The 72,089-nt window shown below is 39.5% G+C and overlaps 3 protein-coding genes across 4 annotated transcripts; 1 reads left to right on the top strand and 2 right to left on the bottom strand.

The window, feature by feature from the left end:
* The first annotated feature begins 2,535 nt into the window (after window positions 1-2,535).
* Window positions 2,536-19,942, top strand: psmd12 (proteasome 26S subunit, non-ATPase 12). The gene is made up of 11 exons (XM_052141537.1): window positions 2,536-2,744; window positions 4,151-4,210; window positions 4,305-4,433; window positions 7,246-7,353; window positions 7,481-7,585; window positions 7,698-7,847; window positions 7,938-8,072; window positions 9,080-9,192; window positions 18,692-18,866; window positions 19,028-19,105; window positions 19,321-19,942. The coding sequence occupies exons 1-11, from the start codon at window positions 2,637-2,639 to the stop codon at window positions 19,528-19,530; spliced, it is 1,371 nt and encodes a 456-aa protein (XP_051997497.1). The 5' UTR covers window positions 2,536-2,636; the 3' UTR covers window positions 19,531-19,942.
* Window positions 9,623-10,969, bottom strand: LOC127654388 (E3 SUMO-protein ligase ZBED1-like). Its single transcript, XM_052141538.1, has 2 exons — window positions 10,459-10,969; window positions 9,623-10,250 (listed from the first exon to the last, which is right to left on the bottom strand). Exons 1-2 carry the CDS (start codon window positions 10,921-10,923, stop codon window positions 9,834-9,836), a joined length of 882 nt encoding a protein of 293 aa, XP_051997498.1. The 5' UTR covers window positions 10,924-10,969; the 3' UTR covers window positions 9,623-9,833.
* A 6,518-nt stretch (window positions 19,943-26,460) lies between the features above and the next one.
* On the bottom strand, window positions 26,461-60,619 carry micall1a (MICAL-like 1a). 2 transcript variants are annotated; one of them, XM_052140955.1, is made up of 16 exons: window positions 60,100-60,619; window positions 51,115-51,163; window positions 48,211-48,352; window positions 45,923-46,020; window positions 45,490-45,614; window positions 44,763-45,289; window positions 44,588-44,651; window positions 44,064-44,464; window positions 43,486-43,841; window positions 42,400-42,534; window positions 39,862-39,988; window positions 34,332-34,422; window positions 31,009-31,082; window positions 30,778-30,892; window positions 27,888-27,934; window positions 26,461-27,799 (listed from the first exon to the last, which is right to left on the bottom strand). In XM_052140955.1, the coding sequence occupies exons 1-16, from the start codon at window positions 60,240-60,242 to the stop codon at window positions 27,678-27,680; spliced, it is 2,616 nt and encodes an 871-aa protein (XP_051996915.1). In that variant the 5' UTR covers window positions 60,243-60,619; the 3' UTR covers window positions 26,461-27,677. The 2 variants fall into 2 exon arrangements, with proteins under 2 accessions (XP_051996915.1, XP_051996916.1); XM_052140956.1 differs by having other exon boundaries at window positions 43,486-43,799.
* Between the last annotated feature and the right edge of the window lie 11,470 nt (window positions 60,620-72,089).

The following is a 72,089-nucleotide window of genomic DNA, read 5'->3' as shown; positions in this document are numbered from 1 at the left end:
AATGTATTAAGTTCGTCCGGGAGAGATGCAGTCTTTATTCCGTTTGTAGTCTGTGATGGTATTAATTCCCTGCCACATGCTTCTAGAGTCAGTGGTGTTGAACTGACCTTCAAGTTTGTGCCTGTACTGGCGTTTGGCTTCACTGATGGTGTTACGGAGGGCATAACTGGCTTGTTTACGCTCCTCCGTGTTAGAAGAATTAAAAGCGAAGGACCACGCATTGAGTGCCGCACGAACCTCGCCGTTAACCCATGGTTTCTGGTTGGGGTATATCCGTATTGTTTTGGTCGGAACAACATCCTCTACGCACTTCCTGATGAAACACGTTACGCTGTCAGCGTAAACCTCGATGTCGTCATCAGAGGCGGACCGGAACATCTCCCAGTCCGCGTGATCAAAACAGTCTTGTAGCGCAGAGTCTGATTGGTCCGACCAGCACTGGATCGTTCTGAGGGTGGGTGCTTCCCGTTTCAGCTTCTGCTTGTAAGCGGGCAAAAGCAGAACGGAAGAGTGGTCCGATTTGCCAAATCGGGGGCGGGGGAGGGATTTGTAGCCATCCCGGAAAGGAGAGTAACAATGATCTAAAACCCGGTCCCCTCATGTGTTGAACTTTATGTGTTGGTGGTATTTTGGAGCGATTGTTTTGAAGTTGGCTTTGTTAAAGTCCCCGGTAACAATGAACGCAGCCTCAGGGTGCGCAGTTTCCTGCTCACTTATACTCCCATACAGTTCCCTGAGTGCCCGGTCTGTGTCGGCTTGTGGGGGGGGATGTACACAGGAGTGATGATGACCGCTGTGAATTCCCTCGGCAGCCAGAATGGTCGACACAGAAGCATGAGATATTCCAGGTCAGGAGAGCAGAAAGACTTGATGAAATGTACGTTCCTCTGATCACACCATGATTTGTTGGTCATAAAACATACACCTCCACCTCTGCTTTTACCAGAGAGGTCTTTCGCTCTGTCCGCTCGGTGCACGGAAAAGCCCGTGATTTAGATGGCCGAGTCTGGAATCTCCGCAGCCAGCCAGGTTTCTGTAAGGCAGATAACACAGCAATCTCTCGTCTCTCGTTGGAAAGAGATCCGCGCTCTCAGCTCGCAGAGCTTGTTGTCCAGAGACTGAACATTTGCCAGTAGTATACTGGGTAGCGGGGGTCGATTTGCACGACGTCTTACTCTGATGAGAACGCCGGCTCATTTTCCTCTTTTCCTTCTGCGTTTCCGGGGCCGGGCAGCCCAGACAAAAGCGTTTGGCTGTCGTAAACAATAAGGCAGACAACATCCAAGACAAAAAAAACAAAGAACTGTAAACAAAACAAACAATAAACCGCAGTGTTGTAACGGAGCTCGCAACGCAGCAGCCATACTCGGCGCCATCTTGAGTCCAAACACCTTCCCCCTCGCTGCGCCTCACCTGCAAACACTGCCCGTTGCTTCCCCCGTCTCATTTGCCATCATCATTGACCTCTTATGCAGACTTCTCTTGGCTGGGAGTTACCGTCTGATGGACCTAGTCTACGTTCCCTGAGGCCGTTACTATCTGTGGACCTCGTCCTGTCCGGCTCGTGCTTGTCAATTTCCCAATAAACTGTGGTGTACCCTGCAATTGAGTCCTCTTCTTTCTGAACCTTGACAGACCTATGCAAATTTTGAATTAGGAGAACGCCTACACTACCACGTCACATTTTTACACTGTACTGAAACCCCTGGAAATAAGTGACTGCCGTGTATAATCACGACCCGGGCCCGCCCTTCGCCCTGCCGCAAACATGTTTCTCCTTTCACCTGCTTTTCATGCATTTGTTAGTCATGGTTTGAAGATTGTAAACAGTTTATTAAACACTTTTGAGTACATTTGGTCCTGTTCAGCAGATGTTATTGCTAATATAGATAAAAAACACTTGTACGATGATGCTATTTAGTCGTGTTTTCCTCACAGAAAAAAGTCTCAGCTTACCATTTTTGTTAATAACAGTTGCAACTTGCACACTTACATGTGCATTGAAAATTGCCAGCTGATAAAACCTGTGCTCCAGGGACCATATTCATATAACATCTAAGGCTAAAGCTCTTAACTGGCTGAGCTAGATGGTGTGATAAACACTAAACAGTAGAAAATCAGTCCGGGCTCCCCAGCTGTAAATGTGATTGGCTGTTAAAGTCTTGTGTTGCTTATAATAAATTGACATGTTGATAACACATAAGCAGTCTTTCAGAATGCTCTCAATGACATGTAGATGGATACTGTATGCATTAGTGAGTGTGGTGGTGGTGCTTTTGGGGTGTCCCTCTGGGACTGGTGAATATGAGGCTGGGAGGTAAAAATCACTGTATACTCACAACAAAAAACTAGACTACAGCACTAACTAAACCACTGGGTTTAGGGTTAGGGCGTAGGGCTGGCGTGTTGCGTGAGTTTATGGTTAGGGTGTACGTTAATGTGTAGAGCTGGTATGTGGCGGGAGACTGGGGCAGTGCTGGAGCCGCTCGGTAGGGGGCAATAATCCTCCAATAAACATGAAGCACCATATAACCCGCGTGAAGAAGAGCTAAAAGACAGCGAGCTAAAAGACAGCGAGCTGTTCGAAGTCTAGTTAAAAAATTTTCTATAAACGCACCCGTTTATAAGCAGTAATAATGTCCGAAGACAGAGCTGAGCGGTCAGATGGACGGATAGTGAAAATGGAGGTCGACTACAGTGCCACTGTAGATCAGCGTCTGCCTGAATGTGAGAAAATGGCCAGAGTAAGTGTGAATGAGCAGCTGAGTCATGCTATGTGCTAAAGCTAACCCTCATCTAATCAGATAATCATGAAATTGTTTGATTTAATTTTACTACAGATTAAAAATGTGTATGCGTTAAAAGAAACAATCGTTTGCCAATGTAGAGTTCCACAGATGGGCGTTATTTTGGACACAATGCTGTTAAATTCGAGTACCGTGTGTGTGCTTTTACACCAGCACAGTTTCTGAAGATCAAGTTATTAAATGTTTATCATGAGTGAACTATTGTTAAGCGTTACAAACGGGATCGTCGTGAAATCGTATTGACATGATGCTGGTGTAATAAATTGCGGTCTTATTTGATGTAGTGTTATTTAGAAGATGAGCCTTTACGGTATTTTGCACAAAAGACTGATCACTGGTATTAGCTCGATCACAATTAATATAGCTTAATAATTGAAAACACTCCTTTATTTAAAAAGGTTAATATTGGTGTAAATAAGTAACAAATGTAATCTAAATGTAGCTGTCAAGTGTCCCTCCTAAACATTTATTTTTATATTAGTGCTAGTAATAAAATAGAGAACAGATTTAACATAGCTTTTTAGGAAAAGCAATTAATCATTTAAAAAAGTGATATAAACATTAAAAAAGTAATTAAATTAAAAATAATAATAAACTTAAATGTACTGTGTGATTGTTCGATATACATGAATAAAGATTGAATACAGTCCGAGTTTGACTGAAAAGCAGACCTGTTATTGGCATTTATTGGGCTTAAAGCTTCTGAAGTTATCCACCCAATGATATTGAGTCCTTTTCTCTTTTTCTTGTCATTATTGTTGTTTGAGAAACAAAAACCACGAGAAACAAGCACTCTATAGAGAGTACACACACACTGTACACATGGGAGCTTTTAAAAAGCTTCCGGCTGTAGACAAACCACGTGTGGGTACAGAACTGAGTCAGTACTTTTACTGCCGACTATTAAAATTTTGAGCTGAGCACCCCTAGCATGTCCTGGCAGCACCCAGTTTGGGAACCACTGGCATACATCTCCAGCTCTCTTAAATAATTTAAGAATGGAGATTAAATCTTCTAAACCTTTATGAATCACATTGGAATAACAGCAAAATTATGTCTGTCATATAATTTTTACACACTTAAAAATAAAATTCTACTCTTAATTGGCTGTATCTCATACGGCCCAATGACATGTTGTTGATTTTTTTTTTTCCCCAGCCTGAAATAATGTCTTTATATAATTAATGTTATATAGTGTGTATATATAATAAACTTAGGAATTTGAACTTGACTGTTTCATTATTTCTTATTCTAGATAAATAGTGTTCCTGTTAACTGTACTATTATCTGAGCTTTAACAAAAGTTTTGTGATGGAAATTGATGGTCTGTTTCTCTTTTCCAGGAGGGCAGACTTCAGGAGGCCATTGAGAGTCTGCTGTCACTAGAGAAGCAAACAAGAACCGTTAGTGTCTCACTATACTTGTGTGTATGGTGTTTTGACATTTTCCGTCTTAAAATGCTCTAATTCCTGTATTTGTGTTGTCACTTTTGTCCAGGCTTCAGATATGGTGTCCACCTCCAGGATCTTGGTGGCTATAGTTCAGATGTGCTATGAAGCCAAAGACTGGGATGCCTTGAATGAAAACATCATGCTGCTGTCTAAGAGAAGGAGCCAGTTGAAGCAGGTAGGAATACTGTAATGGATCAGGGTGCCACAGCCACCTGTTCCAGCCTGACATTAGAAACACATCTACACTAACATCAGACAGTGGTGCTTTCAGGATTTTGTTTAATGTAGTGGCCAGAGGTGAGCAGCAAAAACCTTAGTGGTGTATATGTACACAGCATAATCAGTACTCCCTAGATCTGCACGATTAATCATTAAAAGGTTGCGATCTCAATTCAGACACCCATGCGATCTTAATGACAACGATTCAGCTATGTACCGTGTTTTTGGCCTTGTTTTAAACGGGAGAATTTTCTTTAAGTAATCGTGTGTAACAGTTTCTCATATTCTGTTTATGTTTCATGAAAGAAATGTGACGTGTAAGCCACGTCTTTCTAAAACATCTGTAACTCTGCTGTCCTCAAATAAACAGATTTTAGTCTGTGAGTAAAACAATATACCTGTTGTATTCTATTCATTCATTAACATTAGCGACTGTGGATATCTGATATAACCCTCTTCACAATGAATTAATAATCCGGTTCTCAGATGAGTGTGATGAATTTAGTGGGCATGTGAGAAGTTGCATTTGTTAGATGATATGATGGACAAAATATTAAACTGGTTGCATGAAGTACTTTGTAAAGGTAAAACGTAATTATAAAACAGTCATGGCATTTGAAATACTCTTGAATTAGTCTGTTTATTTACAGTGTTTCGGGTCCAATAGAGTTTTTAACTGCCCCATCTTTTATAATGCTCATTCAATAACCGTTCCTTTGCAAAGATTGAACCATGTATTTACTGAGTCATTAGCAATCCATGCTGATCTGAGCCGAAAACATATAATCTATGCTGAAATGGGCCAATGTTTGTTTGTTGTTTAGGCCTTGGTGATGCCACTCGCATCAGGCAACAGTTAAAGCCGTCTTTTCACTGCATCCGACTAGTGTTAATTTCATTACTGAAAACTATGACGAAAAATGTTCAAAATATTATAGTCTTTTTTTTTTTTTTTCGGAATTACAATCCAAATATCCTGTTCATTGGATGACATGAGCAGCAGTTTCCGGTGCTGCATGTCAGGATGATATGTAATGACATATAAGATGACAGCAAGCACAGTGAGGAGTACCTCTCAAATAGTTCACAGAAAACTAAAGTTCGTTAAATAATGTCAGGAACTGTTTGGACTTGGGAGAAAGAGACGATGATATGAAGGCTAACCACATAGAAATTTAGGTCGGTTAACGTCTTGGTGGTAATGTTAGTTTTGTTTTGTTATATTAAGACAACTATATTAGACAACGTAATAAGCTATATTAAGACAAGGGGGTGGCGTTACATTATGTAGGCTGTGTTTTATAGCTGAACTCATTAAGCTAATAGGCTAGCAAATTGTTGTGAAAGAGCTGAAAATGAGTGGCAAAGGTAATGTAAGATTGAGTAAATACTAATGACTTGTGTATTCGGCATGGTGACAATGCTGTGTTTATTTGTCCTTCACATTACCATCAAAATGAATTTTTATGTTATAAAAACTAATTGCCTACAAAAACATACCTCAAAAAGGTGTCTGCAGTAATATGCCTGCATATTATGCCTGTCACAGTACTTTGTGAGTATAATACCACCTAGTTTTGAGTGTGTAGAATTGACTTTTTCTGGATACTCAGGGTTTGTGTTAAGTTAAAATCTTAGCAATGATTTACACAGGTGAAACATCAAGAAATCCAAGTATCGCACTGTGTAAATGTGACAAATAAGAGAAGATTAAAATCCCCAGACTATTAGTCAACTAAAACTTGTCTAAAATAAACAGGATAAGCTTGAATAAATATGATAAAAACTAACGAGGACATTTGACAGGACTAAGACTAAATACAAAAATTGCAAACAAAATTAATACTACAAATGACAGCTGATAGGCTGGAAGTGATTAATTTCCAATGGAGAGTTGCACGGGGTTCCAACTATCTCCCGATGTGACCTGTTCGGTTGTGTTGCGTTTCAACTCGTGTGACTAGATAGTATGCGACTGCCCGACCGGATATGATGTATTCATTCCAAACCATTAGTGTAAAGTGATAAATATCAATTTTGACCTAAACTTTATTCTAAATGACTGCTACTTCTGTATTTTGGACAAATATGAATGTAGAAGTCAGAAATGAATGTTTACATTGCAAATATATCACAAAACAAATTTCTTGCGTGATTAAATGTGTCATTAAGTTCTGCACACGCTAACCCTACATATCTAAGATCACATCTGTGAATTATTGCTTTCAATTTGCTGAATTATTGTTGGTGTTGCAGTTAATTATCATAACACTAAAAACAATATTAATAATAAATACCAAGTAAATATTAATCATGAACGTTATTCAATTTATTCATCTGATCAACAAAAACAGTATGTCATTCTGAGGTTAACTTTTGGTAGCTTCTCCCTTAAGGAATCAAATCAATTTCGATCATACCGACGGTTCATCACGACTCTCACTAGGGAGAGAAATATGAAAGTTGCATGTGAGTGTCGGAGACCGTGAAAAGGAGAAAAGAAGGGTTTGAATAGAAGGACAGGAACAATAATAAACCAGGACAGCAATTGTGATGTAACTGTAGGACAACACAATGGGCTGAAAATGTTGTAAAATATACAACTTCAACATCAGATGTAAATGTTTGTATTATAGATGGTTTACTGAGCGATGCAATGGAAGAGGTAAAAACTGCTGATCTCACGTATGTGTATCCTAATCGGCACAAGATGCTCTCTTATTGGTTTCCTTAGTAAGAGGTGAAAATATCTTGATTTCCCTGTACAGGCAGTTGCAAAGATGGTGCAGGAATGTTACACATATGTGGATGCTCTGAGTGACCTGTCAGTCAAACTCCAACTCATTGACACGCTACGCACCGTCACAGCTGGAAAGGTCACTTCTGTTTATAACTTCATCTTTTTACCCAATCTATTTTTATGAGCTCACTACTCTGATTATGATCTCATGCTTGGATTTGTAGTTGTAATCAAATTCATAGTGCTTATGACTGTTGTTGTAGATATATGTGGAGATTGAGCGTGCCAGGCTGACTAAAACACTGGCCCAAATCAATGAAAAGAATGGGGATGTGAAAGAGGCTGCATCCATTCTGCAGGAACTTCAGGTGAGTCTGTGCTCTGCCTTCTCATACATTTAATCTTTACTTTCTTTTGGTGGGCTCTTCAAGCTTTGGGTGCACAGAGTTGAGCGACATGATCTGCTCTCTCTCCCTGCAGGTGGAGACGTATGGCTCAATGGAGAAGAAGGAGAAGGTGGAGTTCATTCTGGAGCAGATGAGGCTGTGCATTGCTGTGAAGGACTACATCCGCACACAGATCATCAGCAAAAAGATTAACACCAAGTTCTTCCAGGAGGAGGGCGCTGAGGTCTTTTTTTCCTCTTGATTCATTCTCAATTCATTATCTTGTGGGGTGGTCTTTAATTTTTTACACTTTGTTTATTTTTTTTATGTCTAGGAGTTAAAATTGAAATATTACAACCTGATGATTCAAGTTGACCAGCATGAGGGCTCTTACCTGTCCATATGCAAACATTACCGGGCCATTTATGACACTCCATGTATCCTAGAGGACAGCGCTAAATGGCAGCAGGTACCTCATCCTGTCAATATTCAAATTTGTGGCCGCTCCGTTTTAACCTTGACCTCAGTGGAACAAAGGCTGTGTTTACACTGTCACAAAAAAATCAGATTTTTATACTCTCATCTGACACAGATCGGATATCATTGCACATGTGTAAAAAGAATAAACCACACGAGTTTGGATTTTTCCACATCCGATCTGAGCTACTTTCAAATGTGGTTTTAAATCAATAACATATTGGATATCTGGACATCTGAGCTACATCTAATCGCATATATCTGATTCCACATGGCTTTTCTTAATGCCATGTCCTTATGAAGCAGACGTGCCTGTAAGTACTCACGCCTAAACAAGAGAAGATTTGAATTTTTGTGCAAGTTTTGTACCCACTCCCTGTCATCAAACGTGTGGACTTTGTCCCATCACTCCTGACTTCTAGCCCTATTTGTGCAGGATTAGTTGTATAAGGGCCTGTTGAGTAATGTAATAATTACCAGAGCTCTGTAATTTTAATCCCAATGTCAGTCATTTTTCCTGACCTTTTTCCGGACTCACTTATGGACTGCGCGTTCCTGTGCCGGTAAAAAAAATTACAGCGTGATTTACCTACTTCTCATCTGACCGATGTTGAAATCGTTAAAGCCATGATTATCATGGCAGCAGTTAAGAGTCACTTTTGCCTTTTTTGCCTAATTAATTGCAATCGTGTGCAATTTTGCCGACTTTTGAAAATATTAAATGGCACAAGGCCATTCAAAACCCGAGGGTGAACTGTGGCGCTCATAAGTGAAAGTGATCAGTAATGCAATACTTCGAGTTTGGGTGGGTGATTAATGTAAAGTGATACGAGTATTGTTTTCAGCGAATGTAAACAGGCTGGACGTATACGGTCAAAAGATTGAATCTTTGCATTAAGCTTTGCAGTGTAAACGTAGCCAAAGAAACTTGGCCTTCAATTGCCATGTAGGGCCATTAAAACTGAAATTCTCTCTTTAATGTTCTGATGTTTCTTTCAGGCTCTAAAGAGTGTTGTACTCTATGTGATTTTGGCTCCTCATGACAATGAACAGTCTGATCTAGTTCATCGAATCAGTGCTGACAAGAAACTGGAGGAAATACCTAAATACAGGTAAATAGTTAAGTCATTGTTATTTGTATAGCGCCTTTCACAACACACATCGTTTCAAAGCAGCTTTACAGAAGATCAGCATTAACAGACGATAAAACTGTAATGTCTATTACGCAGGGCTGTAACGATACACCAAACCCACGATTCGGTTCGTATCACGATTTTTGACCCACGATACGATACAAACCTCGATATGGGATGGTGGGGCGGCGGAGGGGTGGGGACAAAACAGTTCAAAAGATATTTTGAGGAAAAATATATATTTTTATTAAATAACATTTGAAAAACCTGTATAAACTGAACACCAAATAACAATATTAACTATGCATATAATTATTAACAATATACCTAAGTAAAATAAATTATATAGCCAAAGCTATAACACTTCTGTTTTCTTTGTAACAAAATACTGTTGAAAAACAAACAGAACTAAAGTCCATAGAGGAGATGATTCAAGCATGTTGAAAAGTCTTCTTCAATCAGTCTTACATTTACAAAGAAAATTAAATGGTTTCTGTTTTTTCACACTGAGGTAACTGAGGCTTACTGTCTGTGCTGTAAACCACAAATCAAGTAAGTAAACATTAAACAAATAAACAACTTCTTTCTCTTAAGAAAACCAAACTCGTTGTGGATTTGATTTAAGGGAGTTGAAAATTCTTCTTCAGAAACACCATCATGTCCACATTGTCTGGTGAGAGGCTTGCTCTCTGTGCTGTGACAATGTCCCCTGCAGTGGAAAACACTCTCTCACTGGGGACAGATGTGGCTGGGATTCCAAGGTACATTTTAGCGAACTTGGCTAAATGGGGGAACTGGTTCTGGTTGTCCTTCCACCACATAAGTGGATTTGACTCCAATGAGATGCTCTGCACTGCTCTGTAATGCTGCACCTCCTCATCCACCACTGCAGACAAAGGCTTGGATGATGACGATGCCTGTTCCATTGGAAAGAAGTCTCCAAACAGTTCAGCCATCATTGGTGCTCTTTTGGCTGGAGGAGGACAGTTACTGCAGCTTGAGGCTGTCTCTGATTGCTCTTCCGTTGAAGTCTGGGCCTAACAGACAAAATCCATTACACAATTGCAACATAATGTTAGATACAGTGGAGGATATGAAATCCAGGACAATTACATGAATAAAGTTAGTTTAATAAAGTTAAGTATTTTTTATCTGACTATATTTAAATACTGACTTTAATTAAATAGGCCTAACTGATTTACACAGCACTTTATTTAATATATTAATATTTAAACAATCAAATACCTGAACAGTCTGTGAACAATCTTCCAGAATTCTCTCAGTCAGACTCTTGAAGATTGTGTTATGGGTGGTCTCATCAAGGAAAGGTAGAGATTTGAAACGGGGGTCAAGTACAGTGCTCATATGATGAAACTGAATTAGTGCCCTATCCGAATCAGGGTATCTGTCCTCAAAGTCATGTGCAATAGCAGCTTTGATGTCTTTCACTACTGTTGAGTCAGAGACACTGTGCTTCATGGAGGCCAGGATTCTGTGTTTCAATGGCACGATCATTGAAATAGTTGGCATCTGCTCAGTGCTCATGAGGGTAGTCACAGTTTTCAAAGGTTTAAGAACCTGCACCACGTCCTCAGCTAGTTTCACATCATCATCAGACAGAGTGACGATGTCTTTAATGTTCTTCTTGACACTCTTGTCTGTTAATGTAGAGAAAACTGCAGCCTGCTGCTCAAGGTAGCGTTCGAGCATGTCGTGGCTTGAGTTCCACCTAGTAGCCACATCCTGGACCAGCTTGTGTAAGGGCAGCTGTAGCATCACCTGTTTCTCCTTCAACACAGCTGCAGCTGTTGTGCTGCGGTGGAAAAACGTGACCACTTTCCTCACTCTGCCGAGGAGTCGGGACAAGTGTGGAACGCCCATCCCTCTCTGCGCAGCCAGATTAACAGTGTGAGCAAAGCATCGTATATGCGGTGAAAATCCGGCCGCTTCGACAGCATTGGCAATATTTCTGGCGTTGTCTGTTGTCACGGGAACAGGGACGTTTGTTCTGCTGATTTTCCAATCTATCACAGCCTCTAAGTATTTCCGATAAATGGTCGCTTGTATGGCTCTCATACACAGCGTGTGTTTGGAGGACGGGGTTTGCTATTTGCCAGTCGGCCGTAATATAGTGTGCGGTTATGGTCATATAGCTGTCTGTGGCACGGGACGTCCATCCATCGGTGGTGATTGCGATGGATTCAGCAGTACTCAACCCTTCCTCCACCTTAGCCTTTGTTTTCTCCAGAAGTTTTGGTAGCACATTTTGAGAGAAATGCGCCCGGCTTGGTAATGCATAACGGGGCTCGAGCACACTAAGTAAATACTTGAATCCCTCGTTTTCAACTACCGAAAAGGGCGCATATCCAGTGACATCAAAATTCCAATTGCATCAGTAATTTTTTGTGCTCGATCTGAATTGGCTGGAAACTTTTCTTGGAATAAACTAGGCAGTGTAGGCTGCTGCTGTTGGGTTGTTTTCTGTGGACGAGCTAAACTGATGTCGGGATGGTGCCTTAAGATATGCATCTGCATGTTGGTTGTGTTGCCGGCCGGTTGGGGAAGCTTCTTGAAACACTTACGGCAAATTGTGTGGGTCTTGTCGACAACACGATTGCCATCCTTGTTCTCCACCGGGTAGCCGAAGTGTTGCCATACTGCTGACTTAAAAGTATTAGGAGGGTCCGCGATGTCTGGGTTTGTTGCCATGTTTCCTCACGTTCTTCAACTAGCTCACGTGACGCGTCACATGAAAAAGGTTAAGGTAGCACATGCAATTGGAGGACGCTTACAGATAAAATTAAATTTATTAAATTTATAAATTTTTAATTTATCCTCAACTAGTTTTGTGGTGTAGGTCTACGTATTTTATAATGTTAACTTCAAATAATACTAATAGTAATTTAAAGATGTGGTAGCATTGGATCTGGACAGGAAGGATAAATCTGGGAGTTGGAAGGGGTGTGTCGATCGCGATTCTGCCTTCTCACATTGCGATACAGGATCGTGGACCTGCGTATCGCGATTTCGATTTCATATTGCATATCGTTACAGCCTTACTAATTAGGGTTGGGCGATGTCCCCTAAATTGGCAGTTGACGATGGTAACAGTAAAACATCGCGATGGACGATGATATCGTCGGTGGGGCGGGGGTTGGGGGATTATATAATTTCATATAATTTTCAAAAATTATATGAAAAATTATAATTTCGTTATTTTACTAACCCAACTAATGACTCGTCTGCGCTTTATCAGTAGGTTGCACGACAGGTGAAGCATTTTTTTTTTTTTTAGCTTTCACTTAAGAAGAGTTGTGCACTTTTTATTTTAATATCTCTCTTTACATAAATACTATTTTCCACTTAAAAACTATAATTTCGTTATTTTACTCACTGATGAGCAAAAGGTCGAGGCAGAAATGACCATGTACCTGCAGGAAATGGCCATTGATGGGGAAGAGGACCCGCTGACTTGGTGGAAAACGAACGACAAAATGTTTCCGTTCATGGCAAGATTAGCACGGAAATATCTGTGCATATGTGCTACCAGTACTCCATCAGAGCGGGTCTTCAGCACAGCGGGTAGTGTAGTTACTCCAATCCGCAGCTTATTAAAACCAGATAAAGTGAATATGTTGGTATTTCTGGCCAGAAACATCGAAATTTAAACATGGTCTATGGTGAAAGATATTAGACTTCTTTACGCATGTTTCGGCATCCGTTGCGGAGCTATTCGATTTTGCATATTATTTTTTAAACGTTCATTTGTGTAGTTCATATGACCACTTTACAATATTTCAATATTTACAATATAAATTACAACATAATTTATTTTGTAGCCTGTGCTGAAGTTAATTGTGCTGCTAATTATAAGTGAAATTTTAATGCCGAGTTTCGGTCTGAGTGATGTTAATAAATGTGTGTTATTCATATTCACCTTGTTTCTTTCATTTGATTTGACATTATGGATTTATGGCCAAGGAAATTTTTCTTTAAAAGTATTAACCAGACAAAAGTGATTTGAGGTTCGCTGGTCTGGGTTTATCTTAAACTGCCGCTTCAGTGTATACAAGAGCTATGTGACAATGAGCAAGATTTTCTGAGACGCTACAACTACTAATAATTAATTAATAAAGGCTATTTTCTTGTAGCCTACAACATAAAATATCTTAATCTAAATGTACAGTGTAAGACATGTAAAAAAAAGACAAGAAGCTAACAATGTCAAGATCAATATTTGTGTAGCCTGCCTGACACAGTATTTTCACAGACTAACACGTCACGTCTCTGGCATATACTACAGTATTTAAAATAGCATATATGCATTAGTTATATTCTCAATTTAATTTACAGAGAAATCCCTGCAAAGTTTTTAGGTTAACTACAGAAGAGACTAGGATTAGTGAGTCACACTAGCAAGACTCGCAAAAGGGGGCGTGGCATCACGATGGTGGCTCTACATCGTGATGTTGGTCAGCCATCACTATGGACGATGATATCGTCCATCGGCACAACCCTAATGTCTATAATGTCTACGAATCATCATTGTGTAATTAGATAAAATATGATTGTGAATTGTGTTTTAAAAATAAGCAATTAAATTGTAACAGTTTTACAGTTACATTTGTCCTATTAGCGTTCTGCACATGCAATATTTAATCTTGTCACTAGGGGCGCTCTAGCCAGTGTGATTCCTGATAGCATAAAAAGGATAGAAGTAGTATGAGGGAGGAAGGATGTGTTAACCACATGGAGAAGCTTTCTCACCAATGCTGTCTAGTGTTTTTTTCCCTGATTTGAGGAACCTGAGGTTCCTAAGCTCAAATGTAAGTACTCTTGTTAGTACTTTGTTTGTATGTGTGATGTTAGGTAATGTTTATGTAGATGAGATGTAAATGTGTTAATGGTGGCACTAAGTTTATTTGTTTGTTTGATGCAGAGGGTTCAACGTGCAGTCATGAGGAGGCAGCTCAATTATAGCCAGGTCCTTGACCAAAATGGGATTAATTGTCTTTGATTTGCCAACAACACTTTTGTTATCTATTGTGCGTTCCACCAGCTACAGTTTGTTCACATTACCAACAGCCACTTGGAGGCTCGGATTCAGGCGGATGTGGCCTCATCCATATTGCACTTAAGTACTGTTTCACCTTGCTCCTATTACTCTTAAGACTGAGCTCTTGGTAGCCAAAGACTCTACTATGAAAGTCTGAACTATTTTGATGTTTGCCTTGCAACTGGATGCCTATGTACTTTGTATGTTTACTGTCTGTATGGTGATTTGTGGTGTAATACACATGGCTCATTGAAACCCGAAAGTCTCTGGTCCCTTAATTCATTATGTAGCATCCAAAAGCGTTTTAAAAGCAGGTGTTACAAAATAATAATTATATTAATAACCCCAGTGAGCAAGCTGTAGGCGACTGTGGCGAGGAACACAAAACTCCATAAGATGTAGATTAATGGAGAAAAATAACCTTGTGAGAAACCAGACTTACTGTGGGGGCCAGTTCCCCTCAGGCTAACATCATGAATATAATGTAAATATTAATTGTGTATAGTTAAAATCATGCTTTAAAATTATTTAAGTGTTAAGGGTCAGTGTTTAAACAAAGATTGTGTATGAACTGTAAGATTAATGTCTTTTGAAGTTCATCCTGTATTAACTGCAGAAGTTCACATTGATGCAATTGTACTTGTTAATTGTCTGTTGGAGCTTTTGTTGGCAATTAATTGATAGTCGATGTCTTCCATTATAAGAGTGTAGTTCATCATTAGACCGAGGTGATGCAGGCAGAGATCAGTGAGGAGCATCACAGTTCAACCGGCAGGTCATTTCGGTGAGGTTCGGTGGGATTTCCAAAGGACAGATTGGTATCAAATATAACACCTAAGTTCTTCGCTGTTGAAGATGATGTAACAGTACATCCATCCAGAGTCGAATTATATTTTAGCGGCTTATTTTTTTTTAATTTTTCTTTTGGAGTTTTTGGTCCAATAATTAGAACCTCTGTTTTGTCAGAATTGAGTAGAAGGAAATTTCTGGCCATCCAATCTTTTATTTAATTGATACACTCTGCTAATTTTGAGAATTGTGAAATCTCATCAGGTTTTGAAGAAATATAAAGTTGTGTATCGTCAGCATAGCAGTGGAAACTTATTCCACGATTCCTGATAATATCTCCCAGGGGAAGCATATACATGGAGAAAAGCAGAGGCCCTAAAACTGATCCCTGTGGCACTCCATATTTTACTTTTGTTTGGTTTGACAATTCCTCATTTACATAGACAAAGTGGTAGCGGTCTGATAAATATGACCTAAACCATGCTAATGCCACTCCACAAATTCCAACATAATTCTCCAGCCTATTCAAGAGAATGTCGTGATCTATCGTGTCGAATGCAGCACTAAGATCTAAAAGCACTAGAAGAGAAATGCAGCCGTGATCAGATGATAAGAGTCATGTGTAACTCTGATAAGTGCAGTCTCTGTACTGTGATGAGGCCTAAATCCTGACTGAAATTCTTCATATATACTATTTATCTATAGAAATGAACATATTTGGGAGGATACTACCTTTTCTAGTATTTTTGACATAAACGGGAGATTTGAAATCGGTCTATAATTAGGATCAAGCTGTGGCATCTTAAGCTGTTTGATAACCATTTTAAAGGTGGGGTATGTGATTTGCAAAACGGCCGGCAGATTTTGAAAATACACAACTCATAAGGTCCTACCTTCTCTCCTCCAACGCTGGCCCTGACTCCACCCATTCGAAAAACATGGACGCGCAATCATGCACGAGCGAAAACTCAGATGCAAATTGTTGACACAGCAGGAGGAGGGGGTCGCATACCACTCTTGAAAGGTGTAGAGCTGATTTTCTCATAACTGTAAAAAAAAAAAAAGAACATAGCCAGCCCTGGCATCTGTACAGCGGTCTTCTATTCAAAACAGGATTCATAGAAATGTGGAACAACCCCACTAGCACTATAAAAGCTCTATTCTCCATACATAAATACAATCGCTCACATCAGCTTCCTCCCCAAACAGGTTGTTTAGCTAGCTAGTTCATCATATGGCTGGGCTATAACGTTAGAACAGCTACAATTCTCATGCGCATATCGTCAGTAAAGACAGTTCCCTGATTAAATACTACTAGTTAATCGGCTTCTCACCTGTCAAGCAGAAAAAATGCCACAGCCGCATCTGTGGGTAGTCCTTCCTGGTCCTTCAGTTGCCGCCAACGTTTAAAAGCATCGCCTAGAATGACCCTTGTTTTTGACCTTTCTCTTTCGGCCGTTTTGTTCGCAATTGCTCTCTCGAAAATAGATTTTCTTTTCTGTGATGGTGTCTTGTCTGCCATTCTACAAACGGAAGCAACTACACCTTCTCCTTCTCTCTCTCTCTGTACCGGGGCGACTTGCACTTCCTGTTACTGGGTCACGAGCTTTGAGTATGCGCACAAACGGGACACGCGCGCCAGGGTGGTGGGGGGAGGGGGGCATGGTACGACTGTTTGATTGACACATTTTCTGTCCAATGATTCTAGATCAGTGGTTCTTAACCTTTTTTTGAACAAACGCCCCCCTGACCTCTTCATGATCCTCTTAATGCCCCCCAAAAAACAAAAAAAAACAAAAACACTTCAGAAATACTATTACAGCCAAACAATTGCAACACTGAAGCCTGAGTTTTTGGTAAAAAAAAAAAAAAAACTGAAACAGAAGTTTCTTATTGTATTTAAACTACATGTAAAAGCCTCAAGTTGAGTAATATTGTGTTTGGAAAAAAATGCAAAAACACATGGATTGTTTGAAAAGTATTGCAAATGTATTTAGAAATTCAAACAAATTCAGGCTCACACAAATTTTTTTAAGATTAACCAATCACGTGAACAATAACGTAACTAACCTAAATGGCCAATGAAAAAGCAGCGGTCGTTCGCGCACTCAATTAGGCAATATATACTAGGCTTCAAATTTGAATAGCCTACAAACGGTAATTTCTACCACTCAGACAGCTGCGGCATTTGTTTTTAGGCGTTGCTATGGAGATCATTTGCCGGTAACTAGCCGAGTGGGTTATTAGCAACATTTAAATATGAATTCATAAATTTGCACAGACATAATTTTATTTTACATTCAAATGAACATTGTATGTGTTGTCAGAGGCTTAAACGTTGTGATGAATAACAGTTGAGTAACGTAGGGTGACCACCTGGCTATTGCTCTGTTGCAGGTCAGCAGACCTGATTTTGCGGGACACGAGGGAGAGAACTTAAGTTACTATTAATATACTAGGTGAATAACTGCAAAAGACATCTAATATAAAATCAATATTTATATTATTATGACTTTATTATTCCCATCGGCCAATTACACATTGCAGAGTAGAGATGCGCGGATCAGCTCTAACATCACCCGAATCAGCTGTTAAAAACAAACTCACCATCACCAATGATTTTCTCCGATTAGATATCCGCACCCGATCATCACATTACAATTAAAATTCTCAGGGCCAGATGTACTAACGCTTTTGCGCCCACTTCAGGCGTATTTGTTTCGCAAAGTGCGCATAAAACCATGGCGAGGTATGTACGAACGGGACACACCGAGATGAAAGCGCAGATTGCCTGTCGCAATTGAAAATGGCAAAATGCGCTTTTCGTGTCATGCATATGCATTCATGGGGAAAGTGGGAGTGTCACATAAATAGATGGGAGGGGAAGCGTAAACTGCGCCTAATTATGCGCCTAATTATGTATTCTGCGTTATGTACAGAAAAAAACGATGAAAGCGCGCCTCTATTTTGCGCTGAAAATTCTCCGCCTCTTAAAAGCATGTGTAACTTAGGAAGCGGCTCTCCTGGCATATCCTCCTGGTGAAGTGGCAGCAGTAATCCGAGCAAGACGAAGACATAGGCTAAGGAGAAGAGCTGAAAAGATTTTTGCGCAGGCCGCCTGTTGAGTACCTCTGAGTAACGCCCCCCATTTGTGCCTGAGCGCCCCCCTCTCTGCTGCCTCGTTCACACCGCCCCCCAACACTGTCCAAACGCCCCCGTTGAGAAACGCTGTTCTAGATGGTCTTGAAAATGATCGGCTGGAGTTTTTCGAGTCCTGCCCGTTCCACAGATGATTAAATTGCTTAATTTTCATTTCAGTGCTTCTAATTTACAGCCAGTAAGTGGGTTAGGAATAGGATTTCAAGTTATTTTGAAAAAATGGTCAAAAAAGAAAATCACATACCCCACCTTTAAAGTTTCTTGGGACATGCCCTAAGAATAGCAAGGAGTTGACAATAATAAGAGGTTCTGAGATTACAGGAGATACCTCTTTTAAGAGCTTGGTTAGGGTTAAAAAGTAAAAAAAAAAAAAAGGTTGGAGTTAAAAAATGTGGCTGGTCAGTTACTGAGCCATATGGATAATAATGGAGTCTTGGGGTTGTTCTCTTCATCTTTCTCTTCCTTCCCTGGCAGAGATCTTCTGAAGCAATTCACCACTATGGAACTGATGCGCTGGTCATCTGTTGTGGAGGATTATGGAAAGGAGCTGAGGGAGGGCTCCATGGGAACCCCTGAAACGGATGTCTTCTCCTGCTCAGAAGAGGGAGAGAAGAGATGGAAAGATCTGAAAAACAGAGTGGTAGAACATGTGAGTTGTCTTGTGTGTCAGTTCTGCCGAGTTATCGAATAATATGGGAAGCCAGTTTGTATTTGTGTTTAAATATTTTATACGGTTATTAGATATTCCCCGTTGCTCTCTTGGATTTTGCTATTCACTTGCTGTAATACAGTTTCTGTCTTCATTTCCAGAACATCAGAATTATGGCAAAGTATTACACAAGGATCACAATGGAGAGAATGGCAGGACTGCTTGATCTCTCTGTTGACGTGAGTTCTGTCACATTTATTGAAATAAAATACTTTGTGTCTTCTTTGTGCTTGTTTTAGGATCACTGGGATGTTGTTTGATCAGGGCTATTGACGTTTTTTTTTTTTTTGAAAACCAGTTTAATAATTCATAAGAAGTGCTTAAGAAGAGGAACATTTAATTAATTTCACTCTGGAAACATGAATTAATATGCACTTCATGTTTTTCCTTGTAGGAATCTGAAGAGTTCTTATCAAACCTGGTAGTCAATAAGACCATCTATGCGAAAGTGGACCGTCTGGCTGGTATCATTAATTTCCAGCGGCCTAAAGACCCTAATGATCTCCTTAATGACTGGTCTCATAAACTGAACTCTCTCATGTCTCTGGTCAACAAAACTACTCATCTCATTGCCAAGGAAGAGATGATTCACAACTTTCAGTAAGGCAGTCAGGGAGACAGCAGTTAGGACATTTATATTTGTAGTTTAGATCTGGATGTGAGAGACTTCACCTTTCTTTTCTTTTTTTTCCACCATTAAACAAAACAATAAAAATGTAATGATTTAAAACCTGTTTCTGTAACTGAACCCAGACTCTGTATTCAAAAGAAATGTTTGCTGTGTAAATTCTGTCCATCACAATGTTGTGTTCTGCACTTAAAATGAGAACAATCTTTTGGATTAGTCCTGGGTTAGATCCTAATTTAACAGTTGTTTCCACAGCAGGTTCAGTCCTTTACGGCACAAGCAATTGAGATTTTCTATTCATTGTCTTGTTGGGGATCTATGGCTGAAATATTATGTCCAGAAAAACTTCCCAACACCTGTTATTACTATTAAACGAGATGGAAAACAAGGCTCTGATGTTGCTCTAAGTGCTTCAGCAACTAGGGTTAGGTTTAAATCTTTCTTGCATAATCTCTTGATAGAAGTTGAAGCTCCGTACCGCAGACTCTGAATTAGCAAGGAGTGATACACTGATGTCTTATGACCTTTTCCAAAAGCAGTATTGACTATGCTATCTAACTGCTTGAAATAAAAGAGGGGGACATCTATTTTATTAACTTTTAATAACATTAAACTTACCGATCATCAATAAATGTAATGAAACCCACCTGCCCACATTGTTCGTTAAACTTTTTATGAAGAGATCAAAATTAACTCTGACTAAATCACACAAATTTGCTGGGAATAAAATGCCCAAATACTTAATGCCCTGTTTGGGCCACTAAAGGCACCGAGCTGAAACACCATTACTGGGCAGTACGATGTCAGAGAGACAAAGCTTTGGATTTAGACCAATTGACTCAGGATCCTGAAAATTTAGAAAAGGAATTAATAATTCTGTGGAGGCAAGGCATAGATCTAGTGGGGTCAGAGACGAATAAGAAAATATAATCTGCATAAAGTAAAAGCTTATGTGCCACACCTCCTGCCATCCCCCCTGGAAAATCCTCCTTTCTTATCGCAGCTTCTAATGTTTCCAGGGCAAGACAGAACAATAATGGGAAAAGAGGGTAACCCTGCCGGTGCCCCTATCCAAAGTAAAATCATCTTAAATTAATCCATTTGTGTGTACCACAGCTACTGGGTGTCTATAAAGTAACTTAATCCATCCAATAAAAGTATTCCTGAACCCTTACGTTTCCAATAGCTTTAAAAGATAATCCCATTCTACCATATCAAACACCTTTTCAGCATCAAGTGAGATGCAGCGACCGGAGTCTGATCATTCGCCACTGATCACATGATACGCCTGATGTTATCAGAAGAGCTGCGGCCCCGAATAAACCCCACCTGATCTAAGAGATGTCATAATCAGTTAGCCAGAGTTAAAGCCATCTGGCCCCGGAGACTTGCCTGTAGTCAAGGCCTTAATTACCTCGCCAAACTCCTCCAAGTTTATCTTAGAATCAAGAGAATTGTTTTGCTCTGTTGTCAGTTTAATGAGTTCTAATGGTTCCACAAAGTTCTAATATCCTCATCAGTAGATGAAGATGTGGAACTATAAAGATCAAGATATAATTATTTAAAAGCATTATTAATAACAGTGGCTGAGGTGAATATTTCACCACCAGCAGATTTCCCTGAGGGAGTGGTAGAAAAAGCTTAATGTATCTAGCCAAATGCTTCCCTGCTTTGTCCCCCGACTAAGTATGACTGTCTTTCCCTGGATAACCAAAAGTCCACCTTCAGTGACAAAATATTATTATATCTGTATTTCAATCGGGTCAATTCTCTGAGGCCATCAGATGACATTCGGTGCTTCAGCTCTGCCTCAGCACTTTTAATATTCCCTTCCAACTCCAAGAGTTCTCGTGATTTCGATTTTTTGGTGAATGAGGCATCCTGTATGACCCGCCCCCTAAGAACCTCCTTAAATGCCTCCCACCCCATGCCCACAGAGGATACTGATCTCCATATAAACATTGTTTTCAGCCTTTAACATTTGTTGGAAATCAGGATTTTGTAAAAGTGAGACATTAATGCGCCAACTATATGATTTCCTCTCTCCATATGTGGCAACACCTCTAAACTCATCAGGTGTGATCTGAGACTAAGATGTTTCCCATTGAGGAATCAACAACAAATTAAATGAGGGACTTAGATGTAAAAAAAAATCTATTTTAGAGTAAATCTTATGGACTGATGAAAAATGTATAGTCCCTACCAGATGGGTTATGAAGTCTCCAAATATCTGTAAGATCAAGATTTTACACATCCTGAGAAGCATCAATGTTGCTCTAGGGGGTTTACATACTTTTGCTTCACTATGATCAAGAACTGAATCCATCAATAGATATTAAAGTCTCCTCCCAATATTATATCATGAGGGGTGCCAGTAGCTTGCAACATCACTTTAAGATCTATAAAATAGCCCTGATCATTAGGGTTATGTGCATAAATATTAGCCAAAATCAACCTTTGCCCCTTAATTTATGCTAAAACAATAATGACTCTTCCTAATTTATCATTAATCTGTTTAAGACATTTTAATTGTAGATGTTTACTTATCAGTGTTATGACTCCCCTGCTCTTACTTGAGCCAGCACTAAAGAAAGCATGTCCACCCCATATCTTCCCAAATTGTTCAGCTTTTTGCAGGGAATGATGCGTTTCTTGAAGAAACACTATATCATATATCTTATGTTTAAGAAAAGAAATAACTTTCCTTCTTTTTATGGGGTGACCCAGCTCATTCACATTCCACGTGGGGAGAGACAATCCACTCTTATTAACATTTGATATAATGGAAAAAATAGATTGTGTATCAAAAACAAAATTATACAGACCACATTCCAACATTTGCGCTACAATCAAACCCCAAACTTCCCCCTGAACCAAACAAACAGAAAAAAGAAAAACCTTCACATTAACACACACATGACAACGCCAACCGGTGTCCATTCCTCTAAACTTAAACAGTCCATGCACGCCTACAAATTTTGTGAGACAGAATTACACAACAAAAGAAAATCTATAAAACAAACTCCAGCCAATAGGCAAAAAAAATCCAGCCTCTAGCGGAACCAGCTAACACACACAAAAAACGTTTAGTTTCCTCAGGAAGTCAAAACATTTTCAGTGAGCTGGCCATTTTATGAGTGCAGCAGATGACCTAATCATTCCAATTTCCTGCAAATATTATTCCACAAAACAAAGCTGCCAACGAACATGCAGATTCATCCACAACTGTCCCAAAGGTGTGTTACTCCACAAAACACACTCCAGAAGTTTTGTGGAACAGCACAAAAAGAAACAAAGAAGGTGCCCAGTTTCCTCGGATGGTCAAGTGAATGTTCAGTTAGTCAGGCTCACTTGCTGTAATGTGAGAATCACACTATAGTCCATTCCATTGACTTTATGAAGGACATTGCTTGCTGTGGGCATGTAAATATTTTGCAGCCATCCTTAGTATCTATTCTAAATTTGGACGGGAACAGCGCAAAAGCGATCTTCCGTTGATGTGAGAGTTTCTTGCATTCCTTGAATCGATCGCATTTCACTCTTGTCGAATTCGCAAAATTTTGGAACAATAAAATGCTGCTTTCCAAGAAAGCCTTCCTTTACTCCTCACCTTGCGTGACACAAGATCTTTATCGGATGATCTCAGGCATTTAGCCATTTTGTCTCCCTCTGTGGATCTCCGAGCCGGGACCCTGTGAGCTCGCTCAATTTCCAGCTTATGGCCTGTTATGTCTAGCAGACTCAGAAGGAGCCCGTCCAGAAATTCGATGACTTCAGATAATCGATCAATTTCTCGGCATCCCTACTCTTGTAACCATCTCAGTGAATTTTGTCTCCATGGCAGTGATCGATTGATGTACTGCAGCAAGATCCTCCAAGTCAGCAATGACCTTCGACGTCATTTTAAAGGGTTTGTGAAGACATATATTCAAAATATCCTATAGGATTATTGGTTTATTCTGTAGGATCTTAATTGATTTTTATAATCCTATTAGACATTTTTATTGCAATCCTACTTTTATTATATTGTATTTTTTTGTATTGTATTGTAATAATGCCATGCTAATGGACAGTTATAAGAAATTGCAAAGGGTGCTATGGGAGTTTTAAAATCCTGAAGTATTTTCTTTAAATTCTTGAGTGATAAAGGTGCATTTTATCCCATTGGTAATCATTAATAATTCATATTTGGAACTTTGTTTATTACAAAACCAATTAATTATCCTTGTGGCACACAGAGTTCAGTGATATCCAATGTTACTTTGGAGACACTTTTTGGTGTTAGGTTGGCATTCTGAGATGCTGTTCTGCTCACTACAAATGTACAGAGTGGTCATCTGAGTTACTGTAGACTTTCTGTCAGATCGAACCAGTCTGACCATTCTGTTGATCTCTCTCATCAACAAGGCCAATCCGTCCACAGAACTGCCCCTCACTGGATGATTTTTGTTTTTGGCATCATTCGGAGTAAATTCTAGAGACTGTTGTGTGTGAAAATCCCAGAAATACTCAAACAAGCCCGTCTGACACCAACAATCATGCCACGGTCCCCCCCCCCCCATTGTGATGGTTCATGTGACCCATATCTGCATGATTCTATACATTGTACTTCTGCCACATGATTGGCTGATTAGACAATCACATGAATAAATGTGCAGGTGCTAACCCTAACCCTGCAATGGATTATTCTGTCCATTATTTGATTGAGGACGACGACAAATCTTTGAGGTAAGTAATGTTAACTCGCCTTTTACATTGCGAATAAATCATTCACATATGCGAGTAAATTACTTGCTGTGCGACCAAAAAACGTCTGTTATTAGCCACTGGCAACAAGTAAAGTGAGGCGTAATAAAATGATTCTGCACTTTCAATAATTAAATGAACATTTCACTCACCAGTGATAGAGTTGTGTAGTTTCGAACACCGAGTCCCTTTTACTGAATACAAACAGTTGAAGCTGGATTCAGCCTCGTCTTTCCCAGCATGCTGTCTGATGAGCGCGGGAAAAAGCACTTGAGAAGTGATTCATCCTCACAACTGACACAAGTGCTCCGATGTGCACACAGTCTACAGAGACTTTCGGCAAACTCCCATGAAAAATAAACGAGGTATAAACGTATTCATTTTGTGAACGCGAAGGACTCCAGTTTCAATTAACGGCCATGTAATGAAAATGGGGTTTATTCACGCAGTGCTGAGACAGAGGAGATGTCCTGCTCTATTTCTGTGGAGATGATAAAATGAAAGAAACAGAATCTCAAAGTCTTCCTTCATGAGAAATAAGGGCTTTTGAGTAAATCAGAGAGTCTTAAAATAATTGTGAAAGTGAAGAATTTAGGGCAGAAATATTTTACTATTGCACAATACAATATAATATAATAGTTATACAGGTTCGCTGGGTCATAGTGAGTTTGTATGGTAATTAATCATCATATTCATGAAACACCTAAAACAGGCAATTAATCATCATAATCACAATTAATTGTCAGCCCCTAATTTTCATTATTAGGTTCCCACCTTGTGAATTGTTTTGTTAATAATATGTATGACATTTCAATCAGTGACAACAACTTGTCTCATTAGTAAAAATGCAATTTCATGACATCATAAAAATGTAGCGAATGTGAATTTTTACATTTTTAAAAAGCTAAAATGTGATTAAAATCATAAAGAAAAATCAAATAAAAATTACAATATACTATATTGCATGAATATATATGAAGAGGCCCCCTCTCTCAGTTTGCTTAATATATTTTTTAGTTACATTGTGCTTACATGAGGTCAAACGTCTGGCGAGTAAACTAAAATTTACTAGCCAATGACGATTTATTTCCCCAACATGATCGTAGCGGGTTATTAACTAACATTAAATGTATCCACTGCATTTATACACTACTTCACACATAATTTATCATCATCAGTTTGCAAGAGCAAATAGATAATATTACAATCATGATGATTAGCATAAATTAACATTAGCGTCACTAGGTTAATTGGCATAACGTTACACTGCTAACGCCTTCACTAGCTAGCTATCATTAGCAGTCTGAGGTAACGTTAAAGGATAAAAACTGACATCAGTTTGTACCCTGCGTTTCAGAATGGTTAGAGCATGAAATTGTTAAAGCTACAGTAGTATTTATTCATTGAAAAATGTGTTTTCTATATAAACTTGTTGTCTTGTTAAATGAGGCCCTGTAAGAGATTAGTTAGCACCACAGACTCTAGCTCTGAGTGAAAAATGTGGGTCGGGCAGTGTCAATCCAGCTAATTTTAACCAATCACTTTTGGCGAGGCAGGCCTTGGCTCTGTTTGTGAACAGCTGTCAATTAAACCCTGGCTGGGGTGAAGAGCATTATGTATATGGGGAAGAATTGGGGGCGCTGTTTCTCAATTTAATTTATTTCAAAGTTGCCGACTGCAGCTTTAGGAGCACAACACCAGCCTCTTTATTTGGCTCTCAAAGTGCACCAGATGGAAGTATTTAACTTTAAAATGTACAAAATGTTCTTACTGGGGAGCATACCCCCAACCCCCCCACTGAACATTGAGTCAGTCTGAGATTATATAAAGAGACAGAAGCAATTGACACTAAATAGATGAACTCTCACAATTGCCTAAAACCTTTGTACAGTACTGCATATATGTGTGTGTGTGTGTGTGTGTATCAATAAACATAAATATATTATATATATATATATATATATATATATATATATACACACACACACACACACACACACACACTTTTTTCTGTGTGGTTCTTTGACGCACTAAAACTAGAGCTGCATTGTTGATCTACACAACTTGGATGATGCAGCGAGACGACGTGAAATAGAGTGGGTCAGATAATATGTACCCATGTGAGATATGAATGCTGAACATTAAAACTCAAAAAGTGTGTTTCATTCTTTTAGTTTTATTTGTCACATCCTCTGTCCTGAAAACACTGGGATTGTTTTAGAGGGACTATATTTTAGCTTTTTTCAACAACAAAAACATCTTGATTTGAGTTGAACAAGCGCACACACGGACAAACAGAACAAAACACTGTAATCTGATAAATAAAAAGACACCTAATATATGCAAATGAAACTAACTGATATGCCAACTAAATATTCAAAGACACTCAACATCCGATTTGAAGACATAAATTAAACAGATAAAAGGCACTCCTTCAGAAATACATTACTTTTTCTGTTAATAGAGATTAAGATCCAACGTCTGACTGACATTTGTAACAGTAAAAACCAGTGATTATTTCATTTGTATATGCTAGTGATGCTAAAATTACACAGTTTATCTTAAAAACATGCTAACAGTTACCATGAGTTTTCTTGTTCCATCATTAAATAGGTTTAGTTGTATTTTAATTAAAATACTGTAACAAGCTTAATGACAGTGATTGAGAGGTGCATTAGGTTCAGTTTCAGTTTTCACACACTTTAGCCAGTCAACCTAAAGTCTGTTGTAATTTGCACAGAAATCCAAAACATAACCAGCTTCGGCTGGTATGAAACTAATCCCCTGTCAGTTAATAGCATTAAATGTTTTTTATAGGGTTATAGCAATATTTCATAACAGTATATATGCAATAGGAGTGTTTTTAACATCAAGCAATCATGCTACTAAAATAAATTAAGCAGCATTAGTATTAGCATGTCAACAACAATATATTAACCTACAATTAAATTCACTCAATTCACCATACCAATTAGTGCTTTTCCCGTTCAGCTTCCTTTGACCAATGAGTTACATTTCCTCAAGGGTTAATAATGGTCACTGTCATGTCTCAAAAGTTTTCAATAATCGCTTAATTTTAAATGTAGAGAGTATTGCAAATGTATACAGTGTATGGGTATGTTAAAAGATTTGTATACTAATGAACTTAAAACTGATTCTAAAGTCATATCCATCAATTAAAACCTTGTCTCACCTGACTAAGTATTAACTCTTCACTTTGGTTGGCAGTAGTGCAATATATCAGTATTGCAGCTACAACATCAAAGGCAACTTGAACATGACTGGCACTTTTTTAAAAGTAAGATAAACATGAGAGTTGAGGAGATATAATGTAGAAAGTCTGCGTCTCTCTCTCTCTCTCGTTCTCCATTCCCACTTCAACTGTTTTCTTTTTTGCCTCCGTCATCCTTCACAACACTTTTGGTGCTCAGCCTCTTCAGAACCTTAATGGGCTTAAACTTTGCTGCCTTCTTCTTTTGCTCTCTATCTGCATGAAAATCTGACAAAAATACACAAATAAATAATCAAGTTTGAAAAAACTCCAAATGTCAAGTAAGAAAAGCAGAATTACAAAAAATTACACTGACCTTTTTTCTTCAGCATAGCAGCTACTAGTTTGTCTTCTTCCTCCTCCCTGTAGAAGAAATTGAGAAAACTCTAACCTCCTGCAACACCGCATTCATTCACATGTGTGCACGTTGTATTTTGGCTTCTCTATACACAACACAATTTAGCCAACCCCCTGTGCATGTCCTTGTTTGTATACATATAGTACAGGGATGGGATGATATGGTTCTCACTATTCGGGTCAAAATACGATATGAGCTTCATGATTCAGTAGAAATCTTGGTTCGATATTATAACAAATAAATGACAAAGGAGGAAAATTGTGTTTAGTTTCTGAAAAATATTTGTGCAAAATAAAGTTCTTAAATACACAATTCAAATGCTCAAAGTTAAAATAATAAGAGTTTCTCATATACATATAAAAGATCACAAACAAAAAAATAGTGGGCTACATTCAGTCTGCTCACGTGCAGAACAAGCAACAGAACTGAACCTGTCCTGAAAAATACGTGAAATATCTCATATTTTAATCATTTGTTTGCCGTTACTATTATAAATCACATTTTAACTTAAAGAAAATACAATTAAATGTTCTATAAATGAATGACTAATCCTATATATGATGAAAATGAATATATATAATAATGATCTGAGCTGTCAATGTTTGAAAAAAATATGTACAATTTACAAGAAATAACATTGAGTTTACATTAATTCATTTAACAAGCGCTATAACGGTACGGTCACTTTAAGAGTGTAACGTGCATCCCACAGACTCACACAGGTGTTTCATTATTAATGAGAGAGAAGTCTCGGTTTTTTAGCACATCTGTGCTTTAAAATTTGATCAAATGACTATTTCTCTACTTTTTTGTCTGACTGTAAAGAACAGAAAGGATATTAAGATTATTCAGTGTAAGTGGAGTGAGGGATCTCATCTTTGGCCACGTTTACATGCAAACAAATAATCCGTTTATAATCTGACTGACAGCTCAATTGGATTGAAAAGTCTTCATGTAAACTCAAAAATTATCTAATTCAGCTGGATCCGAATAAAATTTCCATCTGATTAAAGGGGTGATGTAAACATTTGAATCCAACTATTTCCTCAATCGTATTCTAAAATAACTTGCGCTCATGCGGTGGTGCCCATGTATGTTTATACATGACGCTTGTTGCAGGAACCCAACTTATACAAAGAACAAAACGCATTACTAAGTGTTTGGAGGCTCTCACTGAATATTCTGCAGGGCACATATGTTCTTTAATGACATGTTTCACTGTTAATAGGGACTTTAAGCAGCAGATGCGGTTACGGCATTCTGTCACTTTAAAACTCTTCTTCTGACAGTTATTTAACACTGCCCTTCTCTTGCGGTTTTAAATAGCCTAAATTAAAATTTCTTGAACGATTAAATGCTCTGTTCCACCGTCATTATTTCTTAGTGATTTTTGTCCTGATTATTTAGTTTCCATTCCACATCTGTAAACTCCTTTAAGGACAACTCTCACCCTCTGTCTTTACTTTGTATTCGCATCCAGAGCAGAGATGCCAACGGTTAGACTGGAGGAGGAATGGGCATTAATGGGCATGAGGCAAACCGATATGGTCACACATGGCATTAGACGTTGCTTCCGATTCTTCGTTTTCAGAGTAGAGTGAGTAACACAAGAAGAAAGCTTTTCTGGCATATTTTTAGAAATCTCACTCTCAGCCATTCTCCGCTTCTTCAGAACACAACGACTGACCCTCTTTGGATGCGCAGAAAGTGTTTTAATATTTTACATATAATGCACATGTCAACGAATATTTGTATATTTGTAAGTTTTACTGTAAGGTACAGTACATTCAGAATCTGCAATCGGATTGAGGTAAATTAGTGCATGTAGACAGATCCCACACATTACACAGAAGATATGGACCAATTACTGCTCATCTCAAAACAAGATGATTTTCCAGGTATTCACTAACAAATGACACTTCTCTCACAACACCGCTCTGGTTTTGAGACTAACATACTCAAAACATTGAATCAGTTCAAATCATTGTGATGGCCACTATAAAAATGTTTTATAGTGCGGTAACAGAAATACATTTTACTGGCAACATTGTTTAATTGGTGTACAGATAAAGTGATCGAGTTGATATTATTTGTATCTTTTCTTTATTTACTTATATGGCCTTGAGGCAATCCAAAAGTAACTAAAAGTAATCCGATTATGTAACTTTCATATGTTCGTTGTTATATTTAAGTTAGGTTTCATTTTTTATTTAGTTCTAATAAAATGGTACAGGAATATTTTATCGCTATAAGTACATTTTAAACTAACCCTCGCAACTGTAATCGCTGATGTACACATTGTTTGTATTGAGTTTATATTCAAAGTTGCCTCCATGTTCAGAAAATGTAGGCAAACCTTTCCAGTAGTGTCACTATCCTTTTCTCTTTTTGTTTTGCCTAAGATACATTAGGGGATATTTTCAGCAGACATGTTCAACATAACATCACACAAAACCACATCGACATGCGTCTCTCTTCCCCCGTCTGCTGCCGTCTCCGCTCTTAAAATACTCCCACCACCCCTAACTGGAACACGAGACCGGTGTGGCACACAGGTGGAACTCAATCGCCACTTCTCTTCCCGGCCTTGCTCAGCCCAGATGCCGCTCAGCCCCGCCCTGCTCGCCACAATTATATGAATGCATTTAAAAAAGTGAATGAATCAAATTGCTGTTAAATCTAACTGAAAGACAATTTGCCAACCCCAAATCTCAGTCCAATAGTCATTATCCAGTACAAAAGCATTTAAATGAAGAATCTCCTGAGAGTGGTGGAATAAAATGACTTATAATATTCACATTTCCAGAAACAACTGACAAACAACTGAGATTTTGCAAAGTTTGCTTACCTTTGTCTGTCCTGATCTATGCTGTTAACAATCTGGTTTCTCCGCTCAATAATAGTGACAAGCTCTGCCATCAGCTGATTCTCCCTGTCTTTGTCATCTGCCGTCCATTCTTTCTCTGTCAGAGACACGAGCGATAGAGAGGGAGACAGACAGAATGGAAGGATGAAAGTTGTGATTTGAAGAGAAATCCTGTGTGTGTGTGTGTGTGTGCTGTGTATGTTTGTTTCATACCTGGCTTGTTGAGCAAACATCTTAGCTCATATTCCACATCGGCCTGCCTCTCCTCCAGGTTCTGCTGCTTAGCTCTGAAAAATCAATGATCAGACACGGCTTTATTCCGATCACTCATCTTCATCTTATGGGATGATTTTACTATTTTACTAACCACAAACAAATGCCATTTGATTTGAATCTGTGGAATTCGGGATTGAATGATTGTGCAGCGATTTGTACAAATACAGACATATTTGCAAATAAACATGTTCTATTCTACATTAATAAATCAAAAATTGCTCATGCAAAAATGAATCCGTCCATTTGTGGATCAGAAGACACGCGTGCATTTATTGACATCCTGTTCGAATCGATCGTGTTCGGTTCATTTGGATTTTGAGACTTCCTTTTCGCGGTTTACAGCATTCCACCCACACATACACACACACACAACTAACGAACAAGCCAGTGCTCTTCATTAACGTGAACACGATTCGTAAATGTGTGTCACTATACAATGAAACAAATGCTTTTCAACCGGTGTCTGTAGAATTAAGAATTACATAAATGTGCAGCAATTTGTACAAATAAAGTCATGTTTGTGAGTATAAATGTTCTGCTTTGTATTAAAGTGTGACAATTTCCACGTGCAAAAAGGAATCCGTGCATTTGTGGATCAGAAGACACGCGTGCATTTATTGATTCCTTGTTCGAGTGGATCCTGTTCGGTTCATTTGGATTTTGAGACTTGCTTTCCGCATTTTCAGCAGTGACGATCCACACGCAACTGAAAGGCAAGGCAGGCAGCTACCACTAGATGGCAGTCGCAGAGAATTACAGAGTTGGCCTGCCCTGGTTTGAGAACAGCTGATAATGGACATTGTTCGCGTTCTCCCGAAGAACCTTTAAAACATGGATAATACCATTTTAAACCAACAAGCTGGTTGGGTAAGTAACACTAATCTTTTTTCTTTTTTTTCTTTTATTGCATACTTAAAAAAAAAAAAAAAAGTAACTTCCTATAGACTAGCAAGTTAAAAACAATGTACATTTTATTTATTTGACATATTAATTACATTTTATAAATATTCATTTGATGAGATATTAACAAAAATATGTTGGCTCTTCATTATGTATGTTATATTATGGTTTAGAGTGCGAGCTGATCAGGGAGGAGAGAATGTTGGCGTGGCTCGTCTGATGATTTCTATAAGTGGGCCAGACAGTAACTGCTTTATAGCAGTAATGTAATGTAATGTCATTATTTTTTGTAATTTGTCTTTTTTTAAATGAAGAGTAGAGAGACTCTGGCGTGATCTCTGGATGGGAGTCACCAGCGTGTTCTACCAAATCTTGCACATACTAGAGGAACAGGACATGCTGGATTTGAGCAGCACTCTTCACCTGTTTTGCTGCCATTATGTATTTTTGCCCCGACTGCAAGCAAACCTCAATGTGTTCCGTGAGGGATGGGACAACCACCCATTGAGAACAGAGCAAAACCTCTCACAAAACCAACTGTGGGTGGTTGGTCAGATGGAAAATCCCATTGACAACCCAGAGGTACTGAAGCAGTTAAACAAAGAAAATATCATTTTACAGGGATAGTTCACCCCAACATTTTAATTTAGTCATTTACTCACCCTCAAGTTGTTCCAAACCTGTATGAGTTTCTTTCTTTTGTTGAACAAAAAAGAAGATATTTTAAAGAATTTTGGTAATCAAACAGTTGGTGGCACCCATTGACACCTTTAGTAGTCAATGGTGAGAGGTTTTGCTCTGTTCTCAATGGGTGGTTGTCCCATCCCTCACGGAACACATTGAGGTTTGCTTGCAGTCGGGGCAAAAATACATAATGGCAGCAAAACAGGTGAAGAGTGCTGCTCAAATCCAGCATGTCCTGTTCCTCTAGTATGTGCAAGATTTGGTAGAACACGCTGGTGACTCCCATCCAGAGATCACGCCAGAGTCTCTCTACTCTTCATTTAAAAAAAGACAAATTACAAAAAATAATGACATTACATTACATTACTGCTATAAAGCAGTTACTGTCTGGCCCACTTATAGAAATCATCAGACGAGCCACGCCAACATTCTCTCCTCCCTGATCAGCTCGCGACTCTAAACCATAATATAACATACATAATGAAGAGCCAACATATTTTTGTTAATATCTCATCAAATGAATATTTATAAAATGTAATTAATATGTCAAATATATAAAATGTACATTGTTTTTAACTTGCTAGTCTATAGGAAGTTACTTTTTTTTTTTAAGTATGCAATAAAAGAAAAAAAGAAAAAAGATTAGTGTTACTTACCCAACCAGCTTGTTGGTTTAAAATGGTATTATCCATGTTTTAAAGGTTCTTCGGAGAACGCGAACAATGTCCATTATCAGCTGTTCTCAAACCAGGGCAGGCCAACTCTGTAATTCTCTGCGACTGCCATCTAGTGGTAGCTGCCTGCCTTGCCTTTCAGTTGCGTGTGGATCGTCACTGCTGAAAATGCGGAAAGCAAGTCTCAAAATCCAAATGAACCGAACAGGATCCACTCGAACAAGGAATCAATAAATGCACGCGTGTCTTCTGATCCACAAATGCACGGATTCCTTTTTGCACGTGGAAATTGTCACACTTTAATACAAAGCAGAACATTTATACTCACAAACATGACTTTATTTGTACAAATTGCTGCACATTTATGTAATTCTTAATTCTACAGACACCGGTTGAAAAGCATTTGTTTCATTGTATAGTGACACACATTTACTGAATCGTGTTCACGTTAATGAAGAGCACTGGCTTGTTCGTTAGTTGTGTGTGTGTATGTGTGGGTGGAATGCTGTAAACCGCGAAAAGGAAGTCTCAAAATCCAAATGAACCGAACACGATCGATTCGAACAGGATGTCAATAAATGCACGCGTGTCTTCTGATCCACAAATGGACGGATTCATTTTTGCATGAGCAATTTTTGATTTATTAATGTAGAATAGAACATGTTTATTTGCAAATATGTCTGTATTTGTACAAATCGCTGCACAATCATTCAATCCCGAATTCCACAGAATCAAATCAAATGGCATTTGTTTGTGGTTAGTAAAATACATTCACAACATTTATCTAGTACATGCATAATTGTGTGTGCATTCATTAATCATATTGAGATTAAAATCATCCCATATCATCTCTCTTGGTAAAGAGATAAAAACATCAAAACCCTAACCCTGAGATACACGATGAATAAATATATACACTGAATGAGGTATCTTGTTATGGTGTCAGTCAAAATGTTTTAATAGTGTTAATCAAAGATAAATGCACGTTAATACTGCACTTACGTGTAGACCAGCTCAGCCTCTTTCCGCACCAACATGTGTTTCTCATGAATCAGAGAGAACCAGTCAACCAGCAGATGTTCCTCTTTATCATCTAAAATGACAGAACTCCAGGCAATAAACATGCAACTATACCATAGATTATTCATATTGATATTCATACTGTTAGAACCAGAAAATGTATTTAAACAAAGTCGTGACATTGTGTAAAATGGCAATTAAACAAGAAAATAATACAATTTTACCCTGTGCTATATTGAAAGCACTACAAAAACACATCATTTGATGTTTTACCTTGTGAATTAAATAAATAAAAAATAAAATAATAATAATAATAATATGTATATTTTAAATATACCCTCATTTCAAATCATAAGATTGCAACACGCTCCAAAATACTTAGGAAAATATTATTGTAATTTAATAATAATAACAATAGTTAAGTTATATTATACTAACTAAAAATCTCTGCTTTTATTTTGTCGGGACATTACAAGAACAACTTTGAGCTCATCAACAAGTGTTTCATACACAGAACTGACCCTCACTGGATGGGTTTTTGTTATTGTCTCCATTCGGAGTAAATTCTAGAGACTGTTGTGTGTGAAAATCCCAGAAATACTCAAACCAGCCCGTCTGACACCAACAATCATGCCACGATACAAAATCACTGACATCACATTTTTCCCCATTCTGATGGTTGATGTGAACATTAACTGAAGCTCCTGACCCGTATCTGCATGATTTTATGCACTGCTACCACACGATTGGCTGATTAGATAATCAAATAGATGATTGTTGGTGTCAGGTGCTTTTAATGTTGTGGCTGATCATGTAAGTGTGTCAACAAGAGCAGCACTCATTCAAAGCTTACTGTGTATGCAGAATAGATATTTCCTTATTTAAATTTGCACTCAGCAAGTTTTTGTCCATGTCGTCTTGGACTTGGACACTCACACCTACGGGCAAGGATGCAGCAGCAATACAATAGTTTTCAATAGTTGAAAGAGTCCATTAACTAAGATTGAGCAAGTCATTTTCAACAGGTCATGTGATCCTAACATGGCATCCCGCATGAGGGGACCCTCTCAATGTAGAATAAAACAGCACTTATAAGGTTACTGATACGATTTTATGCGAGTCATTATGATTATAAAAGTTTCAAAATTGCAATTAATTTCTTTAGAAGTAAAACTTTTTTAATGAGAAAACAATTACTGAGTGCACCTTTAATGCATCCTTTGCAATGGACAACACTATTGTATGTCTTCCAGAGACTTTGAACATAATGCACGAGTCACATGGACTACTTTAATGGTGCTTTTATGCTTCATGTAATTTTGGAGCTTGACAGTAACCACTATAATGACACAATAACACATTATCGGAGCACTGGAAAACACTCTTTATGCACTAATGGTCAAGAGAGCGATCACTTCACTTCTGGGGATGTGGAGTTTAACGTATATCAAACACAATGCTTTTTTCTATGTGAGTGTTTCTGTTGCAGGATTTTAAAGTTTCTGTTAACATTATCAGCCAACATTTCTGCCTTTCCTTTCCTCAAACATTTGGAGAATCCCTACTACTTACATCTTACATGTCACTAACCCTCTTAACCTGAACTGCTGACTGAGCAGTTGCGTGGCGCTTCAAGTGGGGGCGTAGTGGGCTAAAGCACATAACTGGTAATCAGAAGGTTGCTGGTTCAAAATCATACTTTTTTAATGAAATCCCTGCAAGGATAGCAATTATTGGGGGGACAATTTGGCCATACCCAATTATGGGGTGGGACATGTCCCCCTCAATGGATCTTGTGGTTATGGCCCTGCACAGTTGGAGTCAGATCAGGACTGAAGGCAGGTCAATCTAGCACCCATACTCTCTACTTTCGCAGCCATGCACTTGTAATCCGGGCAAGACATGGTTTGGTGTTGTCCTGTTGGAATGTCCTGGAAAATGTGCCATCTGGATAGCAGTATGTGTTGCTCCAAAAAGTTATATATATATATATATATACACATACACACACACACACACACACACACACACACACACACACACACACATATAATGGTGCCCTGACAGATGTGCAAGTTACACGTCATGGGCACTGACACAGCCCTAGCCCATACAGACACTGGCTTTTGTACCTGATGCTGATAACCATTGAATGGAGTACCTGATGCTTGGGTGGCCCTTTTCCTCTTTGGCCCGGATAACATGATGGCTGTGCATTTGAAATGTGGACTCTGACTACCAAAACATGATTCAACTGTTCTACATTCTATCTCAGATGAGACTGAGAAGTCGGCAGCGCTTCTGGAAAGTGATGATGTACGGCTTCTCCTTTACATAGTAAAATCTTAACTTGCATCTGTGGATACAGCTGTGAGTGGTGTTGACTAATAAAGGTTTATTAAAGTAATCCCAAACCCATGTTCATGATATCAATTACAGATGAATGATGTTTTTTAAGACTGAGGAATCAGAGATCATGCACATTCAGAAGTGCTTTTCAGCCTTGCCCTTTACTCAGCAAGATTTGACCAGATTCCTTGAATCTTTTAAATATATTTGGCACTGTAGAGTGTGAAATGCCCAAAATCCTTCCAATTTGTCTCTGGGGAACATTGTTCTGAATGCGCTGGATTTTTTTGCTGATGCATCTGTTGCAATCCTGTGCCTTAACCAATCATTGCTCTTGAAGGACTAGGCTTTTTTGGAGGCTTGTTTTTTTTTTTTTTATATACTAGAAAAGGTTGCGTATGTTCATCTATGTTAATTTTTACAGAGAAATTGTATATATGAAGAATTTCTGTCAGGATTTAGGCCCCATCATACTACAGAGACTGCACTTATCTGATCGCGGCTGCATTTCTCTTCTAGTGCTTTTAGATCTTAGTGCTGCCTTCAACACCATAGGACATGACATTTTCTTGGATAGGGTTGAGAATTAAGTTGCCGTTGGTGTAAAGGCATTAGCTTGATTATATCCCAAGGTTACCAGAGCCTGCCATATCTGTCTCCGGTCCTGCCCGATATCTGATTCCCACGGTGTCGCTGAGTGATGATGGCATGTGCCAGCCAGACTTCACTTCAGTCTACTATGACAGACTTCACAGAGGATAAACTGATGCAAACTCAAAGACATGGGATTCTTCATGAGCCTCTGTCTGAAGCATGGGCTCAGGATAGAGTTCACCAACATTTCCTGCCATGAGCTTCTAGCTGGACTGCGATGCTCCTCATTGAATGATACCTGTATCAACTTGGTCAAAAGCTGGGACAACACTCTCTTAAATTACATAGAACATACATTAACCACTAACAAAAGCCTCCATTGGCCAAAATCAAAGGACAATGCATCTATGTGTATTTCCTCAGTTAATTCAGGATGACTTCAAACTTTAATAATAAAACTTATAGTTTTTACAAAATAATTTTATTTAATCATTAGCATTGGTGCATTTAATCTTGATGCTACAGTGCATCACCTCCACCTCCCCCACCTCAGCAGGGGCCTGGGCACTCAGCTAAGTGTGCCTGACTCCACCTGCAGGTGGATCACTGACTTCCTGTCTGACAGGAAGCAGCATGTGAAGCTGGGGAAACACGTCTCCGACTCAGACCATTAGCACAGGATCCCCCCAGGGCTGCGTTCTTTCTCCTCTGCTCTTCTCCCTGTACACTAACAGCTGCACCGCCAGTCACCAGTCCGTCAAGCTTCTGAAGTTCACAGATGACACCTCCCTCATCGGACTCATCTCTGATGGTCCGCCTACAGGTGGGAGGTTGACCACCTGGTGACCTGGTGCAATCAAAACAACCTTGAGCTCAACGACCTAAAGAGAGTGGAGATGGTTGTGGACTTCAGGAAGAACTCAGCCTCACCTGCCCCCATCACCCTCTGTGACTCCACAATCGACACTGTGGAGTCTTTCTGCTTCCTGGGAACTATCATCTCCCAGGACCTCAAGTGGGAGCTGAACAACAATGCAAAGCCTTCGCACGAACACATACGGAACAGGCAGCGATGAATGCTCGAGTATCCATGTCCATGATAGGCCACCAGAAATGTCTCTTAAGAAAGTCTAGGGTGCAACTGGCGCCTGGGTGACAGGTGAACGGGGAGGCATGAACCCACTGGAAAACTCGGGAACCAACAACATCAGGAGCAAATAAACATTGAGCTTCTCAGACCACTGCCTCGATTTACCATGACCGTTAAAAGACACAAGCTGAGGGTGCCAGGTGATACAGGACTTTTCCCTATGGCATTCTCTCAGGAGGTTATCTAAACTGATAAAGAAAGACACAAGTGAGTCAAGAGAGTCAGTTCGTCCTTAATTCGTTCATGAAACATTGTCTGAAAAACCCCATCATTCCAGTCCAATTTAGCTGCCAACTCCACTGAATATTCAGCCACACTTTGAGAGCCCTGACGGAGCTTAAAGAGGTGCTTCTGGGCTTCGGCTCCATGAAGATGGTGGTCAAAAACTTTCCTGAGTTTGTTTCTCACAGATTTGAGAGATCTGATCAGTCCAGGCTTGGTTGTTGTCCGCGAGATCCCGTGCTATCCCAGAAGTACTTCTTTCCCAGATAGAGCGTTATAAACAGTTTCTGTGTCTACTGGAACCATAGTGGCCAGATTATTCTGTTATGCCAAATGAAGGGTTGGACACAAAAGCAGAACAGAAGAGTGAGTTTATTGTTGTTTATTTACAACAACTGGGAGTTAACTGGCAGAGCGGCGGGCTGAAGGTTTGGCGTGGCAGGCTTGATGGGGAGCGGAGCAGAGGGACACTGAAAAGGTAGTGCACTTGTTGACAGGTTGAGTGATGGACCAGAGAACTGGACTGAATAATCTGGCGATGAATGGCTGAAAACTCTGGGTTTAAATAGACAGGATGGTGATGGGAATATGGGATACAGATGTGAGGTAATCAACAGAATGAGCCGCCACGCCACAGGATCAGATCAACACAAAATACACAGGGGAAGAAACAGACAAACAAAAAACACAGACAACCAACATCCTGACAGTTTTAGGGTTAAATAATTTTTTGATTAAAACCACATGTACTGTATATGCAGTATTAGCAACAATGCATTACAATAATAATTGCATAACAAGTTTGTTTTTACCAGTGGATTTCCATTGAAAATGTAGGATACAGGTTATTCACCCATTTAACCATAGCTGAAATCTACTAGAGCTTACAGCTGATTGGTCTGTGTTTGTGACACATCATGTAGAATGTTAATTTCATGTCCAGTGTAGACAGACTTAATCTGCTGTGGTGCATTGCGTAGTGTTAATGGACACATACAGTGTAGACAGGATGTTATTGTGCTGCATCTCAAAGCATTCCAGCATTCATTATGGACACTCAAATAGCTTGTTTTGGAATTGTACTGTATTGCATCTGGCAACAAGGTCTAACATCCCTAAGCTAAACCTCCAAACGTACAAATGTTTATCCCAAATGTAATATCCCTTCAGTGCAGCTGGAGCATGTGATTCTCTTACCATCTGAACAGTCACGTAAGCTCTTCTCCAGATCCACCCCTCTCTGCTCAAGTTCATTCAACCGTTTCTCTAGGTCACTCATCTCAATATGGATGTCTTCTACTGGGATATACTGGTCTGACTGGACCTATCAGATAAGATCTCAGGGTGAGTAATTATAACCATATCGCTCTCACTTATATATAGGTGTTAACAGACAAACCCCTGATGATAAAACTGGTCTGGTTTACATGGACACCAGAAAGCGGGTTATAGCGAGAACAGCGTTCCCAGAATCCCATTTAAATGCAGTTTAAGCAGTGTACTCTTTACTCCCATATACTAGGGATGAGCATTTTGGTCATTTTGTCTACTCGAGTACTCTGACTAATTACTTGAGTATTCATCGAGTACTCAAGGAGCAATTACATGTTCATAACTATACATATAATGACATGTCTGACAAACGTCTATGGTTGCTGCATTGCGTCTTGTTGTTCCAGTGTATCGTCTATTCATTATTATAGGCTGTTATAAAATATTATGTAACAAAATATACAAAAAATTGCATAATCAAAATATAATGCATCATATTTTGTCATTATGTTAGGGTTAGCTGTCTGTCTGTTCTTCCTTCAGGTTACCGTAGTAATCTTAGTAAGTGTGCACCAGTTTTTTTAGTGACTGCCTGAACAGTCTATTTAAAAATAACAGGAGATGCATAACCATTGCGTTTTAATATGCGTGTTGAGTTGAAGATGCTGCATTGCGTTCCATTTAACTGCATTCTGTCTAACTGTTGAAACACTCGCCCGCCGTACACTGCCACACGCGCCTGGTGTGTACGTGTAAGTGTCCCCAAATGTTTGCTCTTGTGAGGAAAGCGACAATGTTCTGTATTGTTGTTGCTGAGATTCATGAAGCTCGGAGTGTCTGAATTTCCACCTTTCAACAGAAGAAAGTGCAACGGAATGACACTTTATATCGGATATCCAACTTGGAAACTCGAGCAGAAATCTTCGTGGAGATGCATATGTGTGTGTGTATGTGTGTGAGTGTGAGTGTGTGTGTGTGTATATGTGTGTTACTTCATGCAGGGCGGTTTAGTCAGTGACAATCATTCACTTTTATATTAAATAATATCCATTAACGAGTCAAAGTTTTCACATTAAATGATAATAAAGTGTGTTTAGCAAACGTTTTGCAGAGACAAGTGATCAAAGCACGATTAATTACACTCTCTTTGTTTTGATTAGCATGATAGCACTGAAGCGTCATATCAGTTTGTTTGCCATGAGAAGTCTCTGATAATCAATGTACCCCTCAAAGTCACAACGTAATCAATCTCAAAATTAAAAATAAGCTCCCTCTTTGACATGTTTAGTTGTCAGGTAATTGTCACTGGATTTCATGAAATGTCGCATCACGCGTGATCACAATCGATCATCTTTTTCATGATCGACCATCACTAACATACACATGCGGCTCGGGCAGTAAATTCCCTCAATTTACTACCACATATACAGGAATGTGAGAGACAGTCAGTATTTTACATGGTGTGTATAAATATTGTTTATAGGGAGTGTGTGATTCTCCCACTGTACTCCCAGAAATGTTGAATTTTACTGTGTTGAAATGTTGTTGGGCTCCATCTTATGACATTGTTCCGGTCTGTTCCACACACGTGCACTCTTCAAACACCCATCAGAATGCCACTATTGTATTTACAGGAGCACATTAATGCAAAGTTTACACTACATGATTTTAAGCCCGATTTTCGCTCACCGACAGTTTTGTAGAGATCGCTGACAAAAGCCTGAAATCAGAGCTCGACGATCACAGTGTATGAATTAGCAAAGACGCGATCTGAGAGAAGCGCCGATAGGTCAGGTCAGCAAAATAGGGAGATTTTACAGTAGGAGCTACTTTTTCATATTGTAACCGATAAAATATATTATTAAAAACATACACATCATTTTCTGAAACATATGATCATGCATTTGTTTTCGTATCTCGTATCACTTCTCACGTGTACTCTGTTGTGATACGTAATTTGGAGTTCATGCAGAGTCGTCTGGGATTCGTCAATAGTGAAATGTTTTAGAATGTGACCCGTCACCGATGCGTCGTGTAATTTGAAAATGCTACGACTTTCATGACATGACAGACAGACAGACGTGTAATATGACACGGTACCAAGGTCCGACGTCTTTGAAAGTCATGTAGTGTGTAGGAGGCATAACCTGTGTTCTCTGAGAGAAATCTAGTCGTGTTAAACCGTTTCTCTTAATCAAGCTCTTAATAAACAGCGCTCTTGTTTAAATGACGTTTCAGAACACCCATTTCTGCAAAAACCCTGGAATATACCATTCTCTTAAGTGCATGTAAATATGGTCAATGTCTTCGATTCAGAGCTTGTACAAATATTGTACAAACTTTAAATGAATAAATGCAATAAAACATTAATACTACTATTCATAAAATTGCTATTCACCATCTCTTTTCTTTTTCTTCATGTAACTAATCAGCAAAAAACAGGCTGATAACTCTGTGTCTCACCTTGCGTTTAATGAGAGGAAATCCATGACCAGGAGCAGGGGGTCGTGCAGGACGCGGCCCTTTTGGGGGTCTAGACACAGGAGAGCTGACTGAAGGGCCGGTCTTCCGATTGAATGGATTCTCTTTACATGTGCGCTGAACATTGAAAATTGTAACAATTATAAAACAAAGAAAGGGAGAACGCTCCTGGACAGTTGAGATGTGAAAATGGTTTATATTTACAGTATATTAGTTTCATCCTCTTCATCTGTCAGTATTTAGGGATCCATGAACCGAACCTGCTTGAACCCTTTTGTATTTGTACTGATTTTCTTATTATTAGGGGTTCAAGCACAAAGCACTGAAACCCTAATGTCATGTGGATTTGTTTTAGTATTATAATTTTTTTGCCCTCAAACTGATCGTGTAGACCAATCAATAAGGCCAAGGGACATGAAACTGGGATGGCAGCTCTCTGGCAACACATGGACTACCCTCAATCGGCCATTAGGGTGCTCTAACAGTGAACAAAAAAATATCCACACATTTTGGACTGTACTCCTGTAATATGGAAGCCATTTTGTCCATGGTTGTTTTCTTGAGATCATGACTTAAGTGTAAATCAATGCTAAATCATTCTGGAAACATCATTCAGTGTGGCAATGGGCTCGTTGGAGATGCCAAACATCTTGCCTTGACAGGAGATGAGAGTAGGCAGTTGCAGTCAGAGTGAAATAAGCAACTGCACAGCCTGCCTGCTACAACTGCGGCTGACTCGCTCTCACGAGATCATTTATGACAAACGTCACCATGACTTGTCCTTTGAGTGGCACATTAGTTAAAGGTCCTGCTCACAGTTCCACAGTTTGTGTGTCATGTGTTATGAGAAATATTTGCACGTCTGCAAACCCCATATGTAGAAAGTAACTAGATTACTTGCTAATTCAATTACTTTGCCCTTGACAGATCAGCTCTTTCAAATTTGGCAATTTTAATAATTTTCTTCACTTTTTGAAACTGCATGGACCCTAATAATAGCCGCTCGCTTGATTTAAGACAGAATACAGCTGGATATGAAATAAACTACATCTTGACAGTAATACTAACCTTGCCTGGAATGCTGGGCGTCTGTAAAGAGGGTGATGGATTTCGCCCTGCAGAGGGGCGGGGTGGGACCGATCTCATACAGCGATTGGTCTGAGGAGTGGCTGGTGCTGAGCTGGTATTGGTAGGCAGTGGTGGAGGGGACAGGTTCGGAGAATGGCGAGGCTGGAGCTCCGTTTTCGGGGAGGAAGCAGTATCAGCAATGTTGATTGAGGGTTCAGACACGCTCTTTGTGAACAAGTGCTCCTGTTCATTAGCGGTAAGCTGCTGGAAGACTGCACTGTTGTCTGAGGAAGAGAGGCTTTCTGTGCTCAGAGCTAGAGACGGAGCAGGAGAGGAAGACTGAGATGAAGGAAGTGCTGAGGAATAACAGGAAAGAAACAGCCCAGAAAAAAGACAAAAAAAGAGGCCAGATGTTAACTACCCAACATCTGGATAAACCCACCAGACATCCAATCATCCAACTATGTGTTTGATTTAGATTAGTAGACCTTGGTACAAATTCAGTCTTCCCAAATCCTTCAATGGCCAGTGAGTTATAATAAGTACACATACAACATCTAAGACTGTAAGTCTCTAACCTGATGGAGAAGACTTTGGAGCTCTGGGTGCTGGCCGCTTCTTTTTTTGGACACTGACTGGACTCTCAGGGCCAGGACTTTTTCTGCTGGTGTCCGCACCTGTGACTTCAGCAGCCTCAGTGATACCATACCAAGGATGACAAGCAACCACAGGACCTGGGGAATCTTTGGAACCCATTTCTGGCCCCTCCTCCTCCTCCTCCTCATTATCATCATCAAAGGGATTAGGAGGTGTGGCTGGTCTGGATTTCTGCTCTTTTAGAAGAGGGGTTGAGGCAGAGTAGGGAGGTGTGGCTATACCTGAGGGTGGGGGAGGTGGTGCTTTCTTTTTGGGTTCTGGTTGGACAAGAACTAACCAGGGTGGGTCTTTTGGTTTAAGAGTGTCACTGACTTTGCTAGATCTGGAAAAGGAATACATAACAAAACACCACTGAGAATAAATCACACAAACACAAAATGTAGTTTTAAATGTACAAAGCTTACAAACAAGTAATTTAAATAAGAGACATCAGAAGTGGTTTTACCCAGCAGGTGAGTGCATTCGTTCTCTTGGTACAGGAACAAATCGACTATGAGTGTCAGGATCTCCTAAGACCACAATAAATAGACCGTTGAGAACAATGTAAGAAATACAAATACAAACTACCCATGTTTCATGTTGGACATATGATTGTAGACCAGATCAGCATTACTGCTCACCATTGGCTGTAGGGCTTTCAGAGGTTCTGGGTGGGCGTGACCTAGGGACAGGGGTGGGTTTAAACACCTGCCTAGGCGCTGGTACCTGTCGAATCTCTGCTGCTGTACTCTTCACTGGAGTTGAGGGAATGTCGAAATTGTCAACATCAGCCTCTGGCTTGTGGTCATCTTCCTGCTTTGTGTGTTGATCCTCGTCTTCAGGTTCATAAAAAGGATTTGGTGGACTGGAGGAACAAGGCTGTGTCTTGTCCATTAAGATGCTACCTGGCTGTGTTTCTCTATACGTTACTTCTTCTCCCTCTGGAGTGAACTGACCATCACTGAGTAATGCTTTAGAATCGTGACTGCTATTGTGTAGATTTTTGGGGCTTTTTGAGATTTTATGAACCAGTTGCCTTCTCATTTCCGGACTGCCATTCTGATTGGTGGAAGCAGACTTTGTGAAGTGATGTGTGCAAACTAATGAGTCTGCATCCTCTGTAAACTTGTAGGAGCCAGGAAGTAAAGTGCTGCTACATTCTCTACATCTGAAATTGAAGCAAATACCAAAACAGAGCAGAGGGGATAGTGATCAAGTTATTTTGGACTATGAGCAATAATAGTAAGCGATCCCACAAAAACTAAGGAAGAGGTTTCTCGATTCAAACTTGCAAATTCCCAACATCATCCAGGGAACTCAAGAGACAGATAAAAGGAAACGACTTTGCTATTATGTCATAACAGTCACCTGAAGCAGTTCCGATGGTAAAGTCGGCTGTCAACGATGCACCTCTGAACCAGGTGAACATGCTTTCCACAGACGGAGCAGGTGCTGCTCAGAGTGCAGCGTTTTGATTGGCTATCTGCACCCAACTACATAGGAGGACCAGGAACCAGGACGAGGACGGAAGGTGTAAAAACAGGCAGATAGAGGAGGTGAAATCAAACAAAAAAAGTTAGCTTCTGGGAGAATTAGGCACATATGTTATATTCGGTACTTCTGACTTAATAAAATATTCAGGGGCTATTATGTAGTTACCAGATGTAAAATGTGGTTTAAACTGTAAATGTTACTAAGGTCCACAGCTACTCAGACAAATGTTTTTTTTTTCTGTTTTTTTTTTCTAAAGATCATATCCATTTTGAAAGGCTTGTTTTTTCTTAAATGTTGTCTCCCTTACCTCTGTCTGAGTGGCACAGAGTCCCTCTGAAGATGGTCTCTTCACTGCTGCTACAATGGTTCCTGGACCAACAGGTTTTTTCATGCGTATGGGGTTGGCTGAATAAACATGAATAAGACCGGTCATTCAGTAGCATGTGTCCAGCATTTATTCTACATAAATGAAATCATTAAAGGAATATTCCAGTAAAAATACAACTCTATATTCTCATTTGCTGCCTTCAAGTCCTCCTTGGAAGCTCTTATTTCAGAGTTTGATAACAATTTCACTTGTGAAATGAAATTTTACTTCTTTCACTCATACTTATTTTTTATATATATACACTTTTTGTTCTTGGGCAAAATAATAAAGAGGAACAAAATGATGCACGTTTGGTGTGTAATTTATGTAAATGTTTCAGAGTTTCCCAAAGCTATACCCAGAGGCCCCAATCCTACACATTCAGGATTTCTCCCGGATCAGACACACACAGATCAGGTCTTGGTGCCCACTACTATTGAGCTGATGAGTTTTTTCAGGTGTGTTTGAAAAGAGGGGCTTCCAGGAACAGGAGCTCCCTTTAGTCTGAGCACGGGATATCTGTTAACCTCGTGCGACGCCACATCCTCAAGTGCACACATTGTGTTGTGGCTTCACTATACTCTAACCATAATTTAAAGCAGCTGATCTCAATCCAGGACACTGTGGGCTGTAAGTAAAGGGTCAAATTTCTACGCACCGTGATGTGACAAAACAACAGACGCCTAGCGTACGCATCTGACCAAAGAATACTGACCATCATGGCTTAAGGTTACAAAAATGAGTGCTCCGAAAATGTTTAGTAGTTAAGTTGATATACGTTAATCATAAGTTCATATTAAGTTTTAAAATTTTTATAAAACACAGAATTAGCAGTCAATTATGACAAGTGATCACTAATTACCTCCTATTGATTAATAATGAGCTACTGTTGATTACTTACTGCTCATATAGTATTTATAAGCTTATACATCAGTGTTAACTTTATTGATTTAATATAGTAAAACATTATAAATAGATCAGTTATTCCCAACTGGGGGTACATGTATCACTTCAGAATGCAAATCTCAGATTCCCCCTAACCCTAACCCTTCAAAGTTGCCCATCCCTGATTTACATGATGCCTTTAGGTACTTCAAAGAATACCATGGTACTACTTCTATGATATACCATTATATTCACAGGTGCTTTCAGGTAATTTTACATTTCCATAAAACATGTTTATGCCATGGTACTTTTGATGTGTTTTCTAAGTGATTTGATTCTCTTTTGGTGGTAAAATCTCTTTTGCTGCAGCATCGTTCACAAGCTTAATAAAGACTTTCTTCATCACTGGTAAAGATAAGACGCATTTGGAGGTTTGGTTTCTACTAATTGTCCATAAATATCCACTGCAACCAGCGTTATCTATATTTTCTGTGTTATAACGTACTCTGTTAGCGAGCAACTGCTTCAAATGAATCAGCAGCACATGCGTGAGCTTTCTGAGTCATTCAGATAGAATCAAGAACCGATTCAGACCACTTTGCTCTCACATGTGACCAATTTAATGTAAAGAACCGACTCAAATGAGCGATGTGAATAGTGCACCTTTCGTTCTGATTCAAAACTGACGACAGTAAACATCGATGTGATGGAGGATGTAGCGGTAGAGCTTTTGTCAATGCTTCGCTGCTACGTAATCAAAAATATACCAGCTCACAACTGAAAAGCTATTGGATTTAAAAACTAGCAAAGCTACCACCTCGCTACTGAGAGATTTAGTTAAGCTAACAGCGTCGCTATTTGTAGCAAAAACTACTGCCCATCACTGATAATGAGTGAAGGATAGTAAAAATGAAATGAGAAAAGAGCATGTCATGATAACAGTAACATAACGATAGACAGGTTGTGCACGGTGACAGGATGCACATAATTACGTGACAAATGTCATATCATGCGACATGATAGTATGTCCCAATACTTGCATACGCTGTTGCTACACACTCAAATTTACATCGTTTTCCATTACATAAAGTACATACTTTAAGGCTCTAGAATAAGTAGGCGAATCAGGATGCAGCCACAATATATTTTGTCATTACCTCAATTTTCTGGCAAGCGTTTTCACAGTTTTTCAACAACATTGACACACTGAAATAAGTAATGAAGGCAACTTTACCCCAGAAGCTCTAAACCGTTCACCCCTAAGAGATAATAGTGTACATACTGTACATTACACACATAGAGGTGTTGAGAACTGTCAGTATCTCTGATTGCTCAACACTCACCGTGAGATTTGTTGGTGAAGAAGTTGTAGTACTGAGAGACGTAGGTAATGATGCTCAATCTGTCAGGCACACTCATGGACACCATGTCTTCCGGATCCAGCAAAGCTGGAATTCCCAACTCACTCTCAGCAACCTCAAATGCCTTTGAGAAGGAACAAGTCATAATGGGTTAACAACCAAAAACCAGTAGACAAATACCCTTAACTACGGTACAAAGCAATACGCCAATACAAGGTTTACAGGAATAAACCTAGTCCTAGGCTAACAGGCTTTCACTGAGAAAAACAACTCTAGTAAAGTAATTTAAGGACTAGGTTTAACCAAAACCAATCACTAGTCCTCCCAAGGCATTATTCGACACCATGTCTCAGGCATGTTTTAGCAGGATGCTGTCTATAAAGTTAGAAAAGTTTTAGAACATTAGATTGCAGCTTGGCGTGATCATGTGTTATTTTCCCTAATGACAGACACTCTTCAGCAGCCAGACACTTGGGGACTAATCACATGATTAAAGTTTTGCCTAAAGCATGATGGTAGTTACAGTCAAAAACATTTTACACCTTTATTAAATAGCAAAAGAAAGCGAGAGAGAGACAGGAAAGCAGAGGGAGAAAGAAAGAATGACATCAGGGCAGATTCAAACCATTGTTTATACAGGACATCTGCATGCAACCGCATCACATCCTGCACACGCAGCTCTCGACGGCCTGAGACTTTTATATTTGACGTGCACCGCAGTTGCACTCTTCTCAAAAACAACAGGTGGCAATGCGTGAAAATATGGGCACTGAAGAATTGCTTTCTTGAACTTTACATTTACTTAACCAGGTATTATAATAATAATCCATCTACACCATCTGTCTGTTGCTAAACTCAAGCACTTAAAGGGACAATTCACCCAAAAAAATTATATAGAAGATATTTAGAAGAATATTTCAGCTCTGTAGGTCCATACAATGCAAGTGAATGGTGACTAGAACTTTGTAGCTCCAAAATGACATAAAAGTTATCCAAATGACTAAAGTGGATACATCTTCAGAAGTGATATGATAGGTATGGGTGAGAAACAGATCCATATTTAAGTCCTTTCAACTATACATTTCCACGTCTCATTCTTCTTTTGTTTTTTTGGTTATTCACATTCTTCATTTATATCATCACCAACTGGTCGGGGCTGGTCAAAGGTGGAGACTGATAGTAAAAAAGAACATATATATTGATCTGTTTCTCACCCAGACCTTTCATATCACTTCTGTAGACATGGATTAAACCACTGGAGTCTTATGGATTACTTTTATGCTGATTTATGTGATTTTTTTGAGCTTCTAAGTTCTGGTCACCATTCACTGGTATTGTATGGACCTACAGAGCTGAAATATTCTTCTAAAAATCTTCATTTGTGTTCTGCAGAAGAAAGAAAGTCACACACATCTGGGATGGCATGAGGGTGAATACATGATGAGAGAATTTTCATTTTACTACAATTTTAAATTTAAGAGTCTAGTCAAGATGACCTTTATATTAAAAACAATTGTATGAACTCAACTATATTTAAAACACACATTAATAAAAAGCTTATATTTTATAATATATCCCCAGTGTTAGCATATCTTCATTGGCTTCCAGTCAAATTTAGGATTAAATTTAAGATTTTATTACTTACTTTTAAGGGTTTACATGGCATGGCTCCTCCATATATTACGGATCTCCTTCAGCAACACACGCCTTCTAGACTACTAAGGTCTTCACAAGAGTTTATTTTTAACGATCCCCAAGTCCCATCTTAAGTGGGAAAAGGGAGATCGGGCCTTTTCAGTGGCGGCACCACGGCTGTGGAATAGCCTTCCACTACAAATCAGGTCTTGTACATCAGTTGATGTTTTTAAATCTTATTTGAAGTCTAACCCTTTTTTCACTTGCTTTTAACTGTGCTTAATGTGGGCTCTTATTTTATGTGTTTTTATATATTATGTATTTATATGATCTGTTTATGCTATAATGTGAAGTACTTTGGTCAACATGTGTTGTTTTAAATGTGCTATAGAAATCAAATTGATTGATTGATATAAAATAAAAGCTGTTTAATTTGGCTATATATTAATGGGTCCAAACTGTAGTGTATTGTTTAGAGTTTGAAAGTTGGTGGATAGATATGCTAACTTGTCTTTCTAAACAAGAACAACTGAGGAGCTGCAACAAGTTCTTTGAAATATTGAACTTTTATCACTATTAGCAGTAATATTATGCTGACTCAAAAGTGCGGGCACATCTGCCCTGCTCCTTTCCTCGAAATCTATCAACAGAAATGAAACACTGCGACTGCAAGTTACAAAAATTGGCATATGCATGCGCGTGAAATTGAGCCTTGTGAAGAATAGGCGCAGGGGCGTTTGCCAGAAGGGTGGCACGAGCTGGCAGCTACCACCCTAAAAATTTGCTTTGCCACCCCAACTCGGACCGAGCTCACATAGTGGAGAAGGTGCGCAATGGCTTAACCCAGCCATCACGCATGTTCTGTAAATTTTTAGGCAAAGTATTTGCCGTCCTAAGTAATTGCTTTGTTTGCATGGTTATCAGATGCTAGTAGTCACAAATCATGAAGGGGAATGGAAAGTGCACACAGCAATCTCGTCAGGGTCTCAGGATGTTAAAGAAATAAAACCTCTAAACAAGTCATGAGCATTACTCTCTCATGTGACTGATTCTAACATATAGACGTTTCACTGAAGCCACTTCCTCTTGTGCAGTGCTGAAAGATTCAGCTTCACAAACTCAGACCAAGTTAAGAATGTGTTGATGATGAAATGATGATTCTGCATCTGGTTGCATAAGCCAGTAATGGTACATGATATCCATAATTACATCTCTCTCATCATTATTGGACAGTGTATGTGTGATACTTACCAGACGGTTGTTCTCAAAGACATTTTCTTTTGAGAGGGAGTCAAAATCTCTAAGGGAGAAATAAACAAGAAGTGCAGACTGATGAATCACAAATATCATGATGTTTATTATACATATGAATTAATAAATGCTGAATCACTAAACTGCTTATGAACGACAACACAAATCATCTGCCATTTTCATGTGATAGTATTCAGTTGTAGTTTGTCTCCACATTGAGTTTAGAAACAGAAAAATAGCTTAAATCCTACTAACCATGACTGCATTTCTAATCAATTCAATTCTATTAATAAAGCACAATTAAAACAAGTGTTGACCAATGTGCTGTACAGCAGCCCATTAACACAGAGAAATATCATATTTAAGACACAAATACAACATCTAATGTTGGTTAAAAGCCAGGAAGAAAAGGAACATTGGTTTTAAAATCATGCATTGTTGAAGCAGTTCTAATGTAAATAGGCAGATTGTTCCACAGTTTTGGGGCCGCTACTGCAAAAGCACAGTCACCCCTCATCTTTAGTTCAGAAGAACTGTCAGCAGCTTCTGATCTGAACATCTCAGTAATCTCAGGTGATTGTATGTAAAAGGTCAGCAAGATAAGAGATTTAAAATTTAATCTTGAATGAACCAGAAGCCAGTGAAGAGAGTGTAAATCAGGGTAATATGTTCACGCTAACATGCATCCGTCAGAATTCTGGACCATTTGCGGTCAAGCAAGAGATGTATGGCTAATTCCTATATAAAGGGAATTGCAACAGACGAGTCGAGCAAAGAAAAAGCCGTGAATCACCTTTTCAAAATCCTTACATTACAGGAAAGGCTTGACTGTAGAGAAAAGGATTAGATGAAAAAAACAACTAGCTTTTACAACAGCATTTATCCATTTGTTGAACTTAAGGACACTGTCAAATACAAATCCAGATTTTTCACAGGCAATATATGGAAAGAAGCCAAATGGCCCAGATTAAAATTGGGGGACAAGAAATATCAGACAGACCAATTATAATTATTTCAGATTTGCTGTCATTAAGGCTTAAACAATTTAATGAAATCCATGATTTCAAATCAGTTGAACAGGCCAGCAGGGGTTTTAGAGCATTTCATTCATTTATTTTCAGTGGTAAATATATTTGTGTGTCGTCTGCATAAGTGACATTATACCCCATGTTTCTTAAAAACAGATCCTAATGGAAGCATATACAGAGAAAACAGGACAGGGGCCAAGATAGAGCCCTGAGGAACCCCTCAGATAGGAGGAGCTGACCCAGATGAGAATTACCCAAGACAAACTGAGAAACTTCTGTTAGTAAAACAGGATTTAAATCAACTGGGAGTGATGCATAAATCCCCACACACAGCTCAAGGTGAGATAAAGATGGTCTAAAGCAGAGGTGCACAAACTTTTTCCTATGAAGGGCCAACAATCAAACTTGATTGAGGGCAGTGGGCTAAAAGTAATTGTTGCATATATCAAACTGTATTATTTTAAATTAAATATAAATACTGCAAAACACAAAGAGCTCTAGAAATAAAATCATCAAGTGGGGGCAGTGGTGGCTCAGTGGTAGAGGCTCAGGGTTACTGACCAGAAGGTCGGGGGTTCAAGCCCCAGCACCACCAAGATGCCACTGTTGGGCCCTTGAGCAAGGCACTTAACTCCAGGTTGCTCTGGGGGGATTGTCCCTGTAATAAGTGCTCTGTATAATACATTGGTACTCAGAAGGTTGCTGGTTCGATCCCCACAGACACCACCATTGTGTCCTTGAGTAAGACACTTAACTCCAGGTTGCTCCGGGGGGATTGTCCCTGTAATAAGTGCTCTGTATAATACATTGGTACTCAGAAGGTTGCTGGTTTGATCCCCACAGTCACCACCATTGTGTCCTTGAGTAAGGCACTTAACTCCAGGTTGTTCCAGGGGGATTATCCCTGTAATAAGTGCACTGTAAGTCGCTTGTGAGATAAAGCATCTGCCAAATGCATAAATGTCAATGTAAGTGTCCTGTACATGCACAATGCTTAAGTCTCTTAAAACATGGTTACTGTCTCTTTAAGAACAGCACATCTCACATCGAACACACGGTAGTTCTGTGCAGATGAAGATACAATGGCATGAATATAAATAAAAGCTATGAAGCACATTTCTGAAAATTAAATAATTGAGAGGCCTATTCGTTTCTTATAATTACGAATAAGAACCTGCCGAAATATAGCATTGTATCTTATGGTTATTAAAGAGGCCCTATGATGTAGTGTGTAATATAGACCACACTGCTCAAGAACTACAAGAAACGGGTGTTTGTAGTCCAGCCATTTCTTCCATAAAGTATATACGTCACTATGTAACACATTTGCATAATGCCCGCCTAAGGTCTCCTTTGGCCCACTCTCAAACAAAGGTAGTTATAGCCAAGGCCAGGATGAGTTGGGTTCGTGTTGTTGGCATGTCGAGAAGACGCTGTTTTCTTAACTGCATAAGCACGACCTCTATGTTTGTACTTCCAAAGGTAGACGAATTGAAGAATCAGTGGTTAAAATTGTATTTAATTATTTCGCAGTATAACCACAACCAATGCCAGATTTTCAAGACGGTTACTCCTGAAAGATGGTGCCGTTCCCACTTTGTTGGGACAATCTGCTGCTTCAGAATCACAACCTGTAAGTATGTTTGATTATTTGTGGATTTATCTGCTACCGAGAGTTCAAATGCAGAGTTTTGTGTTGTAGTTACGGTGTACGAGTGCATAGCTGTATCTGCTAACCTGACAGCTAATGTTATTGGGTTGAAATAGTTTTGCTAATCCGCTATGGGCCAGCTTTTACCTAAAACTGTGTAACAAAATGGTCGATCTCAAGAGTCTTATATAACTATACAATTACAAGCTGTAATGTTATGGCCGCTATCCGGTAGTCCACAAATAACTTGCTCACTAACCGGGAGTTAGCCTCTGTTCTCCGTTCATAGCTCGGGAGACAAAAGTTCGGCTTCACCCATTCCAGCAAAAGATGACTAACTTAGATGCGCTATATATGTCTTTTACTTGAAGCTTTGTTAGGTTCACAGTAATCAACAGTGTACTTGTAACAAAGCCAAAAATTTCAAATTTACCACTGTGAAACGTCCTGCTCAAGTTGCAACTTTCATTATCGGACTCAAACTAAAACTGGTACGGCTAAATAATGATGCCACTCTTACCATATTAACCATAGCTTTTACAGCTGTTCAGGAAGCCTGAAACATGGTAGCCTGTTATGGTAAGGGGCATTACGCGCTCTAATCGGCTGACCAATCAGAGCAGACTGGGCCAGCTGACCAATCAGAGCAGACTGGGCTTTTCGGAAATGGGGGCTTTAAAGAGACAGCAGCTACAACAGAGCGTTTCAGACAGAGCGTGAAAAGAGGTGCTGCAGTAATGTACAGTATGAGAAAAATTCAGTTTTTTGAACATTGAAACATGTAAACCTATTCTAGTAGACCCCCAAAATAAAATCAGGAATCTGTAATAGGGCTGGGCGATAAAACGATCTCGATATGGCATCGCGATAATATTTATTTAGACTACGATGATAAACTTTTGACATGTTTACTCGATATGGATAGACCTAACAGCCTATTACAAAGCAGAAATAAACGGACAACAGCCAGTCAGAACGCAGATTTTGGCTTGTGCGTCTAAGTACACGCCCATTTGCTAACAGAGCACTGTTTGAGCTACCGGCAGTGAAGAAAGTGAATGTAAAGAAAAAATGAGTGGAAACGACGAACACGAAAGCGACGGTGAAAGTGAACTCGAACTATCTTCCAAAGCTGAGGAAATTGTTGACAAAAAAGGTAACAAGACGTCAATTATATGGAAGTGGTTTGGATATCTGAAAAGCGACGACGCGCAAATAAAGACGGTCTGCAAAATATACCGTCGGTCGGTGATAACCAAGACGGGAAACACAACAAACCTTTTCGGTCACCTGAAAAGGTACCATCCCAGCGACCACACCGAGAGTATGAAAATGCGGGCCCATGTTAATGTTACTCCGTCCTCATATGATATGATGAGCACTACCTAAAAGGTGTAGCATAGTGACTGGTTTACAATGTTTACATTTTGCACTTTTTACTCAGATGTCTACCTCTAAAACATTTGAGATGTTTAAAACCAGTACACAATTCATATTTTATTTATCTGACAGTTAAGTACTTAAATCTGCCAGGGACTTTGTGGTTCACTTGTTTACATTTGTTGTACCTCTACAAACATTTTGAAATGTTTGCTGCCCTGCCAAAGAAATTTGATGTGATAGTACTGTAGTCACAGCTTTTAGTTTGATATTTTATAATCAGTTACAAGGCGAGCTAACTTGCATTGTTTTGTCAAGGCAGATAAAGCATGTTTGCTAAAAGTAAAATGTTAACATTTAGATTTAAAGTTTATCAATATTTTTTTATAACAAAATATATTCTCAACCAATCCATGTTTGCACAGTTAAATGTTTGCATTGTTATTTATGTTAATAAACTATATAGTTCAACAACTATTATCAGTATACTTTTCAAACGGGTAGCATTATTAAATTATATATCGTAACAAACATCGATATCGATCAATATGGAAAAAAATATCGTGATAATATATTTTGCCATATCGCCCAGCCCTAATCTGTAAATTAGCATAATATGGGCTCTTTAAAAAACTTGCAGCTTTCTGTTTTTAGGCAGACAGTTGCAAGTAAATGAGATATCCTCACGTTTGACAAACACAGATGTTATACACACACCAAAACATGTTTTAGTCAGAATTAGGAGATGAAATATGAAGAATTAGTTTACTCCATTACCATTTTTGTCTAGCTGGCAGGGCAGAAAGGGGAGTTTTGAGAGTACTGGTCTGTTTGCTTATAGTAATGCGGTGCAGTGTTTGGAGTGAATGGAGCCGTTGTTTATATTGAAATGCTCCCTCACCTGACTTTATCAAGCCCGCTTCACGGGTGCGCTTCAGTTGTTGCGTTCACGTGGATATGAAATGCTTCACAACATATAGTGCACATTCATATTTCATTTCGGATGACTGTTCGCACTGTTCTGCGACGAGTCCACCTAATTACCTGTCATTTCTTGACACTGCTTCAGTTCCCGCACTGTTTTAAACCAACTGGGTTCTGTCTGGCAGTATTGAAGGCACACCTCTGACTTTGGGGCTGGCCAATCATGGTGAAGATTTTGGGGTGGCACCTGGGATGGCTAATAGAGCGAACTTTTAGACAGAACTTATTTAAAGGTCATTGAAGTACTCACATTTAAAAAAACTAAATTAAATCACATATAATCTCTACTTTTCAAATAAGTTGTAGTTTTTGTAATGCAAAAATAAAACAAAACATTTTAAAACAAAAATATTTATTTAAAATGAAGAGCTGCTTCAATTATTTATTTATATTATTTATTTTTTTTCCCTCTTGTCATCTATGGCAAGGTGGGCCAAATAAAAAAAATCAAAGGACTAGTTTGGGCACCTCTGGTCTACAGTATTAAGATCTAATAAAACCAGGAATGCAGAATCTCCCGAATCAACAGTTAAAAGAATATCATTGAAAAGGCCAGATTAAGTGCTGTGATATATAAATCAAAAAGGACGTTAACAGCCTTATTTATTCTTTGTTCAACAATCAGAAAAGTTAAACTTACATTTAAACTCAGTTTTTCACAATTCCTGATATTTAATGGTAGAAACATTCCCTGTCTTAGGTCAGTTCGAATCACGACTTTATTTTAAGAATGTGAAATGTCAGAATAATAGTAGAGAGAATGATTTAATTCAGCTTTTATTCCTTTCATCACATTCCCAGTGGGTCAGAAGTTTACACACCCTTTGTTAGTATTTGGCAGCATTGCCTTTAAATTGTTTAATTTGGGTCAAATATTTTGGGGATCCTTCCACAAGCTTCTCACAATAAGTTGCTGGAATTTTGTCCCATTCCTGCAGACAGAACTGGAGTAACTGAGTCAGGTTTGTCGGCCTCCTTACTCACACACGCTTCTTCAGTTCTGCCCACTAATGTTCAATCAGATTGAGGTCAGGACTTTGTGATGACACTCCAATATCTTGACTTTGTTGCCCTTAAGCCATTTAACCACAACTCTGGAGGTGTGCTTGGGGTCATTGTCCATTTGAAAGACCCATTTGTGACTGAGCTTATACTTCCTGTCTGATGTCTTGAGATGTTGCTTCAATATATCCACATAATGTTCCTTCCTCATGATGTCATCATCTATTTAGTGAAGTGCTCCAGTCCCTCCTGCAGCACCCCCACAACATGATGCTGCACCCCCATGCTTCACGGTTGGGATGCTGTTCTTCACCCTTTCCCCTCTAAACATAACGATGGTCATTATGGACAAACGGTTCAATGTTGTTTCATCAGATCAGAGGACATTTCTCCAGAAAGTCAGATCTTTGTCCCCATGTGCACTTGCAAACTGTAGTCTGGCTTTTATATGGTGGTTTTGGAGCAGAGGCTTCTTCCTTGCTGAGCACCTTTCAGGTGATGTCCATATAGGACTGGTTTTGCTGTGGATCTAGATACTCGTCCACCTGTTTCCTCCAGCATCTTCACAAGGTCCTTTGCTGTTGTTCTGGGATTGATTTGCACTTTTCACACAAACTACGTTCATCTCTAGGAGACAAAATGCGTCTCCTTCCTGAGCGGTGTGATGACTGTGTGGTCACATGGTGTTTATACTTGTGTAATATTGTTTGTACAGATGAACGTGGCACCTTCAGGTGTTTGGAAATTGCTCCCAAGGATGAATCAGAAATTATTTTTCTGAGGTTTTGGCTGATTTATTTTGATGTTCCCATGATGTCAAGTAAAGAGGCACTGAGTTTGAAGGTCTTAAAATACATCCACAGGTACACCTCCAATTCAGTGCACCTCCTATCAGAAGCTAATTGTCTAACTGTCTAAAGGCTCGACATCATTTTCTGGAATTTTCCAAGCTGCTTAAAGTCACAGTTAACTTAGTGTGTCTAAACTTCTGACCGACTGGAATTGTGATTATAGTCAATTAAAAGTGACACAATCGGTCTGTAAACAATTGATGGAAGAATTACTCGTGTCATGCACAAAGTAGATGTCCTAAACGACTCGCTGAAACTATAGTTTGCTAATATTGAATCTGTGGAGTGGTTAAAAAATTAGTTTTAATGACTTCAACTGTACATTATATATATATATATATATATATATATACACCAATCAACCAAAGATTAAAAGCACCGGTGTAATATTGTGTAGGGCCCCCTCGTGCTGCCAAAACAGCGCCAACCCGCATCTCAGAACAGCATTCAGACACACTATTCTTCTCACACAATTGTACAGAGTGGTTATCTGAGTTACTGTAGACTTTATCAGTTCATTCAAACCAGTCTGACCATTCTCCATTCACCTCTCATCAACAAGTGTTTCATACACAGAACTGCCGCTCACTGGATGATTTTTGTTTTTCATTAAGAGTAAATTCTAGAGACTGTAGTGTGTGAACATCCCAGAAATACTCAAAACAGCCGGTCTGACACAACAATCATCCATGTGATTATCTAATCAGCCAATCGTGTGGTAGCAGTGCATAAAATCATGCAGATACGGGTCAGGAGCTTCAGTTAATGTTCACATCAACCATCAGAATGGGGAAAAATGTGATGTCAGTGATTTGGAGCGTGGCATGATTGCTGGTATCAGACGGGCTGGTTTGAGTATAAGAACACATTTGGCAGCATTATTTTGGGAACACAAGGGAATTTATTAGGCTTATTTATTTTGATTATTATTGTATTTACATTTATAATTGTCTTTAGTTCTTAATCTGTTCTCTAATCTGCTATTAGTAATTTTCCACCTTTTGTTGTTGACGGAGGCTTGGTTATGGCAAACGGAGCCGTTGGAGATGGGACATTTTTGGATTTGGGGAGGTGGTTAAATAAGATTTTTTTGAATGCTTTTTTTTGTGTTTTGAATTCAATAAATGAATTTCATTTTTAAAACAAAATCAATAAAGCAAAAAATATTTTATAACTAAAAAATATTTTACATATCGCCCAGCCCTACTGGTGGATCGGTGATTTAAATATAACAATATTTCTATAAGTATACACATGGATAGATATATATATGGATGTAAGGTTATTTCTTGTATATGTATTTACACGAGTATAGAGTGTAATCTTGAACCCCATGATCAGAGAGACTGTGTTTGATGTTGTTGTAGTGTATTCGAGTATACACCGTGCTCGGTGAGTAGGGACCCTGCGGATTGGAACGACCTCAAGACAGCTGTTTATGTAGGCAGGAGAGAACTCATAAGTTTTGGCACAGACCCTCAATGTTGCGATATGAAAACTTTTGTTTCCTTTTAAAGAATTTAAAACATTCTAATCACTGAGAACCAGACAGCTAACAATAGACATTTCCACAGACTGTGATGACGCGTTTCCGCCTTATTTATCAGAGTTAATCTAGCAAACTTTTCTATATTATAAGTATTTTAAATATTGAATGTAAATGTATAACGTTGTGCTTATTGTTATATTACCTGTAACTAGTTTTAAAAACTGAATGAGCACAGCTGTGAGGGGGTTCAATTACAGCTGCTGAGAGAGTGACAGTACATTTGGCATCTTCTCCCATCTGAAACTCTTCTGGAAAGTCATTCAAACATAATAGTGGATTTTTTCTTTCGGTCTGGGAGCAAATGTGTAAGTGAGAATAATATCTGTTGTGATCTCCCCTTCACCGCTGTCGAAGTTTTTAGCCTGCTAAACTTTTCTTCCGCGTTCCAAAACATAAATCATCACAAACCCTAATGTTTTCCCCTGTTTAAATCCGCCCTGAATATTATGATGACATTTACCTTTGATGAGATTTGGCATGTTTGAAGAAGTAGAAAACGCAAATAAATAAATAAATAAATAAAGTATGTAAGATGCTCACATGAGATCAGGTCTGTGTCGGTGGATGATGGCACAGAATGCCAGTCCGTCTCTAAAGGATGAAGACATGTTTTTAATGTCCACATCAGTGTAACTCTCACACTGGATCCTGCACCAGTCCTGCAGAGCTTTCAGAGAAGCCATGGTGGAGATTCAGACACAAATACCCACTAAAGTCTGATCCTGAACTTTAAACACACATCAAGACCAGGATTTCATAACAAACACTATTGCAAGTGTCTCTGTCCAGCTGCCACAACAACGGTCCCTTTTAATCAAAGCAGGCATGAATGAATCGTGATGAAGGGAAATTCGTCCGTTTTATTCCAGAAATCACGGACAGAGGCCTACAGCCCGTTACATGTGACTGTCCATTCTTCAAAAGAAGACATTTGTACTGTCCTTTCGACTTCAACGTAGTTAAACTTCCAAAACGATACAAAGTTTTACCACAAACACTGAACTTGACGGACAAAAATAAGAACAAGCGTCGCACAGACTAAAACAATAGTTAATACGTCATGACGTCAGGAACTGTGGGAGTGTCGTCATCAGATCGAGTTGGATCAGCGCAGATCAGCGGCGTCACCATCTTGACAACGCCTTCTGATTGGATGGTTTATTTTTAAGCGTTAGGATGACTCTACTGCCGCATTCACGCCATGACGTAATTACCGTAATTACGAGATTCCGACATATAAAAATCGTTCCGTCCTCGTACATTTTGTAATTACGGTAATTAGCAACTTAACTTTCTAACACCATTCCGACAGTAGAAAATCTATTTGTGCTTTTTCTTTTTATTATTAGTAAATGGCTGAATAAATGTACTGGAAAGTGACATTTCTTTGTCCTGAACAATAATGAGTGATATGAAGGAGAATTTCCCTGACTCTCACATCTATTGTTTCTATGTATGCCAAATATAAGAATATAAAATATCAAAGTATCATCACTTCCCATGAGAGAATGTGTATTTTTATAATGAACTATTTCAGACTGAGAAAGCTGTGGAAAATAAATACATTATTACATTATAGAGATGGAATGGGAAGAAATGTAGTTTTAGATCAAAAGAGTACAAGAAGACTACGTGTATGGACATTTTTATTTTATACTGAATAAAAATAACATCATTCTAAATCAAATCATCATTGTATGGACCTACAGATCTGAAATATTTTTCATCTCCATTTGTGATCTGCAGAAGAAAGTCACATACATCTGGGATGACACGAGGGTGATTAAATGATGAGAGAATTTTCATTTTTGAATCCCTTTGTTCTAATGTTTAATTTGAAATAATATTATTTTTAATAAAAAAAAAATTGCAGAATTAATGAATGATAATAACTTGATCAGAAAGTTAAGAACAAATAGAAAAGAAGTGTCAAATGATGTTACATATCGTATATTGAGCTGTATGGAATATACTGTATAGTTAAAAGGTAAATTATATAGGACAGAAGAGAGTAAAAACACACATTCGTACACTATTACATCGCCCTCATAATTACATTAATCAACAACACAGTAAACAACTGATTTAAAAGCATGTGATAGGTTTGTCTTGTCTTATGTTAAACATTTCGAGTGGCTGTTTGTTTTTCTGCAACTTGTACAATATGATGACGACTTCTCAACTGGCCAATCACAGAGCGCTTTCGAAGCCTGTGAGAGCTTTGGAGGGTTCAAATGTGAGTGGCTCAAAACTAACGGTCATTCCGAACTCAAGTTAAAGGTCATTTTTATTGGAAATTCTGTTTAAAGTGATCTTACAGCATAACTACAATGATTTTTCAAAGTACCCTTCGGAGGATGATTTATCCCGTTTGGGCGTTGGCTTCTTCTTCTTCTGTGGATTTAATGGTGGTTTGCAAACTACTATTTAATTGCTTACCGCCACCTCCTGTGCTGGAGTGTGAAGAGTGTGTACCCTGTTCCTAAAACCACTGTTTCTTATACATTTAATCATCGCCTTTATAATTTTACCATAAACTTGTCTCGTATTTAATATGTTGGTAACTGTGAATTAATCTAATCCTGTAACCTGCAGTTCTCTATGGAGTTCAGTCCTTTCCTGCCTTTCTGTCTTACTTAGACTGTCATAGTTGGATTAGTTTAAGTGACTCTTTAACAATTTAAGTCTCATCCTGCCTCTGAAATTAATGAGTTACTGACTATTGCTTGTGCCATGTCCTCATCTATTCTAAGTGATGTCAATGTACATGAAAATACAAGCTAACGAACTTCCTGTCAACTTGAACCTGCTCCCACCTCTCTGATTAAAATGTGTGTCTCAGATATCTCAGCTACCATCTCGCATTTGATTAATTGTAGCCTAACCTCAGACAGTCCCTCCAGAGCTAAAAACTGCTGCTGTCACCTCAAGAGACTTGGCAGCACTTATTTCACTCATCGTCTGACTGCAGCTGCTTTCTCTCGTCTCCTTTCAAGGCTATCAGCCACAGCAGCTTACTAGGAGCGCTTAATGTTTATAGAAATAAATTGAACATTGTACAAAAACTTCAAGTAATGAACACATTTTCAATACATTTGTAATGAAAACCCCATTGGTTCATAAATCACTACCCATCACTACAGCCGTGTTTGGAAAGGTATACTATCATACTACTCTTACTATTTCTGCTATATCTGTCTATGGCAGAGCTAGTAATAGTAGTATGGTAGTAAACCAATCCGAACCCAGCCTATATCCTTGTTTCCTCGCTCCTCTGTCCTCAAGCCTGTGACCCGGAAACCGATCAAAGTCCTCCATCATGAACCATTTGGGCACAGAGGAGTTTTTGGGATGAATATAGTATCAAAATTATTCAGAAATGTGTAAACACATCCATCAATTTGATAAATGTCAAACATGCATCTTACTATCCACACTCAAATTACTTTCAACCTGTGTCTGTGAAATGTATTATGAAATAAATGTGCAGCTATTTGTCCAAATAGAGACATATTTGTGAATTTAAATGTTCCTTTTGTACAAATAAATCACAGATTCTGTATGCAACCAAATAAAGATGTTTCAAATGAAGCACCAAATGGTTTTGTGAAGTATCGAATGTGCATTTGTGGATCAAGTGACACAAGTATTTAAACATCAACATGTAACTTTGTGTAATAAAAGCAGCTGCCACTAGATGGTGGACTCATTTAACAGATGTACCATCGGGCGGGGCATGGTTTATTCACATGGTCACTTGGCATGTGAAGTTTACAAGCACCAATTCAAACTGAGATCAGCAGAAGAATCAAAGGTTTGTCTAAATTTTTCTCATTTCTCAATTCAATTTTATAACCAAGAATAATGTCCTGTCATATTGCAAAAGGTGAAAAAAGCCCATTTTAGAGTGTTAGTCCTGGTGACAATATTGTGTGACATGTCAGTAGCTTTCTAGCTAATAGGATTCCAACATCTTTGTAGCAGGTCAGCGTTAGAGTCGGCTACTTCAATCTTTTTTTTATTATGATTAACATTTGTATTGATTCATACATCTAACACATTAAAGCAAAACGTATATATACAGAATCAACATTTAACTCCCACTACTGAAGGACTTCACTATGATATCAAACTGCTTGAAATAAGAGAGGGGGGCATCTACAGGGAGAGACTGTAGCAGGTAGTTGAATTTGGAATATAATTCATTTGAATAACATTAACCTTCCCAATCATAGATAAATGTAATGAAGCACACCTGCCCACATCACTCGAAAACAGGCACGTGCACACATAGACATCAAAAGGGGCTTGAGCACCTGCCCTTTTTATTCCTGGAGAGAAAGTGCCCTATTTTCTGGGGTGCTTTTTTTTTTTAATTTTGAAAAATAATATATATTCCTGTTTGCACACAGCTTCCCTGTCAAACAAATATATTTATTGAATAGTGTATCTAAATATCAGGTCAGGAGTTCTGAAGCCAGCCCCCCACCAGCACATCATCTCGACACATCACACACACACACACACACACACACACACACACACACACACACACACACACACACACACACACACACACACACACACACACACACACACACACACACACACACACACACACCTGCAAGCAGGAGCAGCAGCGGCCCCTCCCAGCAGTGTTTTTCTTGGCTTGTGTTGAGGTGAGTGGCGATGAACAAAAGATTAAACTACCAGTGACTCGAATTTACTGCTGATTAGCCAAAGACAAATATAGTTAACCTGTGTCTTAGGGTTGCCACCCGTCCCTTAAAATACGGAATCATCCCGTATTTACAAGTAAAATGATGCATCCCGTATCAAATCAATAAGGGACGCGATTTTTCCCGTATTTTACATAAGGCCCACACAAGTAAAAACTTTAAACCTGCTTCAAACCAATGCATGACAAGTCAAAAGAGAGCGCGCTGCATGTGAATGTCCTGACTGTGACTCACAGAAAGACGCGCGCCAGTATCATGCGCATGCTCAGACCGCGCGCCAGAAGAATACAGTTCTCTTTCGCGCTTGAACGAACAATAACACACACAATTATGCCAAAATGTCGTTTGTCAAGTATCTTCATAACATAAGAGCAGTCTTATGATGGACATAAAGAGTTGTGAGAGAATGAGGCACGTGTGAGATCCGCGTCTCAGCAACGGCTGCTCTTAAAGGGCCAGCATCCAATAAAGCTTTCTGTCAGTCAATGTTAGACAGGAAGGGCAAAGGTAAATATGACATTTATTATGGGTTTATGTGAGGATTGTTCACTTAAATTAAAAGCTGTTTTATTTTTTGAAGCCTAATAAATGTTTTTTAAAAATTTAATACTAAGGAGACCATGGTTTCTGTGTGAACTGATTATTTTGTAGACATCTTTTAAAAATGAAACAATTGCATGAGTTTGAGGAAGATAAAATTAATTAACTTTTTAAATACATTTTTTAAAAAGGAAGTCAGAGTTGTGTTAATATACTTTTTTGTTTAAAAAAAGTAAAAAAATTATGAGAAGTGCCCTTTTTTCACTTGAGCCCCTGCCCCTCAAAATGTCTGTGCACGTCCCTGCTCGAAAACCTTTTTGTCAAAATTAACTCTGACTAAATCGACAAATTTGCTGGGAGTAAAATGCCCAAATACTCAATGCCCTATTTGGGCCACTGCAAGGAGCCCAGCTGGGCACTGTCAGAGACAAAGCTTTGGATTAAGACCAATTAACGCAGTATCCTGAAAATGTAGAAAAGGAATTAATAAGTCTGTGGAGGCAAGGCATAGATCTAATGGGGTCGAATAATAAAATACAATCTGCATAAATTAAAAGTTTATGTGCCACACCTCCCGTCATCACCCCTGGAAAATCCTCCTCCTTTCTTATCGCAGCTGCTGATGGTTCCAACGCAAGACAGAACAATAATGGGGTAAGAGGGTAACACTGCCGGTGCCCCTATCCAGAGTAAAATAATCTGAAATTAATCCATTTGTGTGTACCGCCGCTACCGGGTGTCTATAATGTAACTTTAGGTCAGAAATGGCCAAACAGAAACAGCGTTCTCTAGAAACTCGTCAGTCAATCATTGTTTTGAGGAATGAAGGCGATACAATGCTTGAAATGATCAAAAAACTGCAGATTTCATATACAGGTGTAACTACAGTCTTCAAACACAAGGCACAACTGTCTCTAACAAGGACAGAAAGAGATGTGGAAGATGTGCAACTAAACAAGAGGAACATCAGAGTCTCTAGTTTGAGACGCCTCACATGTCCTCCGCTGACAGCTTCATTGAATTCTACCCGCTCAACACCAGTTTCATGTACAACAGTAAAGAGAAGACTCTTATGGGAAGAACTGCAAAGACACTTTTGAAACAGAAAAACAAAAAGAAAAGGTTTGAGTGGGCAAAGAAACACAGACATTGGACAACAGATAATTGGAAAAGAGTGTTACGGATCTGAACCTCATTGAGCTTTTGTGGGATCAGATAGACTGTAAGGTGCGTGAGAAGAGCCCGACAAGACAGACACATCTATGACAAGTGCTACAGGAAGTGTGGGGTGAAAGGTCAAGTGCTACAGGAAGTGTGGGGTGAAAGGTCAAGTGCTACAGGAAGTGTGGGGTGAAAGATCAAGTGCTACAGGAAGTGTGGGGTGAAAGGGCAAGAGATACAAGAAGTGTGGGGTGAAAGGGCAAGAGCTACAGGAAGTGTGGGGTGAAAGATCAAGTGCTACTGGAAGTGTGGGGTGAAAGGGCAAGAGATACAAGAAGTGTGGGGTGAAAGGGCAAGAGATACAAGAAGTGTGGGGTGAAAGGGCAAGTGCTACAGGAAGTGTGGGGTGAAAGATCAAGTGCTACAGGAAGTGTGGGGTGAAAGGTCAAGAGCTACAGGAAGTGTGGGATGGAAGGGCAAGAGATACAGGAAGTGTGGGGTGAAAGGCAAGTGCTACAGGAAGTGTGGGGTGAAAGGTCACTGGAGTATCTGGAAAAAATAACAGCTAGAATAACGAGCATCTGTAAAGCTGTCATTGCTGCATGTGGAGGATGTTTAATGAGAACTCTTTGAAGTAGTTTAAGAAGTTATGACATTTAAAAAAAATTGTAATGGTAATTTATCTCAAAATGTCTCAAAATTAAAATGAATGAAACAGAAAAGATGTTAATGAATGCACGTGTGCCACTTGATCCTCAAATGCACATTCGATACTTCACAAGACTTTGGTTGCATAAACAAACTGTGATTTATTTGTACAAAAGGGAACATTTATATTCACAAATATGTCTCTATTTGTACACATAGCTGCACATTCATTTTATAATAAATTACACAGACACAAATAAAAAGACATTTGTTTAAGGCTAATAACACGCATTTGTGAAGTTTTCCCAAATTGATGGGTAGATATGCCCATATTTATGGATGAATTTAGGACTTATTCACTGAGAGTTGTTTGTGTGTGGGTCGGCCATGGAAAAACAGCTAAACAAAAGTCTCAAAATTCAAATAAATAAAACAGAAAAGACACAAAAACATGTCAATGAATGTACACATGTCACTTGATCCACCAAAGCATGTTCAATGCTTCACAAGGCCATTTTGTGTTTAATTTGGAACATCTTCCCATTAGATGCACAAATTGTGTTACATTTATATAAACATTTGTATTCACAAATATGAATCTATTTGTACAATTCGCTGCACATTCATTTAATTCTGAATTTCACAAACACAAGTTGAAAGGCATTTGTGTACGGGTAGTAAGATGCATGTATGACATTTATCAAATTGATAGTTTTTAGGCATTTGTGAATAATTTTGACACTATATTCATCCCATAAATGCTTACCAAGGACACTTGACGGAGGATGCACCAATAGTATCCATCTGCAGAGCCACAGAGCCATACGTCACAGCAGTCTCAGTCCAGCTGTCTCAGGCCAGTTCAACACAACTGATCATGGCAGAGAGTCTTTGTAATATCTTAATAAATCTATCATTATTTGGTGAACAGTGAATCTATATATTAATGCTTATTTTTGATCTGCTTACTACTCAATCTGTAGGTGTGTTTCTTGTTATTCTTATTGAAACTTGAATTTTCTGACATACTTAAATGAATAAAATATTTTGCAGGGGACATTTCCTTTACCCTTCGGATTGTGTTTTGTAAATAGGCATTCCGATAAAGTCACTGAAACTTTCTTTTTTGTATTTCTGAATATAAATGGGTGGTTCTCTTTAGTTTTGTTTTATTTAGGCATATGGTTTTTGAGTTTATGGTAACCTACTAATAAAGTATTGTGTTGCATTTTTCAAAGTTCCCGAAACTGAGCAATGCGTGTGGTTTTCCCTTGTAGAGACATATTACAATTCGGAGAGGTCAAACATTACCTCAGTTGGAGCAATGCAAAACCAGTTTCACTGCCCTTTTTGCATGGCAAGGGTATTTAAACAGACAAGACTGAACAACTTAAAAGTACATCTCCTAACCCACTCCAAGGCAGTTGTCCATGGATATATAAACACCTCGGGTTGTTTGTCAATATATGTAGCACACATATTTATATTTAATTTTCACAGATGTGGCTTGTGCTATAGAGCATCACTCAATTACCACTGTCTGTACTGAGCAACTACAGTTTTTAGGAGAGACTATTTTGAAAATCATTCACGTTTGTAAACAAAAACAGCATCTCACTTCAGCCAAAATGCTACCAACCACCAGTGCAACGGTGCCCATGCCAGCGGTCAGAGGCACACCATCAACCACCAGTGCAACAGTGCCCACGCCAGCGGTCAGACGCACAACATCAACCACCAGTGCAACAGTGCCCATGCCAGCGGTCAGAGGCACACCATCAACCACCAGTGCAACAGTGCCCACGCCAGCGGTCAGACGCACAACATCAACCACCAGTGCAACAGTGCCCACGCCAGCGGTCAGAAGCACAACATCAACCACCAGTGCAACAGTGCCCACGCCAGCAGGCAGACTGTGAGGTTTTCATATTGATGGTGAGGAATATAGAGAATTCATGTTTTTGACATAAATTTCCCTATAATTGGTGTGCTTTCTAAGTATTTGTTGAAAGAAAGAATAAGTACACGTTTTAACATTTATTCAACTGGCAGGTGCTTATATTGAAAACAACTTACAATCTATTGACTTATAAATGTATGGATTTCCTGGGAACCCATGACATTGTCGTCACTATCACTATTCCTTTCTCTATCTATGTTTGAAATGCAAGAGCTCTGTAGCTCACCTGCTGGAGCATGGATCATGTGTAACCTGGCATATACCATACTGTAAACACATTTTCCAAAGTACTTTAGATGGAATTTGAACAGTTTTTGAAATTGTTTTTCAGTATGCTCTACACATTGTCTTGGGTGCACCCTTTGATTTTACCTCTGTAATTAATGAATTACCTCTTCAAGTAAATAAATTGGACTTCATGCTGTTGAAGCATGTACATTTTACATTTACATTTGGCAGACGCTTTTATCCAAAGCGACTTACAGTGCACTTATTACAGGGACAATCCCCCCAGAGCAACCTGGAGTTAAGTGCCTTACTCAAGGGCCCAACAGTGGCATCTTGGTGGTGCTGGGGCTTGAACCCCCAACCTTCTGGTCAGTAACCCTGAGCCTCAACCACTGAGCCACCACCGCTTTGCAGCCACCACAGCGGCCAAATTGGGGCTCTGGATGGGTGCGAGGGGCTGGTAACCCCTTTACCTTCAACTGATTACCACCAAACCACAAATTAAATCTTTAAGTAAGCTGGTGCTGGAGGCCCTGGGGGGACAGGCGTCTATGACGTCTCCTGGCCAAACTCCATCAGGCAGAGCCAGGAGACTGAATCCTCACACTCGGGGCTCCTCCAGCAACAACAAAATGCCACTACGGATGGCCACGTGGAATGATCGAACACTCACAGCGGAGGAGAGGCTGCCACTCCTCTGTCGAGAGCTGGACCAGTACTGCCTGGATCTCTGTGGTGTTCAGGAGGTCCGGTGGACCGGCTCTGGCTCTTGCCACAATGAGGGGTGGACTGTCCTCTACTCGGGGAAGGAGACTGCCAAACAACAGGGAGTGGCTCTTCTTCTGAACAAAAGAATGAAATCAGCGTGGGAGCGTGGCGGTGAGGTGTGGGAAGCTGTGAGCCCCAGGTTACTTTGGGTTCGCCTTCCCATCAACCAGAAGCGAGGATTGGTGGTCATGGTTATTTATGCGCCCACCGAAGACGAACATCCATAACCAACACACTGTTCCAGCATCGGCGCATCCACACAACATATGGTTGCATGCCGGTTCCAAGCAAGAACATCTGCTGGACTACATAGTGATGGAACAGCAGCTGCGGGCCCATGTCCTTGACACCAGGACCTACCGTGGAGCTGATATGCCCACTGACCATCGACTTGTCATCTGTAAGATGCACCTGCCATTCTTCCACTCCGGTGGTGGGTGTAAACCCAGGACCCCTTTCAAACTCATAGTGGCCTGGTATAGGCTAGCTGATGAACGTTGCAAGCAAGAATTTCAGCATCACTTGCAGCTGGGGTTGGCATCATCCCCCATTCATCTGGATGTCGAGGGGAAATGGGCGAGGTTTAGGACTGTGGCACATGTAACTATAATGGCAGTTTTGGGCACACGGTCCAGACCTCCTCAGAAACCCTGGCTGACGGAGAAGGTGTTCAGGCTGGCTCAAAAAAAGCGACAGGCCTACACTCATCGTCTACAGCATCCCACGTCAGAGAATGAGGAGGCTTACCGCAGCGGTGATCCAATCTCCGACCCCCAGAAACAGGTATGCAGATTTGCTGAGCATTTCTGTGAGGTCCTGGGGAGGGGAAGTCCCTCAGCCTGGAAAACATTGTGGGACAAAGTGAGGATGACCCTGCTGGGGCTGCGGTGCTACAAATATAGTGTGTATGTATGTACAAATATTGGAGGAAGAAGTCACTCCCTGTGGGTGGCTGGCTGCGGTGCCATCTTTGGAGGAAGTACTGAAGGCGAATCGGAGCCTGAGACCAGGAAAGGCACCGGGCAGAGATGATCTCCCAAGTGAAATGCTGAGGAAGGGTGGCGTTTGTGCACAAACTGCACTACATGACATCATAACATCAGTCTGGACCACTGGGCAGGTTCCGCAGGATTGGAAGGATGCCCTGGTGGTCCCTCTCTTTAAAAAGGGGGACGGCACAGATTGTAACAACTATAGGGGCATCTCACTCCTCAGTGTGCCAGGAAAGATCCTGGCAAGGATTATTCAACATTGCCTTGCCAGGCACGCTGAGGAGAGGCTTGCGGAGCCCCAGTGTGGTTTCAGGAAGGGGCGGTCTTGCACAGATGCCATATTCTCTGTCCGCCTGCTACAGCAGAGGTGTAGGGAATTCCAGCAAGACCTACATCTCTGCTTTATTGACCTGGTCAAGGGCTATGATACCATCACTAGGACTGTGCTCTGGGTTATTCTTCGTGCTTTCGGAGTCCCAGACCTGCTGCTCGTGATCATTAAGGACCTTCATGATGGCGAGCGGGCCCGGGTAAAACTATGTGGTCGGGAGTCGGAGCCATTCCCTGTTCACCTTGGAGTGCGACAGGGATGTCCTCTGGCTCCCACATTATTTAATATCTATTTCGACCACGTGGTTCGTGAAGCTTTCGATGGCTATACCGGAGGAATTTCCATCTGGTACAGATATAATGGGAGGTTGAACGATGCCCGGGTGCGGTTAAGTCAAGTCAAGTCAAGTGGTTTTTATTGTCGTTTCAACCATATACAGTTAGTACAGTACACAGCAAAACGAGACAACGTTCCTCCAGGACCATGGTGCTACATAAAAACAACAAAGGACCAACATAGGACCACATGAGACTACACAACTAAATAAAATACCTATATGAACTACCTATATATACCTATATAAAGTGCACGTGCAAACATGTGCAAAAAGTACAGGACAGTACAACAAATTACTGACAATGAACAGGACAATAGACAGTGCAGCGCCGACCAGTACTCAGTAGTGCAAAAAGATGACAGTTTCTAAAAATGTAAACATAACATACTATGAGATAATGTTCTATGCACATAGCAGTTATTGAGGTAGCAGAGAGTTATAAAGTGACAGTAATTAAAGTGCAACTCAGGACACGTGTGTGTCAAACCAGTCTCTGAGTATTGAGGAGTCTGATGGCTTGGGGGAAGAAGCTGTTACACAGTCTGGCCGTGAGGGCCCGAATGCTTCGGTACCTCTTGCCAGACGGGAGGAGGGCAAGAGGTGGCTCCCTATTGGTCAACCACATTATGTATGCTGATGATCTGGTGATTGCTGCTCACTCAGAGGAGGAGTTGGAGGCACTGCTGATGAACCTGGAGCTTGCCACTAAGAGATGGGGCCTTACCATCAGCCCAACCAAAACTAAGCACCAGCCTGGGTATTATGTACCATCGGACACTCCACCCCCACAGCTCCCAATTGGTTATGGGGCAGTTGTGGAGAGAGT

Source organism: Xyrauchen texanus, chromosome 13 (assembly GCF_025860055.1).
Source record: "Xyrauchen texanus isolate HMW12.3.18 chromosome 13, RBS_HiC_50CHRs, whole genome shotgun sequence".
NCBI lineage: Eukaryota > Metazoa > Chordata > Actinopteri > Cypriniformes > Catostomidae > Xyrauchen > Xyrauchen texanus.
This window is presented reverse-complemented; position numbering and strand designations above follow the sequence as displayed.

Excerpts from the sequence above, each read along its gene's own strand:
- psmd12 (XM_052141537.1), top strand. The coding sequence starts at position 2,637 with ATGTCCGAAGACAGAGCTGAGCGGTCAGATGGACGGATAGTGAAAATG. Across the intron at positions 2,745-4,150 it reads AATGTGAGAAAATGGCCAGA|GAGGGCAGACTTCAGGAGGC; the intron begins GTAAGTGTGAAT and ends TCTCTTTTCCAG. Across the intron at positions 4,211-4,304 it reads TAGAGAAGCAAACAAGAACC|GCTTCAGATATGGTGTCCAC; the intron begins GTTAGTGTCTCA and ends ACTTTTGTCCAG.
- LOC127654388 (XM_052141538.1), bottom strand. The coding sequence starts at position 10,923 with ATGCTCGAACGCTACCTTGAGCAGCAGGCTGCAGTTTTCTCTACATTA. Across the intron at positions 10,251-10,458 it reads ATTGTTCACAGACTGTTCAG|GCCCAGACTTCAACGGAAGA; the intron begins GTATTTGATTGT and ends TTTGTCTGTTAG.
- micall1a (XM_052140955.1), bottom strand. The coding sequence starts at position 60,242 with ATGGCTTCTCTGAAAGCTCTGCAGGACTGGTGCAGGATCCAGTGTGAG. Across the intron at positions 48,353-51,114 it reads TCTTTGAGAACAACCGTCTG|GCATTTGAGGTTGCTGAGAG; the intron begins GTAAGTATCACA and ends TCCTTCTCAAAG. Across the intron at positions 39,989-42,399 it reads TTCCTCTCATTAAACGCAAG|GTCCAGTCAGACCAGTATAT; the intron begins GTGAGACACAGA and ends CTTATCTGATAG.